Source organism: Schistocerca nitens, chromosome 1 (assembly GCF_023898315.1).
Source record: "Schistocerca nitens isolate TAMUIC-IGC-003100 chromosome 1, iqSchNite1.1, whole genome shotgun sequence".
NCBI classification, from domain to species: Eukaryota; Metazoa; Arthropoda; class Insecta; order Orthoptera; family Acrididae; genus Schistocerca; species Schistocerca nitens.
This window is the reverse complement of record NC_064614.1, coordinates 428,933,815-429,005,903: the sequence shown is the minus strand read 5'-3', so window position 1 is coordinate 429,005,903 and position 72,089 is coordinate 428,933,815. Positions and strand designations below refer to the sequence as shown.

General features: G+C 40.0%; 1 pseudogene; it reads right to left on the bottom strand.

Moving 5' to 3' along the window:
- Positions 1-37,040: 37,040 nt before the first annotated feature.
- LOC126252054 (NADH-ubiquinone oxidoreductase chain 5-like) lies at positions 37,041-48,419 on the bottom strand (annotated as a pseudogene).
- Positions 48,420-72,089: the final 23,670 nt, after the last annotated feature.

The window sequence follows — 72,089 nt, the reverse complement described above, 5'->3', positions numbered from 1 at the left end:
TTCATGGAATCATCACAGTTATTACATATTCAAATGAATGTCAAGGAAATCAACTAACAAATGACATATGTGTATGTCCTCAGGAGAAGTAGCTGATTTTGGCTGGAAACCACTTTCTTCACATTTCATCATTGCTAAATTGAGAATGTTAATCGATTCCACATTACTGTGAAACTGGAAGAAAAATAGAAGGTACATTAGCAAGTATGCCTTATGAAAGCTCAATAAATATTAATTGAGCTTTATCTCTATTGTCAATTCTTACAGGGTGTTTCAAAAATGACTGGTATATTTGAAACGGCAATAAAAACTAAACGAGCAGCGATAGAAATACACCATTTGTTGCAATATGCTTGGGACAACAGTACATTTTCAGGCAGACAAACTTTCGAAATTACGGTAGTTACAATTTTCAACAACAGATGGCGCTGCGGTCTGAGAAACTCTATAGTACGATATTTTCCACATATCCACCATGCGTAGCAATAATATGGCGTAGTCTCTGAATGAAATTACCCAAAACCTTTGACAACATGTCTGGCAGAATGGCTTCACATGCAGATGAGATGTACTGCTTCAGCTGTTCAATTGTTTTTGGATTCTGGCGGTACACCTGGTCTTTCAAGTGTCCCCACAGAAAGAAGTCACAGGGGTTCATGTCTGGCGAATAGGGAGGCCAATCCACGCCGCCTCCTGTATGTTTCGGATAGCCCAAAGCAATCACACGATCATCGAAATATTCATTCAGGAAATTAAAGACGTCGGCCGTGCGATGTGGCCGGGCACCATCTTGCATAAACCACGAGGTGTTCGCAGTGTCGTCTAAGGCAGTTTCTACCGCCACAAATTCACAAAGAATGTCCAGATAGCGTAATGCAGTAATCGTTTCGGATCTGAAAAATGGGCCAATGATTCCTTTGGAAGAAATGGCGGCCCAGACCAGTACTTTTTGAGGATGCAGGGACGATGGGACTGCAACATGGGGCTTTTCGGTTCCCCATATGCACCAGTTCTGTTTATTGACGAGGCCGTCCAGGTAAAAATAAGCTTCGTCAGTAAACCAAATGCTGCCCACATGCATATCGCCGTCATCAATCCTGTGCACTATATCGTTAGCGAATGTCTCTCGTGCAGCAATGGTAGCGGCGCTGAGGGGTTGCCGCGTTTGAATTTTGTATGGATAGAGGTGTAAACTCTGGCGCATGAGACGATACGTGGACGTTGGCGTCATTTGGACCGCAGCTGCAACACGGCGAACGGAAACCCGAGGCCGCTGTTGGATCACCTGCTGCACTAGCTGCGCGTTGCCCTCTGTGGTTGCCGTACGCGGTCGCCCTACCTTTCCAGCACGTTCATCCGTCACGTTCCCAGTCCGTTGAAATGTTTCAAAGAGATCCTTTATTGTATTGCTTTTCGGTCCTTTGGTTACATTAAACCTCCGTTGAAAACTTCGTCTTGTTGCAACAACACTGTGTTCTAGGCGGTGGAATTCCAACACCAGAAAAATCCTCTGTTCTAAGGAATAAACCATGTTGTCTACAGCACACTTGCATGTTGTGAACAGCACACGCTTACAACAGAAAGATGACGTACAGAATGGCGCACCCACAGACTGCGTTGTCTTCTATATCTTTCACATCACTTGCAGCACCATCTGTTGTTGAAAATTGTAACTACTGTAATTTCGAAAGTTTGTCCGCGTGAAAATGTACTGTTGTCCCAAGCATATTGCAACAAACAGTGTATTTCTATCGCTGCTCGTTTAGTTTTTATTGCCGTTTCAAATATACCGGTCATTTTTGAAACACCCTGTACCAACACCACAAAAAGCAACTGATGATTTGTAATAGATGTCAAATTTGAGAGAATAGTAACTTGGTACTGTAGTGCCAGTGAAACTATCAACGAACCATATCATGAAATGTCCTCTGCAAATTACAATCGGGTTGTGGGGTATTTCCTGTTTACAAATGTATTGTCAACCTCAGCTGTGTGTGTGTGTGTGTGTGTGTGTGTGTGTGCCTAGTTGGGCAAAAGCAGTTGCTACAGCACCAATAGGCATGTATGTTCCTACCGCCACTTGTCACTCTATGAATGTGGCACTTTTCAGCCACTTGCAGTGTCTCTTAGCGGCTAAAATTTTGACAGTGCAGTTCTTTCATTGTCTTCTTCCTGTGAAAAAATTTCAGGGTAGCTTTCAACATGTCTTATTGGACTATTCCCTTGTAAGTCCACCCTGGGGGATTTGGTGCCACATTTCAGCAGATTTGCCATCTGTGCTAGCTACTACCAGACTCTTACCAAGAGGCAATGGATCATGTCCCACACGGTGCTTATCTCTCAACACTGCAGAAGATGCGAGCCATGCCTGGGGTACCAACGCACAGGCGTTCTCCATCAATAAGCAGATGCACCTAGAAGGAGGAGCATGCCGCTGATGTCAGGGCCTTGGCCTACTCATGGGCCACCAGCTTGATGACCAGGTCTGATGACAGAATCTCAGAGTGCTGAATCAAGTTCCATCCTATTGTAGTGGAAGACAGCTGCCTGCTGACCATTCCTGGCCTGCTGTGCCATTATGGAGCATGTACGCCTCTCTTTGATGATGGGGAAGATGTTGTATTAAAAATAATGAAGTGTTTTCTCAACCGCCAGTCTTTCACTGGCTCCATGAACCTACCCCTCGGCTACACCCTCAGCCAGCTCGGCTAGTACAGAGTAACGAGTCCCCAACACTTCTGCAGCAGAATTTGACATGACACAGACTGTCTCAAATCAGGTACCATACAGCTGATAACATGTTAAACTGTTTGAGATAAAGATTCATATCCTTGACTACCTCCATAGTCATCAATAAAATCTTAGCAATTACCTTGAAGTCAGATGAAATTCGTCTTAGATTCAGTCTCATGAATCTTACTTCCTTTCTTTGTCCGTGCTCTTCCATTCACAGAGTTCACTTCTAGTTCATTATTTGCTAACACATGAACTCCCAGCCAACAATCTGATCTTAATAATTTCATTATCAAGGCCATATCCAGATATTGTTTATTCTTCACCTCCTACCATGCATTTTACATTGTACAGCCTCATTCAGCTGCTAATTGACCCTGGAATACTCTTCATCCTCTTTATACCAAAGTTTTTACTTGTAATTACTTGCAGTTCCAGTAATCCTGACTTCTTTGTTTTAGATATAGCCCCATTTTTGTGTCAATCAGATTATCTAACTGAGTTGCTTCTGTTCTTTCCAATATCATGGTTCATCTTCATTTTGGTGGCTCCCACAAAGTTTGCTGACTTTGATATTTAAAGCCATTCCCATAGCATGGTCTGTCTCCTTGTCTTAGCATACTCTATGAACCATGTCCTATTCCACTGTTAGTGAAATACTCCACTCCTTCCTTTGAAAGAAAACCTTAATTTCCCATTGCAGTCTTGATAATCAGGTCCGCAAACTAGTCTCAATTTTGATCTGATTCATTTGTTATCAGTACTTTTGTATCATTACCTTTTGAAACTAATATCAAAATTGAAAAAAACAGTATTTCCTTGGTGTGCCTATGCCCTTACTTCTTTGTCATTGTAGTTCAACAATCACTTTATTTTTTGCAGCTCCATCTGATGTGTTGGAAAATATTTGCTGAGATTCGTACAAGATATGTAGTTTGAAGATCGAATTGAAATCATATCTCCTGATGTGGACTGAGTTGATGAAACTTGTATGTCCAGTTGTCTGTAGCTAATCTCCTGTAACATTGTTTACACAGCTCAGGTTTTCTTGCATCTGCCATATTTTTGTTACTAGCATCTCCATTTTGGCTTCCTTTACCATGATATTGCCTTCAAAAATACTTATTATCCCTACAGTTTTAATGATTTCTCCTTGGATTTTTCTTCTACCTTCTCTGTTAGTGAAAACAAAGATGATGTAACTTACCAAACGAAAGCATTGGCATGTTGATAGACACACAAACAAACACAAACACACACACAAAATTCAAGCTTTCGCAACCAACAGTTGCTTCATCAGCAAAGAGGGAAGGAGAGGGAAAGACGAAAGGATGTGGGTTTTAAGGGAGAAGGTGAGGATTTTTTCCAATCCCGGGAGCAGAAAGACTTACCTTAGGGGGAAAGAAGGACAGGTATACACTCGCACACACACACACACATATCCATCCGTCTGTATATGTGCGGATACAAGTTGAAATCAGTGCTCACTGCATTGTTATACACTATTGATGTTGCTTATAGCAGGTGATTTTCCTATTTTTGATCACTAATGTGTAATGGCATCATAGTTTGAAACAACTCTTCAGTGAGGAAGAAAGTGTTTATTGCAGAGAAGCACATAGTATAGCTATTATAGGCAGCACTTTGAACAGTGGGAAATTCTGAAAAAACCTTGTAGAATGTTTATTTCCTTATGAAGGTTGTAGTAAATAATCAATCACAGACCAAAAATAACCATAACATTGGTAGATATTTTCACAAAGCCCAAATAAATTATGGTCATGTGTAAAGGCTGTCAGTGGTACAGAGTTAGTGTCCAGACATTAATGGATGACACAGAAAGTGAAACTGCGAATAGAAAATCAAAAGTGAAAATACGCAACTCACTTTCAAATGTTTTCACACTAAGGAAGGCACAGAAGTACTGCCTCAGATTACTTCTCCTACCCTTGCCAAGATGAATGATGTAGATTATATAGCTACTAGTGTCATTGGCATTGAGAAAGAGCTGAAATCACTAAAATTAAACAAGGCTCAAAGTCTTGATGGAGTCCTTGTTAGATACTGTACAGTATTTGCAACTGACTTTACTCCCATTTCAAGCACTATATATTGTAGCTATCTTGAACAAAAATAATGTGCCCAGTGATGGGAAGAAAGCACAGATCACACCTGTCTATAAGAAGCATAGCAGAAGTAATCCACAAAAGAATTGTCCAGTGTCACTAATGTCCAATTATTGTAGAATCTTCGTAGCTATCTATTCTTATCTCAAATGTACAGATATAACTCAAACAGAATTACCTTTTCCATACTAACCTTCACGGATTCCAAAAACATCAATCAACAGAAACCCAACTTGTGCTTTATCACATAAAAACCTGAAAGCCATGGCTCAAGCAGTTGGGTAGATGAAGTATTTCCTGACTTACGAAAAGCATTTGATTTGATTTGGTATGAAACCAAAGTAATGTTATATGTGGAACTAACCAAAATATTTTACTGGGTTTTGGATTTCATGATGGAGGATATGCAGCATGTTTGCCTGGATGGAGAGTTATTGACAGAAATAGAAGTGACTTCAAGATCACCGGAGGGAAGTGTGTTGGAAACCTTGTCATATTAATGATGTGGCATACTTTGTGCAAAGGATGTGGTTATCTACATATATGAGAAAAGCTGCATTAACATCCATTCAGATATTTATAAGACTGCACCATAATGTGTGAGACGATTACAGAATGAAAAACTGGAATTGCCATACACTTGAAGATAGACTCTAATTATTCCATAATAGCCTATCTGCAAAGATTCAAGAACCAGTATTAAGTGAAGAGTCTATAAACATTCTTCAGTTCCCTACACATTGCCCCAATGATGACCTTGAAGATACGAGTTTACTTATTAGAACATGCACAGAGATATTTTAGCAGTCATTCTACCCTATCTCCACATGCAATAGGATTGGGCAGGAGGCAGGGACCATAATGTGTGGAACCATGCTAAGTACACTCTGCCAAACACATACTGGTTTGCAAAGTATGTAAGCATATGTATGTGTAGATATGATACATGCAGGAAACATTACTACCACTATCCTTTACTAAGGTTTAGTGTGGCATAGAAAGTAGGGAGGTATTCAGATGTGAATTTTTTTGGTGTCTTACTGTAACCTCCTCCTCACTTATTGACCTTAATGACAGTGAAAATTTAAACCGCGTGTATCTTATGGAAATTTGGGAAAAGCAATCGTCACCGAAGTTAATCTGTCGGTAAAGAGGGAGGAAAGGGTTACATCTAAATGAAAGGAAAAATGCAAATGAAACTGGTGGAAATTAATTTTGAAAAGGGGTAAAGTTAATAAAGAAAGTAAATGTGCCGCCGTTACGTTAACAATTAACTATCGGTAATTAGATATTTGAGATTTGGGGGAAATTGCGGTCGCCAGTCCTATGGACAATTACTATAGTAACTGAAAAAGAAAGGTTATTACACATATAATTAGCACTAGAAGCGTGGCAACTGAAGGTTGACACGTGTAGTGTGAAAACTGAAAGTTTGTCAGAAGTAATAAATTTCGCTACACTCTGACTTAATTTAGCAAAAGAATTAATAAAACTGGAAAACTGAAAGTTAATTTAGTGACTGAAATTAATAGTGAGCTTTGTTTCTGAAGCACATCGAAATTCAGTAAAATACGGTTAGTCTTGGGCTACCTCAACAATCATTTCAAACGCTACTTGAATCTACGCAATTTAGAAATAAGAGATTTAACTTTGAACTTGAATTAAATGATTCTGAACAATTAACAATAGTAAAATTTAGTACGTACCAAGCTGAGCTGCAGTCACAGGTAAGCTAAAATACGGTAGCAAAACTCGCACTCTTAATTTGTGCTTGTGTAATCTAAATATTGTAGCCAGCTATGAATACCTTAACTGAACTTTGAAATTAAAGTAGTGAAATTGAATGATATTACTTTAATGCTGGCGTTTGAATTTCAACGACACTCGGGTTCATTCCGGAAAAGGAAGGGACCCTGCTTGGTAATGCAATTGGGACAATGAGCAACAAAGGTTCATGCTACGTTGCTGTAATTTAGTGAGAAAAATTTAACAGTTTGAAAAGCTGAGGTCTGCCATACAGTCCTAAAACTGTACGTGCTACCAGTCTTCCTTGTTGGTTGATTGAAGGTTTGAAGTCATCGATCGAGGAGGTGGCGACAGTCACTCATTGTCGGCCGTCGCTGTTGCAGAAGCTGGATGTTGGCGCGCCTTCTTCTTGACACGGTCTCCAGCCGAAACAGGCTCTTGATGTGTGCCAGCTAACACTTCCCGTCCGTGACACCATGTCAGAAACTAACATAGCAAGTCGAGCGCAATTACATGCAGCCAAACCCCGAAAGCGCGGCAACTCGCGGGAGCGTCACACAACACACCTGCTCCACTGCCCTCCTCCAGCCAGACTCTCCTCTGCTTGCGCTCCACGTGCCAGAGTTAACACTCTCAAAGATTGTAAACACTTTGGTTCTCCACACGACCTATCGATGTAATGGTTCGATAGCATAGTTTTCCCTAGGAAAGACCCAGTGTAAATATACAAATAATATTTACAAAACAAACCAATATATACAAATAGTAAAACAATTACAATATATAAAGACACAGAAATGTCGTATCTTCGGGTAACAAAATAAGGAAAAAATTCATAGTACATTAGATGGAAATAGGAGGATATGCATTTCCGGTGTTACATTACCTAGAGATGTCAACAATCTAAAAGATTATGAGATCAATGTACTTCAGTGTGTGTGTGTGTGTGTGTGAGTGTGTGTGTGTGTTTGAGCATAGTTGTGAATAAACAGTGTATGTAAAAATGGTTAAGAAAGGTAGCTTTAAATTAACATGAAAGACAACCATGTAAATCGATAGAAACATACCACATTTTTCACTCAGAAACTGTGGTACAATTCATTGTAATAGTAGGAGGCTGCAATTATGATTCATGGAAGATTCAAATAACCATTTAACTAACTTTACTGTATCCTGTCTTGTGTGGGACTGCAGACCTCATAATGGATTAATGCATCAAAATTTATAACTAAGTGCATATTTTTCATTTTTCAGTACAAATACAAGTTGCTCAGTTATAAAACAAAGATGTGTCGCAAAACAGTTCTTGGACCTACATGTGGATCACCAGTTTGTTCGATTAAGGTATGGTGCTTCATATAATTATTTAAAATTATTATTTGTGTCATATACACTTACCACCATAGAAATTTTATGTATTTTCCACTTTTTATTTCACACCAATGCACAATATAACATTTAATGTAAAGATAAAACTAGTAACATTACTTTCTATGCAATACTGAGATGATATGGGAATTTCCTGCAAGTAATGAAAATAAAGGAACAACCATTGGGATGCTCCCACATATCCCAGGAAGTAGCATTGTCTTTTTCAGGGGCAGATACACTACAGCTTACACTATCTGAAAAAATAGAAGCCAAATTCCAATAAACAATATCAAACATTTTCGCCGTAGAACAGTTTAGAAAAAGTGAAATTTGCTGTAAAAGGTTTGAAATTACTTCAAATTTTAGAGGAGTTTCATAAAAGCAAGAAGGAAATATTTAATGAACAAGTACCTTAAACTAATACTTTTCTAGATAATAATAATAATAATAATAATAATAATAATAATAATAATAATAATAATTTTATTGTCTTTAAGCCATTACAGCAATAGACAAAGTCATACATATAATACAATACAGTACAGTACATGCTATAAAAGGACAGAATTGTTAAGAACTTTACAGTTTAATATCACAGGTCATGAAATCCTTTACATTGTAGAATGGGTTTACAACTAACCAGTCATAAAGTGTTTGTTTGTATTGTTGCTCTGGTAAATTTTGTATACCTTGTGGAAGTTTGTTAAATAATTTGTGGCCCATAAGTTCATAACTGTTAACTGATTTTGACAGTCTGTGGTAGGGTGTATAGATAGAGCTGTTTGTCCTAGTGCTGTAACAATGTATATTTGCCCTGCGTTTTACTTTAGGTAAGTTCTTTTTTGTGTAGATTAAAACATAATAAATATATAGGTTTATTACTGTCATGATTTTTTGTTGAGTAAACAAAGGTTTACAATGAGCCTTGTATGGTGAGCCTGTAATTATCCTAATAGCTTTCTTTTGCAGCAATAGTATATCATGCACACAAGTGGAGTTTCCCCATAAAATAATGCCATAGGATATGATGCTTTGGAAAAATGAGTAGTAAGATACTCTAACATAATTTTTAGGTACACAGTGCATTAATCGCCTTAACAAATAGATTACCCTAGACAATTTACCGCTAATATACTTAATATGTGGATTCCAAGAAAGTTTATCATCCAAATATACCCCCAAAAATTTAACACAACTAGGATCATCTGATGGAAACTTGTCTTTTAAACTAAATACCATCTGCTGGGTTTTGCTTTCATTAAGCAAGAACCCATTTGCTTTAAACCAGAGTGAAGCTTGCTCAATTGTCTCTGTAACACATGTTTTAAGGCTATTAAGATCATTACTGCTGTTCAGAAATGTTGTATCATCAGCATAGAGTACTGTTCTGGATTTGATAAATGATGGCAGGTCATTTATCATTATTAGGAAAAGGAAAGGGCCCAGCACGGATCCCTGCGGAACACCTATCTCAACTTGTTCTATACTGGACATTTCTTTCCCAACACAGACGGCTTGCTTACGGTTTTGTAAATATGATCTTAATAGCTTAAGGCTGTTACCTTTAACACCATAAAAGTCCATTTTTTCGGGTAGTAGTGTATGTTCTACACAGTCAAAGGCTTTGCTTAGGTCACAAAAAGTCACTTGGGCAAAGCATTTATCTTCAAATACTTGATGGATGTATTTAACAACATTGTCTATGGCATCAATGGTTGACAGGTTTTTCCTAAAGCCATACTGTGATCCACTTATTAATCCTATGTTATCAAAGTAAACAGATAATTGTTGGTAAATTATGCATTCTAGAACTTTTGAGAAAACTGGGACTATGGATATTGGCCTGTAACTTGAGACAGAATTTTTATCTCCTTTTTTATGTACTGGAACTACCCTAGACAGTTTATGCTCATCAGGGAAAAAACCCTCCAGTATACACTTGTTTATACAATATGTTAGGGGGTACACTATACAGTCTATTACTTTCTTAAGCATGTTACAAGACAGGTCATATATGTCTACACTGTCTGATGATTTTAACTGCTTCACTATTCTTAACACGAAACCAGGTGAGACCTCAAAAAAATTGAAGGTACTTGTGTTTGTTGATGACCTAGCAATATTTTTTGACAGTAACTGTGATGAGCTGATTTCAGGTTTAATTATAGCACTTCCTACTTCCTCAACTGATTTAATAAAAAAGTCATTAAATTCCTGAGGAGAGATACTAATTTTGTCACTTCTTTTATCTTTGGCGACACTATTTATTAGAGTCCATGCTGCTTTGCACTTATTGGTGGATTTCCCAATACTTCTGAGATTGTGTGCTTGTTTGGCTTCCACAATTGCTTTTTTGTACTCATTCCTAGATCTAACATAGGCTAGTTTAGCATGGTTGGTTTTCAGATTTTTATAAATATTGTACAACAACATAACTTGATTTTTCATAGTAGACAGCTGTTTTGTGTACCATGTATTTTGTCTATTTGGAACTTTTGCTTTTAGGACTCTGTCAGTTACTTTGCATTTCTTTATTGGTATGCAGTCATTAAAGTGTCCCAGAAATGCTTTGAGAAACCTATCAAATAGTACCTTTGCTGGCAGATAATTGCTTAGAGTATAATGTGTCTCATCAAAACCACAGGCCGAACCAATCTCTGTTAGAAAGGGACGTACGAAACCTGTCAATTTTCGCATCTGTGACTGGTCTAGTGACCACAACTTCTGGGACAAACTTATTTACATAACTCTTATCAAGAGGGAACCTACTTGTATAATTTAAAGATACTGAATCATGATCAGAATATGGAAATACTGTCACAAAACATGATTCTTCTGTTGTTTTAAAATTTACAAATATATTGTCAAGACATGCATGTTCTCCTGTAGGTTTGTTATTGACTGAATGTAAGTTGCACTGTCTTAGTAGGTTTTGGAGTTCAGTGACAGTACATTTTTGTGTTGTGACATCGAATTCAGCATTCACATCTCCACCTATCACAATATCATAATGTATCCATATAGTATCTGTAAGTACATGTAACAGCAGGTCCAGTTTTTCTAAAAATACATTGGTTATACCCTTAGGTGACCTGTACAGGGAAATTACAACTAACTTAAAACTGTCTATTACTATACCAGCAGCTTCAAAATTCTGTTCATCACACAGAAAATCTAGATCTAATCTATTGAATGTACCGCTAAATGACTTGTTAACATATATTGCCACACCACCTCTTAAATGCAATTTTCTGCAGTAGCTACTGGCAAGAATATAATCATCAAATTTAATAAATGTAAGTTCACTCTCACTAGCCCAGTGTTCACTTAAACAAAAGATATCAAACTTATTTTCTAATCCAAAGTCATTGACAATAAATTCTTTATCCCTTACTCCTTCAATGTTAAGATAACAGATTATAAAATCAAACCTGTCTTTCTTTACAGATGCACTATTTTGCTGAGAGGCTATTAAATCTCTGGCACTATTTATCTTATGGGCTTCTTCCCCTTGCTGCCTTCTACTACATCATCATGTTGTTATATAGAACAACATTTCAAATACCACTGCATGATTTATCATTGGATTGGTGTATTACTGTTGACCCAGTGCAATAATCAGGTCTTACAAACTGATCTTTCACCCTACCCCTGATATGTCAAGGGACTGATGTACTTTATTGATAACAGTTTTATTTAAATACCAGCCAATTGAAATTTAAATAAAATTTCTTATTTCTTATCAAAAAATAAGGGGAGTCCCACAATGATTTCAGTGATATTCTTGACAAATGATCTGGCGGATAGGATGTAATATCTGTTTACAAGGTCTGAATGTTTTTCTGAAAAATCTTGAAAGTGTGTTTGGTATGAGCAATTTATGCATTGAGTTCTGTTTCAAGAGTACCAGCTTTGGTTTCCACAGATCCAGCTTGAGCATCAACTAATTTCTAATCTGCTTCTACCTCATTTTTTGCCTCTCTTCATTTTTCATTATTCTTGTATTAGTGTTTTTCAGCTGCACTTTAAGGTCCTTCAGAGTACTGTTTGTTTTAGCAATTTAGCCACCTAAGGTACTAATTACAGCCATAACATTGACAATAATCCTACAACTCCACTGTTCAAGCCTTCAGCTTCAGTTTTGTCAAAACCAAGAAATGGTAAAAATTACCCACATTAACACTTCCTACTGCTTCATTATCACAGATTTGTGTCCTGTACTACCTCACTGTTTACGTTGGTTTCACTTTATCAGTAATGCTGCTGTTTCAGCTCACAACATTGTCTACTACCTGTTCCTGATTTTCTACTGGTACACTGTCTAGGTTACTATTGCTCACCACATTGATAAACAAACACAGTTCTAAACACTTTCCAGCTTCACAATAAAATTTAGTCTGCACACAAAATTTGTGTATCTCAGTTGTCTGCAATGCTGTAGCTCCATCCTGCAAACACAATTTCTTTTTAATTTTTATGTTAATTAATTAATTTATTTATTTATCTATATTTTTGCATACACTTTCTAGTTATCATCTCTTTAGTCTCCTTTTTACATCAATATAAAATACCTTTCAGATGCTATGCCAGTGCTTGCTTTTCAATTTTACATTGTATCAATATCACATAAATCAACTTGAAACTCAGTATTCTGTTAGCAAAACATCATTAACGGGCTAACTGTAATCCCCGCTCCTCCACCACAGTTGAAATTCAACAAGCTGTAACAGTGAACAGCAGATACTCATCTTCATTTCTCTGTGATTTCTGATGCTGTAATGTCTGTAAAAGAATTTACGAGTATCTGCTCAACAAAAATTTGCTGCAATTTGCTGAGTTCTTGACAATGTGGCTAATGATTTGATAGTGTCCAGAGCCATATCAAGAAATTAGGGCGGATATGATGTTGCTCTGTCAGAATTACATATTTATCGTGTAATACGGTTACAAACCTCTAACAAAACTAGCTCACAAAAACTGTTAGAAAACTGAGACCCTGATGGCTGATTCCATCACTGCTTGTATGTTTTTCCAACAACCACTGTTTATGTCATCTACAGTCCTGGAAATGGAAAAAAGAACACATTGACACCGGTGTGTCAGACCCACCATACTTGCTCCGGACACTGCGAGAGGGCTGTACAAGCAATGATCACACGCACGGCACAGCGGACACACCAGGAACCGCGGTGTTGGCCGTCGAATGGCGCTAGCTGCGCAGCATTTGTGCACCACCGCCGTCAGTGTCAACCAGTTTGCCGTGGCATACGGAGCTCCATCACAGTCTTTAACACTGGTAGCATGCCGCGACAGCGTGGACGTGAACTGTATGTGCAGTTGACGGACTTTGAGCGAGGGCGTATAGTGGGCATGCGGGAGGCCGGGTGGACGTACCGCCGAATTGCTCAACACGTGGGGCGTGAGGTCTCCACAGTACATCGATGTTGTCGCCAGTGGTCGGCGGAAGGTGCACGTGCCCGGCGACCTGGGACCGGACCGCAGCGACGCACGGATGCACACCAAGACCGTAGGATCCTACGCAGTGCCGTAGGGGACCGCACCGCCACTTCCCAGCAAATTAGGGACACTGTTGCTCCTGGGGTATCGGCGAGGACCATTCACAACCATCTCCATGAAGCTGGGCTACGGTCCCGCACACCGTTAGGCCCTCTTCCGCTCACGCCCCAACATCATGCAGCCCGCCTCCAGTGGTGTCGCGACAGGCGTGAATGGAGGGACGAATGGAGACGTGTCGTCTTCAGCGATGAGAGTCGCTTCTTCCTTGGTGCCAATGATGGTCGTATGCGTGTTTGGCGCTGTGCAGGTGAGCGCCACAATCAGGACTGCATACGACCGAGGCACACAGGGCCAACACCCGGCATCATGGTGTGGGGAGCGATCTCCTACACTGGCCGTACACCACTGGTGATCGTCGAGGGGACACTGAATAGTGCACGGTACATCCAAACCGTCATCGAACCCATCGTTCTACCATTCCTAGACCAGCAAGGGAACTTGCTGTTCCAACAGGACAATGCACGTCCGCATGTATCCCGTGCCACCCAACGTGCTCTAGAAGGTGTAAGTCAACTACCCTGGCCAGCAAGATCTCCGGATCTGTCCCCCATTGAGCATGTTTGGGACTGGATGAAGCGTCGTCTCACGCGGTCTGCACGTCCAGCACGAACGCTGGTCCAACTGAGGTGCCAGGTGGAAATGGCAAGGCAAGCTGTTCCACAGGACTACATCCAGCATCTCTACGATTGTCTCCATGGGAGAATAGCAGCCTGCATTGCTGCGAAAGGTGGATATACACTGTACTAGTGCCGACATTGTGCATGCTCTGTTGCCTGTGTCTATGTGCCTGTGGTTCTGTCAGTGTGATCATGTGATGTATCTGACCCCAGGAATGTGTCAATAAAGTTTCCCCTTCCTGGGACAATGAATTCACGGTGTTCTTATTTCAATTTCCAGGAGTGTATTATTACAAATAGAAAATTTCTGGATTACAATAAAAACTTGCAGTGTATGCAGACTGACGTCAAAGAATTACATTTTAATTTGTTCCTCTTACATTGCAACATAAAGTTTCACGTGGCTTTTAGCTTCTGGTATTGCAATTCAAAAAATCAGTTTATCAACAATACATTCTATGAAGTTGCGTATATCATGAAGATTATCAGTTGAAAAATGTTCCAAACATGTACACATGTTCATTTCATGAACACTAACAAAAATCTAGTTTCACTTCTTGTGAAAGGTATTCTGGAATTACAACATGAGAATTGTTTGTGTTTTAGGTTCAAATATTGATTAGAAACAGGCAAACCAGAGCAGAGATGTAATGAAATTAATGACAGTATAAGAAATTGAGCTTTCAATTGATCAAATGAATGAAATAATAATGTCACAAAATTTGTATCAGCCTGTAACTGAGGCAGCCTGACACCTGAAGTCAATACCACATGTCATACTTATCCTAGTGATCATATACTGGTACATAAAAAACTTCTTCTTTATCCATGTTGGATTTACTTGAATATGCAGCTCATTTGTCAACATTTACGTTCAGATTTTCTATCCCTCTGATTATATAGTGATCAGATGGACAAATGCCATCAATTTCTTCCCACCTGCAAAAATTTTGTAAATAAATAAACAGTTTCTTTACTTTATTTTTGACCCCCATAATAATCAGATCAAGCAAACTGATTTCACCTTTCCCTCTGTTATTAAAAGATGAACTGGGAGTCTCTGCCATTTTCTTTTCTTTTAATAGTGCCTGTCCAAATTTTGAATTTGACTTAAAGTCACTGTCTCACCTGATGCCCATAACCAGTAATCACAGGGATTTGTCTCTGGGTGCTGGTGAACCCCATTACTTTTACTCCTAATAGATTTGATAACTTCCCCCTCCCCTCTTTTTCACATGTAGGCCATGGGAAGTACTTCCTCATCTTCCAATAGCAAATAGTGGTACAGCACCAATATGAGATTTTATATCCACCTGAATAAATTCACTCAGCTCCTTTTTTACTCACTTAAGATCAAAATTAATTGATGGCTGGTCATGCTCTGCAAACTTATTCCTTTGTGCTCAGTAGGTGCTCTTGTTTTGTCCAGGTATTACAAAAAGACCACAACCTAAATTGAAAAACTTGCACCCTGACTTTATTGCCTTATCCCAGCCACATTGTAATACATATGATTACACAGAATTATAACTAAGGGAAATGAAATTACTATTTTGCTTCTTGCTTCTATTCACTAAAGAGCTACAAAACATTTTTTCATTTGTGGCGGAGGGGGGGGAGGAGGCAGCACAACTACATGGGTTATTTTATTTCTGTTTACTCAGAAAATTCTGCAAAACAAAGTCTTCATTAATTTAACATCACTACATAGAGGTGTCCAATAAATGAATACATGAGTATTCAAAATCTTCCAGAGCATATTAAATGTTTTCCATCTTGCATAGAGGAAATTAAATGCAAATTAAGGAACTCCATTTTGCTCACCTCCATTTACGCAGTTAAACTTTATCTTCACGGGGACTCTTAAAATTAATCTATTAGGTTAGACATGTATATACTTAGTACTACCAATGTAATACTATAACATTTTGATAACTGAGACAGTCTGTTGTGTTGTGAAGCAATTGAATAAAATGTTAATCTATTACATTTCATATAATTAAGATATTACATCTTATTGCAATTAAATAAAGTGTTCATCTCTGACAGTGTATATATTTCCGCAATGTGGAAACTTCACTCTGTAATGTCAATGGGATATGAGTTGTATAAGACATTCTAAACAAACTGCTTAACTTTTTCAAAAATCTCATAATCCAGTACACCTTCTTTGCATGTTAAATATTACCATACTCAAAATATCTTCTGCAGATAATTATCTTCCTCAAAGTGCATATCTTCTTTGAATAAATATTTACTAAGTGCCTATCTTTTTGTATTCGGGCACAATGGAGCCATACTACATTTCAAATACTGCCCCAGTCACCATACTGTAGTATAACTGTTTACAGTTCAATATATCTAAAAACAAAGATGATGTGACTACCAAACGAAAGCGCTGGCAGGTCGATAGACACACAAACAAACACAAACATACACACAAAATTCTAGCTTTCGCAACCAACGGTTGCTTCGTCAGGAAAGAGGGATGGAAAGGGAAAGACGAAAGGCTGTGGGTTTTAAGGGAGAGGGTAAGGAGTCATTCCAATCCCGGGAGTGGAAAGACTTACCTTAGGGGGAAAAAAGGACGGGTATACACTCGCGCGCACACACACACACACACACACACACACACACACACACACACACACACAAACACACACATATCCATCCATACATATACAGACACAAGCAGACACATTCAAAGGCAAAGAGTTTTTAGATATATTTTTCCCACGTGGAATGTTTCCCTCTATTATATGTTTACAGTTCAAGTTACATGTCCAACATCTAGGTAAACAGTGTCTCCACAACTCAATACTGTCAAAATATCTCAGCAGATTTCCACCCTAATTTCCTACTTGTGAGCAGTGAATAAAGCTTCTTTTTGCCGAGGCTATTGTAATATCAAACATTTTCACTACTTCTGCATTTTTTTTAGGGCTGTTAATGGCTATTATTATGGTTCTCTAATTCACACAAAGGCTATTGTAATATCAAAAGTTTTCACTACCTCCACATTTTTTAGGGCTGTTAGTGGCTGTTATTATGGTTCACACAAAATCTCTATGTTATGATATTACAGAACTACCTTTGATCTCCAAGTTGCCTTGTTCTTCTTCTCATAAATTCTCTTTCTCATCAGACATTGCACTGATTGCCACATACCTGGCCGTCTTCTAGTGCACTCTTTCTTCATAATTTCTGGATTCAGTGTTGTCAACAGAAATCTTCTTTGGGACTCATTAATGTAATGAACTTTCAACTCTTTACTTGTTAAATTTTCATTTTTTTCAAATGTGCATAGAATATGTTGTTGTATATTAGAAAGCCTTACCCTTTACTGTCCCTACTGAGCCCACAAACATATAAAATTTCTTGCTTCTTTTTTAAGCAGGTAAATGACTCTTCAGATGTGTGGGGCAGCCAGGAAGTTCCTTTATACCTGAACTAAGTGTGTGTAGGAATGTAAGATGATAAGATATTTAAAATTTGAACCTCACAACCCAATATGGCAACGGGGCTCATCATCTGAGTTGCAACATTAATGCCATATAACTGCCACATGGCTGCCCAGGGAGGAGAATAAAGTCTGTATGTTGACAGTTCATCGTTCACCTTTCTGTGTTTGATGTAAAACAGTGGCCAATATCAGTGACTCCAAGTCACTATTATGACAAGAGTGTGAATCCATGAACAGAGGAGCAACAAAAATATGTAATGCATCTTATGGATTGATTTTGTGAGTGGTCCAGTAAGAAACCATCAAGACATCATAGAATAAAGCTTTTCACCTGGGAATTGCTTCAGGTGCACCCCCCCCCCCCCCCCCCCCGTCCCGTCCCCCTCCCCATCACCATCAACACTCTCAATCTTGTTGTCTATCAAACCCAAAGTGAAATGTGTGCTGCAAAACGTGCATCAATGATGCATTCACTCTGCAAGTTGACCAGAAGCTTTACTGCAGAACTTGGAATTAAAAGGAACTCATTGCAGCCCCACCTGAAAATAGACTTAGGGCTGCAAACACTCCAGCCACTGGCCATCAGTGAACTAATGACTTAAACTACTGGATACTTATGACAATGTGCAGTGATAATGGTGGTGTACATATAAACATTTTGGACAAATAACTGCAAGTGTTATTAAAGTTGCAAAGAAATAACTGTGCATGTAAAGGGACTTTCTGGCCACCATATATATGTAAGCTCTTTGGTATTGTGTTTAGGGCAATGTCCTACAGAAAATTAATTTGTACAGCAGCTCCATCAACACAAGAAGGTCAACACATGGCATGCTTCCATTATATGAAGTAACATCCTGTAAGACTGGATGAATCTTGAACAGAAAATGATTTATAGCCATTTAAACACCACCTAAGTGAATCAAAGCGATCTTTTTCAGTTTGAAGATTAGTAATAGTGTTGGAGTTGTAGATAGTTGTTCTATCCTATACTGATTCAGTTAAGAATTTGATGTTACACAGGATGGTCTCTGTAAAATAGTAAAGTGATTAAGTTATTATATGGTTGAGTTAAATGCTTTAGAAAAGAAACTCTCATTTCATTTCGCATACTTGTTGAATCTGCTCCTGTCCTCCGGGTTTAGTGACATCATTGATGGGACATTAAAGTATAGTTTATCCCTCTTTCCCTATTTGAACAGAAAGTGACTCAGGTCCATGCAACAAATTATGAGGCAAAATCAAATAATAGAATATCCAGGGTGGAATAATGACAATATTATGAAAAGTCACTGAAAGGATACATAAATTATAATGTGTGTTAACAACTTTAATGGAAATGCCAGCTATGCACTCAGTGATGCATAGAAGTTGGTGTTGGTACTGAGAGATTATAAAGTAAATTGCTTTATATTTTGCACTATGATGGGGAAAATTATACTGCAGGCATTATGCAGGGCAGGATGGAATAATGACAATATTGGGAAAAGTCAACTGAAAGGATACATAAATTATAATGTGTGTTAACAACTTTAATGGAAATTCCAGCTATGCACTCAGTGATGCATAGAAGTTGGTGTTGGTACAGAGAGATTATAAAGTAAATTGCTTTATATTTTGCACTATGATGGGGAAAATTATACTGCAGGCATTATGCAGGGCAGGATGGAATAATGACAATATTGTGAAAAGTCAACTGAAAGGATACATAAATTATAATGTGTGTTAACAACTTTAATGGAAATTCCAGCTATGCACTCAGTGATGCATAGAAGTTGGTGTTGGTACAGAGAGATTATAAAGTAATGTGCTTCATATTTTGCACTATGATGAGGAAAATTATACTGCAGGCATTATGCAGTCACTGTTAGCTATGTAACATCTACTTGCAGAGGACACTATGTGGTTTTTATTTTAGTGGATGCCATTTTCTAAGTGGCAGTTAGTTGCTTCCCTGTGGAGACAGTAGTGGGAGGTTTCAACTTTACTTAGAACTTTTTATATTTGTTTATGAGGGGAAATGCTGGTATTAGCCATGAAAGAACTGAAGCAATAATGCCTTCATACGACATTTTATGAACCTTAATGTTTCATAATCAGGTATATATCTTCTGGTTTGATGTTCATGTGATTAATGTTATTGTGTGATTTTGGCTACAAGTTCTAAAATTACAAATCAGTGAAACGCTATAGTGGGGATAAAAATATTCAAACATCTATTAAAGATCACTCCACTTATAATCGTAACAGCACATCTATGAATATGTTTGATGTCCATTGTCATTCTTACTTCACAGGAACTTCAAAACACCAGAACAAGACTCTAGAATTAGTCCTGCTAGTCTCATGTAGGTGGTTCCTTTGTATTGCATAGCATTTTCACAAAGCTAAATCTTCAATTCATCTTCTCTAACAAAAATTTGGGTGATCATCCTATTTCAAATTGCTCCTAAATACTTATATGATGTGACATCATCAAGATGTTCACCACCATTCATATGATCATACAATGTATGGTTATTTCTTTATGTTATAGGCATTATCTTACATGTACTAACATTTAAAAAGAGCTGCCATTTATTACACTATGTAGAAATTTTGTATAACTATTTCTACAGCTTCTTAACTAACATCCAGGAGCTATGAGTTTGCTACAACAAGTGTACATAAAATGAAAGTTATGATTGTTGAGATGACTACTGACTAATAAACCAGATGATACACTATCAGTGGACAAATTTGAATCCTGGAGAGCACATAATTATTCATTGCATGACTGTTACATCTTACTTTGAGCATCAGACAATTTTTTTTTTTTTATATGATCATAGAACATAGTTTTCTTTAAGTATTATTATCTTTGCAATACTTCATGCATTCCATGTGTTGCATATTAACTCATTCCAAAACCCTCCTATCTCTCATGTGTATAGAGGTGAGCTGGACCAAGCATAAAATGCTTTAAATTTTGATGAAGCATTCATTTTACATTGAAACATATATAGTTATAATATTGTTAAACTGGTAATTTTTCCAGATTCTGCCATCAAGCAAGCCACAAAAAAAGCAAATTTATGCTTTAATATTAACTGAAAAACATATTGGTATACAAATATTGCCAGTTGATGGAAATCCATACAAGTCACTTATGATGCTTGCACATCCAGATGAGGTATGCCGTATTACTTACAATTTTTAATTCACTATTTATAGCAAAGCAAACTTGAACTACTCCACCTGCTATGATTGCACACTTGATAATCAATACATATTATAAAAGTGCATGCTGCTAAAATTTGGAAATGAGTTCCAGTATATGGTGTGCTAGCCCTCTATCCCCCATCCAGGAAGAAGGTAGACCTTTTTACCTGAAAGGCATACTTTTGAAGATATAAGGTCTGGATAGTTTTGTCCTCTAGGAATTTCAACAACATTCCAGAACATTTGAGAGTATCCAAGAACATTCCAGAATATTTGAACGTATTCGAGAGCACTCCACAACATACCAGAATGTTCCGAAATGTTCCACAATGATCCGGAATGTTCTGGAATGTTCAGGAGTAGTCTGGAACATTTGGGAGATTCCAGAATGTTTGGGAACACAAACAGTGTGAAGTATGAGTAGTCAAAATGATACAGTCACTGATATAAAGAAAAAATAAACTGTGAAAATCTTCAACTTTTGTGGTCCTGTCCTCCTCAGTTGCGCGTAATACTACGGTATATTGATAATTTTCACTTATGGACCGTCTGACAGCAACTGAATAAAACACAATTTTAGTGCCATACGCGTTTCGCCTTTATTTTCTGCAAGGCATCATCAGTGGCAGGTTGCGTAGACAGTTTCTTACATATTACGCTCCTGTTGCATTTTTGGTGTTGTTCTTCTTCTTATGAGCGCCAATTTGCTGTTTTTTCCGCATTCCACAGCACTATGCACAGCATAGTGCTGTGGAATGCGGAAAAAACAGCAAATTGGCGCTCATAAGAAGACAGCATAGTGCTGTGGAATGCGGAAAAAACAGCAAATTGGCGCTCATAAGAAGAAGAACAACACCAAAAATGCAACAGGAGCGTAATATGTAAGAAACTGTCTACGCAACCTGCCACTGATGATGCCTTGCAGAAAATAAAGGCGAAACGCGTATGGCACTAAAATTGTGTTTTATTCAGTTGCTGTCAGACGGTCCATAAGTGAAAATTATCAATATACCGTAGTAAACTGTGAAAAGTTTGTAAAGTGTACTTAATGTATTTGTCAGTAAAAAGTTGATCTGGTTTTTTTTATTTTTTTTATTTTGATCCAACATCAACTGATTACAAAAAAAGGTTTTTTTTTGTTCCAGTCTTCTGGATAAGTCAGAGCCTTACTTACTAGGGTTTCATATTATTGGCTGGCACTTTTATCTACACAACTTTTTCTAAATTTAGTTGAGAGAACAGAAAAAAAAGTTGTTATTGCCATACTTAGATTAAGGATTCTACAGTTGGTAACAGTATTCATATCTGACATTCATATATTTACAGTTTGTGACACAGTCTAAGACCTGAGATTACATATATTTTTAGATAGATGGTCTTCCATCATACGACTGTACTAAATCTAGAAACTCATCTATTGAATATACAGGATTGTTTAGGAGCCATATTTGTAATTTCATTTTTAGTTTTGTAATGGGCAATTTGGAGATATTAGGATGGAAGCAATTCAGTAGTTTTATGCCTGCATAGTGAGGGCTTTTCTCATAAAGTGTTGTTCTATGAGAGATTATGTGGGGTCTCTCTCTACCTCTAGTGTTGTGATCATGTATTTCTTTATTAAGTGTTTTGTTGCTGTTTACTGCCATAATGATTATCTTCAGCACATACAGGTTATGAAAAGTTAGTATTTTAAATTCTTTAAACAAATTTCTGCAGGACTCCCTGGCACATTTCTTTCCCATAATTCTAAGTGCCTTCTTTTGTAAGGTAAGTACACTTTTCATATTACCTTTACTGCTGGATCCCCATACCTCTATCCCATAAGTTAGATGGGATTCAAATAGTGCAAAATATATTTGCCTCAGAGTGGTGATGTTGCAAAAAGGTGTCAGTTTTCTTAGGACATATATGGTAGTACATAGCTTTTTGCAAATATCATTCACATGATCAGACCAGTTTAACTCTGCATCTAGTGTCAGGCCAAGAAATTTGGTCGAGTATTGTTTTTTAATGTATTCATCACCCATTAAGATTTGGTTTTCATGAGTTTTTTGCCTCCCAAGATCAAATTCAATATAGACAGATTTATTTGTGTTTAATTTTAGTTTGTTTTCATTAAAATACTGCAGAATTAAGCCTGCTGCAGTACCGGATTCCACTTCGAGCTGTGAATAGCTTGGATTGCTGCATATTAACGTGGTATCATCTGCATATAAGATAGCTGTTGTATGGTTTGTTATGGACTGAATATCATTTACATAGATAATAAAAAGAAGTGGTCCTAATATTGACCCCTGTGGAATACCAAAATTTATGTCAGTGGTGTTTGATTTGTATGTTCCCTCTGTAGTGCTAATAGACACAAACTGCTTCCTATTTGTCAAGTAGGACCTCATCAGATTATGGGCTGTGCCTCGAATGCCATAGTTCCACAGTTTGTCCAGCAATATGCTCATATCAACACAGTCAAATGCTTTTTGTAAGTCTAGAAAGATGCCACATACATGTTCTTTATTATCTATTGCTTGACTGACACCTTCGATTAAGTTTGTTGCTGCTGTAATGGTGGATGACCCCTTGACAAACCCATACTGCAACTTAGAAATCACTTTTTTGCATACCAGGAAGTTACAGATTCTTATGTATATTACTTTCTCAAAGATTTTGGATATTATTGGAAGAACAGAAATGGGTCGAAAGTTTTCTACTAAATACCTGTTTCCTTTTTTGAAAATAGGCACAACTCGGGCAATTTTCAACTCATCTGGAAATAAACCATCTTCCATATGAGAATTGATGTTGTTGTTGTTGTTTTGGTCTTCAGTCCTGAGACTGGTTTGATGCAGCTTTCCATGCTACTCTATCCTGTGCAAGCTTCTTCATCTCCCAGTACCTACTGCTACCTACATCCTTCTGAATCTGCTTAGTGTATTGATCTCTTGGTCTCCCTCTAAGATTTTTACCCTCCACGCTGCCCTCCAATGCTAAATTTGTGATCCCTTGATGCCTCAAAACATGTCCTACCAACCGATCCCTTCTTGTAGTCAAGTTGTGCCACAAACTTCTCTTCTCCCCAATCCTATTCAATACCTCCTCATTAGTTACGTGATCTACCCACCTTATCTTCAGCATTCTTCTGTAGCACCACATTTCGAAAGCTTCTATTCTCTTCTTGTCCAAACTGGTTATCGTCCATGTTTCACATCCATACATGGCTACACTCCATACAAATACTTTCAGAAACTACTTCCTGACACTTAAATCTATACTCGATGTTAACAAATTTCTCTTCTTCAGAAACGATTTCCTTGCCATTGCCAGTCTACATTTTATATCCTCTCTACTTCGACCATCATCAGTTATTTTGCTCCCTAAATAGCAAAACTCCTTTACTACTTTAAGTGTCTCATTTCCTAATCTAATCCCCTCAGCATCACACGATTTAATTTGACTACATTCCATTATCCTCGTTTTGCTTTTGTTGATGTTCATCTTATATCCTCCTTTCAAGACACTGTCCATTCCGTTCAACTGCTCTTCCAAGTCTTTTGCTGTCTCTGACAGAATTACAATGTCATCGGCGAACCTCAAAGTTTTTACTTCTTCTCCATGAATTTTAATACCTACTCCGAATTTTTCTTTTGTTTCCTTTACTGCTTGCTCAATATACAGATTGAGTAACATCGGGGAGAGGCTACAACCCTGTCTCACTCCTTTCCCAACCACTGCTTCCCTTTCATGCCCCTCGACTCTTATAACTGCCATCTGGTTTCTGTACAAATTGTAAATAGCCTTTCGCTCCCTGTATTTACCCCTGCCACCTTCGGAATTTGAAAGAGAGTATTCCAGTTAACGTTGTCAAAAGCTTTCTCTAAGTCTACAAATGCTAGAAACGTAGGTTTGCCTTTTCTTAATCTTTCTTCTAAGATAAGTCGTAAGGTTAGTATTGCCTCACGTGTTCCAACATTTCTACGGAATCCAAACTGATCTTCCCCGAGGTCCGCTTCTACCAGTTTTTCCATTCGTCTGTAAAGAATTTGCGTTAGTATTTTGCAGCTGTGACTTATTAAACTGATAGTTCGGTAATTTTCACATCTGTCAACACCTGCTTTCTTTGGGATTGGAATTATTATATTCTTCTTGAAGTCTGTGGGTATTTCGCCTGTCTCATACATCTTGCTCACCAGATGGTAGAGTTTTGTCATGACTGGCTCTCCCAAGGCCATCAGTAGTTCTAATGGAATGTTGTCTACTCCCGGGGCCTTGTTACGACTCAGGTCTTTCAGTGCTCTGTCAAACTCTTCACACAGTATCGTATCTCCCATTTCATCTTCATCTACATCCTCTTCCATTTCCATAATATTGTCTTCAAGTACATCGCCCTTGTATAAACCCTCTATATACTCCTTCCACCTTTCTGCCTTCCCTTCTTTGCTTAGAACTGGGTTGCCATCTGAGCTCTTGATATTCATACAAGTGGTTCTCTTCTCTCCAAAGGTCTCTTTAATTTTCCTGTAGGCAGTATCTATCTTACCCGTAGTGAGATAAGCCTCTACATCCTTACATTTGTCCTCTAGCCATGCCTGCTTAGCCATTTTGCACTTCCTGTCGATCTCATTTTTGAGACGTTTGTATTCCTTTTTGCCTGCTTCATTAACTGCATTTTTATATTTTCTCCTTTCATCAATTAAATTCAATATTTCTTCTGTTACCCAAGGATTTCTATTAGCCCTCGCCTTTTTACCTACTTGATCGTCTGCTGCCTTCACTACTTCATCCCTCAGAGCTACCCATTCTACTTCTACTATATTTCTTTCCCCCATTCCTGTCAATTGTTCCCTTATGCACACCCTGAAACTCTGTACAACCTCTGGCTTAGTCAGTTTATCCAGGTCCCATCTCCTTAAATTCCCACCTTTTTGCAGTTTCTTCAGTTTCAATCTGCAGTTCATAACCAATAGATTGTGGTCAGAATCCACATCTGCACCTGGAAATGTCTTACAATTTAAAACCTGGTTCCTAAATCTCTGTCTTACCATTATATAATCTATCTGATACCTTTTAGTATCTCCAGGATTCTTCCAGGTATACAACCTTCTTTTATGATTCTTGAACCAAGTGTTAGCTATGATTAAGTTATGCTCTGTGCAAAATTCTACAAGGCGGCTTCCTCTTTCATTTCTTCCCCCCAATCCATATTCACCTACTATGTTCCCTTCTCTCCATTTTCCTACTGACGAATTCCAGTCACCCATGACTATTAAATTTTCGTCTCCCTTCACTACCTGAATAATTTCTTTTATCTCGTCATACATTTCATCAATTTCTTCATCATCTGCAGAGCTAGTTGGCATATAAACTTGTACTACTGTAGTAGGCATGGGCTTTGTGTCTATCTTGGCCACAATAATGCGTTCACTATGCTGTTTGTAGTAGCTAACCCGCACTTCTATTTGTTTATTCATTATTAAACCTACTCCTGCATTACCCCTATTTGATGTTGTATTTATAACCCTGTTATCACCTGACCAAAAGTCTTGTTCCTCCTGCCACCGAACTTCACTAATTCCCACTATATCTAATTTTAACCTATCCATTTCCCTTTTTTAAATTTTCTAACCTACCTGCCCGATTAAGGGATCTGACATTCCACGCTCCGATCCGTAGAATGCCAGTTTTCTTTCTCCTGATAACGACGTCCTCTTGAGTAGTCCCTGCCCGGAGATCCGAATGGGGGACTATTTTACCTCCAGAATATTTTACCCAAGAGGACGCCATCATCATTTGATCATACAGTAAAGCTGCATGTCCTTGGGAAAAATTACGGCTGTAGTTTCCCCTTGCTTTCAGCCGTTCTCAGTACCAGCACAGCAAGGCCGTTTTGGTTAATGTTACAAGGCCAGATCAGTCAATCATCCAGACTGTTGCCCCTTCAACTACTGAAAAGGCTGCTGCCCCTCTTCAGGAACCACATGTTTGTCTGGCCTCTCAACAGATACCCCTCCTTGTGGTTGCACCTACGGTACGGCCATCTGTATCGCTGAGGCACGCAAGCCTCCCCACCAACGGCAAGGTCCATGGTTCGTGGGGGGGGGATGAGAATTGATAACTGTTCATAAAGATGATGCAATTTTATGTATACATTTCTTAAGAGTGTCCAGACTAAGACCATCATATCCTGCTGCATGGGAATTATTTAAGCTACTCACTATTTGAATTATTTCTTCTTTACTTGTTGGCATAAAAAATATACTTCCTGACACTGGTGTTCCTCTGAATTTGTATTTATGATTTTTAAGCTGATTGTTTATGCTGGAGCCAACAGAAGCAAAGTAATTGTTAAACAGATCTGCTATCTTATTCTGATCAGTTTCTATTGTGCCGTTTATCAGCAAGTGATTTTCAGTTGTATGGTTCCCAGATTTACCTATTTCTCTATTTACTAGTGACCATGTTGTTTTGGAGATATTATTTGAGTTCTGAATGACACTTTCAAAATGTTTCTGTTTTTCTGAAATTAGGAGGTCTACATAGTATTTCTGATACTTTTTGAATTCTTCTTTTAATTTTTTATTGCTCAAGTCATTTAACATAGCATACTCATACCATCTTAGTTTTTCTCTAGCCTCAGTGACTGAACTTGATATCCAGTTTCGGGTTACAACATGTGACTGAATTCTCTTTTTTATTAATGGGCAGGCTTGGTTGAGAATGTAGAATAGTTCACTTGAGAATTTGCCATAACTATGAAGTGTCGTTAGAACACTGTTCCAATCCACATTCCTTAGCATATTATTCAACTGAGTTATATTTTGGTCTGTATTCATCCTAATATATCTATAGCAACTGTGTGTAGGAACCTTTTTTATGTGCACACTTAGTTCTACTGCATGGTGGTCTGACAAAGCACTTATAATAACAGAAGATGTAAGATCGTAAAGATGAATACCTGTGATTATGTTATCTATTGCAGACTGGCATGTTTCAGTCTCCCTGGTTGCAGTGTTTATCAGGTATCTTACATTATATTCAAGTAGAATATTCTTGAATAGTCTAGTGTGTAACTTATCTGCTAATACATTTATGTTGAAATCTCCTATAATTACTAACTTGTTCATGTGTGATATAAAAACATTCTCTATCATGTCACAAAACTTTGTTAAGAAAACTTCGAAGTTTCCACCTGGCGGTTTATATAAACATATAACATAAATTTCATCATTTGGTATCTTTATACGTGCTGCACATAATTCAATTGTTCCTTCTAATGAATATTTACTTACATTTACAGAATTAAAATCAAATGTGCTCTTTACATACATTGATACACCTCCACCTCTGATAGTAGATCTGCAAAACTTATTAGCTAGTACCATGTTTAGAGGTTTAAAAAGTTCTAATTTGGCATCAGATAGCCAGTGTTCACTAATACCAAGCACATCAGGCATAGTTTCATTTACAAACACATTTAATTGTTCATATTTCTTGCTCAAGCCCTGTACATTCTGGTGGATTATTTTAAAGTTGTAAATACCTTGTTGTAGATTTCTCTGCTTTACTGACTTAAATAAGGTATTTTGTGGTGTCATACTCCATTCCTTGCGCTGGCGAGGTACCAAAACTCCTCCAGAAGGACACGTTTTCTGCACCTTGTAGGTCATTCACTGGGATATGGTGAGTTGCTTGCTGCTGCTGCTGGTGTAGCTCCCGGTGTCATTGATGCTGTCATTTCTGTTGTTGATGTTGTTGCTGTTGATGATGATGATGGTGTATCTGTTTCTGATACTTCATGATTTATATTTTAGACAATGCCCAAACATAAAAGAGGAGGAGATCTAGCCAGTTCTGAAGCAAAATGGTGAAAACAAAAATAACAGTGAAAAATAAAACATTCAAAGACCGCAAAGCATGTTTAAGTTCCAAATGAACAAGAATGAACACCATGAGAAGCAGAGAAACCAAAGAACAATGAAATTAATGGATTGGTGAATCGAGATAAAAAAAACGGCTGTAAAAATATCACCCCACGCAAAGTAATGATGATGACAAGTAAACACTGCAACCTAAGAAATGAAGCATTCTACTATGACCCGACAAAAGTTCACTAGTACTTCGTGATCAGAAAAATGAATAACATCTGCCAATTTTGCAAAGTGAAAAAATTCAGTAAGGAAACATGAGGATTTTGTTGCATGAATGGAAACATTTGATTAACACCACTGTGAGCACCTCAGCAGGAATTTTTATGTTACATGTCCTGGAAAACTCCAGAATCAAAACACTTTCTTCAAAATATAAAAGTGCACAATGGCTGCTTGCAAATGACTTCCTTTGGTGTCACTTCAATCAATAGTAACAGAGATGAAATTTATTATATTTTTCCATCCAGGGACAAATGTACCACAATATGGGATCATTGCTATCCAATGATGAGCATAAATTTTTGCAAGTATATTTCATCAGAAATGAAGAAACAAAAATTGATCAATAATGCACAAATATCAGTGGATTGAGATGAGAAGTAGCCTGAGATGTACAGAGGGTCTTACACAAAAACAATCAGCTGATTCACATATTCAGAACATCACTACACCGAATGATTTATGGTGACTATAAAGTTATAATTCAAGCCAACAAAAGAGCGCATGGGGAACTCGAATATGCCTCACACACACAATTTCATTTGGCTATATGACAGGATTCATCCCACGGATATCAAAAAAATCATGCAAGCTGAATTTCCCAGTCCACAAGAAGATCCTGAACTGTATGACATAGTAATGAAAAACATCATTTGCAGACCATGCAGGCCATTAACCCCAATTTGCCACCTATGATTGGTGGAAAATGTACAAGAAATTACCCAAAACAATACTTGGATGACGCAAAAACAGGAGTTGGTGGCTATACCAAGGACAGAAGACAATCACCCTAAAACAGTGGCCTTACAGAAAAAAATATGAATACGAGGCAGCAATGAACTGGAAATAGATAATCAATGGGTAGTACAACATGACACACTTCTTTCTAAAATGTTACTAGCACACATAAATGTGGAATACTGCAATTTACTGAAATCCATAAAATATTTCTGTAAGTATGTGAATAAAGGCCGTGACATGGCAGCATTTCAAATAGCCAAAGACAGTGAACAACAAAACAGAAACAACAAGATCCTCATGTTCCAAATGGTAAGATACATCAAAAGTAACAAAGCAGTGTAACAGGTTTTTCGTTTTCCCATACATGAGTGTGAACCATCTGCGCAACATCTAGAAGTACATTTGGAGAATGGATGGAGAGTTTACTTCACAAAAGACACATACAGAAAAATTGCAAGCAAACCACCTCAGAATAACATTAACAGTTTTTTACCAACTGTGCCAAATGGATCCATTTGAAAAATCATTACTATACTCGTATGTTGACATCCCTACCTATTATATGTGGAACACGACAAGAAACTTATTTCAGTGATGAAAACAAGGGTTTCCAGTAGAAGATCATCCAAGTTCATCAAAACTGGCACACTAGGCTGAGTGTACACCATACATCTGAACAATGCCAAATGTTTCTATACTGAAGCACTAAAGAAATTGGTATAGGCATGTGTATTCAAATACAGAGATATGTAAACAGGCAGAATATGGAGCTGTGGTCAGCAATGCCTATATAAGACAACAAGTGTCTGGCGAAGTTGTTAGATCAGTTACTGCTGCTACAATGGCAAGTTATCAAGATTTAAGTGCATTTGAATGAGGTGTTATACTCGGCACACAAGTAATGGGAACCAGTATCTCTGAGGTAGCGATGAAGTAACGATTTTCCCACATGACCATTTCAGGAGTATACCGTGAATATCAGGAATGTGGTAAAACATCAAATCTCTGACACTGCTGTGGCCAGAAAAAGATCCTGCAAGAAAGGGACCAATGGAGACTGAAGAGAATAGTTCAAAGTGAAAGAAGAGCAATCCATCTGCAAATTCCTGTAGATTTCAACAATGGGCCATCAGCACGTGTCAGCACATGAACCAGTCAATGAAACATCATCGATATGGGTCTTTGGACCTGAAGGCCGATTCATGTACCCTTGATACCTGCACCACACAAAGCCTTACACCTTGCCTGGGCCTGTCAACACTGACACTAGACTGTTGATGACTAGTAACATGCTACATGGCTGGATGAGTCTCATTTCAAATTGTATCAAGGAGATTGACATATACAGGTATAGAGACAACCTCATGAATTATGGACCCTGCATGTCAGCAAGGGACTTTTCAAGCTGGTGGAGGCTCTGTAATGGTATTGGGCATGTGCAGTTGGAGTGATAAGCTCCTGATATGTCTAGATATGAATCTGACAGGTGACATGTACATAAGCATCCTGTCTGATTACCTGCACCATTAATATCCATTGTGCATTCTGACGGACTTGGACAATTCCAGCAGGACAATGCGACACTCCACACATCCAGAATTGCTACAGAGTGGCTCCAGGAACACTCTTCTGAGTTTAAACACTTCCACTGCCCACCAATCTCCCCAGACCTGAACATTATTGAGCATATCTTTGATGCCTTGCAATGTGCTGTTCAGAAAAGATCTCCACCCCCTTGTACTTTTACAAATTTATGGACAGCACTGCAGGATTCATCGTGTCAGTTCTCTCCAGCACTACTTCAGACATTAACTGAGTCCACGCCATGTCATGCGGCACTTCTGCATACTCGTGGGGGCCCTACTTGATATTAGGCCAGTGTAGCAGTTTCTTTGGCTCTTCAGTGTACATCTGGATGTTGCTATATGAAATACAGGGACCAACAAGTTTAACAGATCTCAAGACTGTTGACAGTTACTTATGCTGGACACACAGAGAAGCATGCCAATCCTTAGAATTACTAGAAAATGGCAACCACTGTAAACAAACACTACAAGAGGCCTCACTCACAGCCTCAACTGAACAAAGGGAACTTAACTCGCTGTAATTCTAACAACATGTAATCCATCGAATCCAAAACAGCTAGACTACTCCTTCAAAGAGGTTATGGCTGATGACGACCAGATCTTAGTAGAACTTGGGATGCAAGCACCATGAAAAGATGGTATCAGTGTGCTGAACTTCAAAATTATGAAGGAAACAAGCTAGAACATCAATGAACTTTTTTAATACATTGCTCACAACAAACCACTCCTCAATGATAATCAAAATGAAATTTACAAAATTATCAGGGACCAGATGGACAACAACACTGGCAGAATTATTTACTTGGATGCACCAGGTGGCACTGGGAAAATGTTAATAAAGCTATTGCTGGAGGAAATAAATGCTAAACAGCAGATCGTACTTGGACTGGCATCATGTGGCATTGCAGTCACACTAACAGAAGGAAGACGAACTGCCCATTCTGTCCTACAACTACTGTTGAATATAGCCGAAGAACAATTCCCTTTAAGTAAAATCTCAAGAGCATCTGGGATGAACTTCTAAAGCAAGCTAAAATTATCTTCTCGGATGAATACACAATTGCACATAAAAAAATCACTTGAAGCCATGGACAGAACATTACAAGACTTACGAGGAAACTCTGAAGTGATGGGAGGAGCTCTACTCATACTCTCCGGAGATTTCTGACTAACACTTCCAGTTATCCCTATGTCAACTCCGGCAGACAGAATCAATGCATCATTGAAAGAATCACATATGTGGCCACACATACAAATACTGCAACTAACAAAAAATATGAGAGTTGAACTATTGAAAGATGAAACAACAGCACATTATGCTCAACAACTTTTACAAACAGGTAAAATGTCCTGTTGACCAGAACACTGGCCCTGTTAAACACAACAGTGATTTTTCCAACATAGCCACTGCTGGAAACAAACTCTTTGACAAAATTTATCCAAATGTTGTTTACAACTGTACTTATCCAGAGTAGCTGTTTTAAAGGGCAGTTTTGGCAACTAAAAATAATATTGTTGACAATATCAAATTTAATATTCAAAAGAAAATTCCTGTTACAGAAAGAATATACAAATCGATCAACATGATGGTAAACATTGAAGAAACTATGAACTTTCCTACAGAATTTCTAACAGTGAGTATGAGGTATGCCATCATGCTGCCTTCAACATAAAATTGGATATCCTATCTTACTACTCAGAAATCTAAACCCACCAAAACTATGTAATGGTACAAATTTGATCATCACACAGCTATTGAATAACATCATCAAAGCTGAACTTATGACTGGAAAGAACAAAAGACACATGATATTTATCCTCGGAATACCACTGATCTCTACTGAACTGCCATTCCAATTTAAAAGACTGCAGTTTCTGATCAAATTAACCTACAGTTTTACAATTAACAAAGCTCAAGGACAATTTACAAAAAATTGCGGCATCAACCTCCAAGTCTCCTACTTTTCTCATGGACAACTACACGTAGGTACAAAGTCTGAAAAATTTGTACATATATGCCCTGGATAACAAAATGAACAATGTTGTTTATGATAAGTATCGTCTGTAGTTAGAATATGTTTTTGATAAGTTATGATACACTAACATCTCTATTAAAGACTTTGTAACTAGCAAGCAATCATGTAAAATCATGTAGGAAGTTTGTATAGTGAAGTACATGGCAAAAAAGTAATAGTGTGTGAAATGTTGGTGGTACAGGGACTATTCTATATTACGTAAAAATCAGTTTTGAGTCTGCTCCCAGTTAGTACAAATGTAGTAGCATGTAGAGAAGTCTGTTCCCATTGCTCATAATTTCAGTGTATTCATGTGACTCAGCCAGTGTGTGAATTTCCACCAGTGACTTCTGTTACCTTTAATGCATTTCTCTTTTGAATCAGTTTGTGAATTACTGTAAATTTGGGCATTTGCTGTGTCTGTACATTGATTGTCAATCATTTTCACTGGTAAATCAAAGACCGCAATGTGTACACCATTTTTCAATAACTGTTGTGACATTGTAAGGTTAGAGCAGTGTAGTCATAATGCTCTATAGTTTTGTTTTATACAACATTCTGCATGAGGAGTTGATGGAAGAAGCTACTTGCAAAGGAAAACCCAGGATGGAACAATGACGATATTATTAAAAGGATGGATTTGTACTCTTCATATAGCAGAGATGTTGAGTTGTTGTTGAGTAAGAGACATGATAAAAACACTGCCAGACAAATAAGCTTTTTGCCAAAAGGCCTTCTTCTAAGTTAGACAACATACACACAACTACTGATGGAAATGCAACTCTCACACACATGGTCACTGTCTCTGGCTGCTGAGGCCAGACTGCAAGCAACAGTAGATGATGGAAGAAGCAATATGGGCATTGGTGTAAGGTGATGGCTGAGGCAAGGATGGGGAGGGATAACAGGGTATGAGTGGGGGAAGGTAAAGTGCTGCTTGTGGGAGCATACAGGGATGCCCATTGCCGTACTCCAGATTTGTTTGTTGAAGGCATCACCTCAAACAAATCTGGGATACAGCAATTTGCATCTGCATTACACCATCTTATACCAATCTACTCATGGGCCATCTAGAGGATCTTTCCTAACCACCTGAATCTCAAACCCCTCACATGGTTCAGATTCATCAATGACATCTCTATGATCTGCATCGAGGGTGAGGACACCCTGTCCACATTCCTCCAGAACCTCAACACCTTCTGCCTCATTTGCTTCACCTTTTCCTCCTCAACTCAACATATCACCTCATAGATGGCTACATTAGTACCTCTGTCCATATTAAACCCATCCACCATCAGCAATACCTCCTCTTTAATAGCTGCCACCCATTCCATACCAAGAAGCCCCTTACATATAACCTAGCCACCTGTTGCTGTCACAGTGGTAATGACAGGAAGCCCCTCTCAGAATATACCAAAGATCTCACTGAAGCCTCCATAGACTGTAATTAGCCTTTAACCTCTCTCAAATCACTCACCACCTATCAAAGTCCCACCATCCAGCCACAGAGGAGCATTTCCTTTGTGACTCACACCACCAAGACCTGGAGCAACCGAATCACATTCTCTGCCAGGGTTTTGACTACTTATAATCATGCCTTGAAATGAATGTTCTACCCACTATCCTTCCCAACCCTCCCATAGTGGTATTCCACCGCCAACTGAACCTACACAATATCTTCGTCCATTCTTGAACAACCTCTGCTCCCAACCCCTTGCTGTAATAGATCTAGATGCAAGACCTGTCCCATGCATCATCCCACCACCACCTACTCCAGTCCGGTCACAGGCTTCACCTATCCCATCAAAGTCAGAGCTACCTGTGAAACTGGCCATGTGTTGTACAAGCTGAGCTGCAACCACTTTGCTGCTTTCTAGATGGGTATGACAAATAACAAGTTGTCTGTCCACATGAATGGCCACTGACAAACTGTGGCCAACAAACAGCTAGACCACCTAGTTGCTGAACACACTGGCCAACACGATGTTCTTCATTTCAATGACTGATTCACAACCTGTGCCATCTGAATCCTTCCTACCATTGCCACCTTTTCTGAACTGCACAGGTGGGAGCTCCCCTGCAATATATCCTAAGTTCCCATAAACCTTCTGGTCTCAACATTCATTAGTCACTGACCTTTCCCCACCTATACTCTTCCCTGTTCCCACTCCAGCACTCCACAGCCTTCTGTTCCACGAACAAACCCACAGTCTTCTCACTTCTCTCCTTTTCCACTCCCCCCCTTCCATCTAACACCCTGACTACACCTAGCTGCCCTACCCTCTCCCCACCTTTTCACCATATTCAAAATAAGGCCATGTGGCTGGAATCTCACTTGCGTAGCAGTCTTTTTGTTGTGTCCTGATGTGACCCAACATCTCCGCCATGTGGTGTGTAGCAATCTATCCATTATATAATATTCTCATTATTCCTGTCTGTAAAGGATATGTTTTATCAAAACTGAAATTGTTCATCAGGTGTTTGCTAAAGACAATATATGTGGGGAAGGGAAATGCAAATTTCTTTTCACTTTCTTTCCACTTTCTGCATTATTGATGACATGAGTTGATCTGCTTGTGCTGTTATGTAAAAGATATCTGAGATTTCCTGGTGATACGACCACTGGCCAAGCAGTCAGTTATATGCCATTAATTTGTGCCACATTTATTGTTTTTAAAGTCTCCAAAATGTTTTATTGATATCTTAAGACTATCACACCAATGTACAGCCATTATACCTCCATATCAAACCTAGCACAAAATCTTCTCTGCCACCTCCTAAGATGTCTGTCCAAAAGAGAATGTCCTCTAATTTCTCCTAAACTCATTGACATGGTGGCTACTTGGAAGTCGCTTGAGAAACTGGTGTAAGTCAGTGACCTTGCAGGGTGTATAAATTCTTGTTTTGCAATAATGTCATTTATTTTTCTTTTTAATACAGCAAATTAATGAAATACATTTCATTTTGACAGTGTCAATCACAAAATATTGTGCTACCAGGTGGCAGGTCAACTTACACTTGAAATAGCCTTCTTCACAGTATATTTACAAAATATACAATATTACACAGATACAATCTGTTAATTATATTCCTCAGTATGGAATTATCATAATGAGACTCAACATATACTTTTAATTTAATGTGGGTGAGAATCAGCTAGCTGTTACGTTTCACCTCCAAAAGACTTGTACAGCTAAAGACTGGACAAGACCTCTGCAGCCTGTTTGAGTAACAGTGGATACAAGTCTACATTATGGCAGTGAATATGGCAATATAAATTTTCTGTTGTGTGTGCATTCCAACATTACATAATCAGTGTACCAATGGCACAAACAGTTTCTGTAAAACTTGAATGTGAGACAAAGATGGACTGAAAGTTCCTTAATTTTTCACAGAACTCCAAGGTGAACAGATGTACATAACAGTAAATATTTCATCACTTGTATTATCCAATCTTAACTAATTCTTGTCAACAAGTGAAAATCTTGGATTTGAAAACAAAGCTAAGTAAAATTTTTGAATTTTAGTAAACAAATATGAAATGAGGCTGAAACAAATAAAGACAATATTTGGGAGAAACAAGTAACCAAATGTGGTTACATGTATTGTTTGTGCATACATATTTTCAAATTAGAGGATACAGTTATTTTTACACATGCAGTCTCTCTATAGCTAAGTGGAACAGAAGTAGCATCTGTTACTGTCATTCAGGTACAAAACATTTCAATATTCTAACAATATTCTAACAATTGTTCTTAGCAATGCAGTGAATAAGTTGTTATATACATAATAAACCTTTACATTATAAAATGACATATGCAAAATAAATTTCAAAGTTATGCTGTTCACACACTGGTATTTAGCTGATCTACAATTACAATGGCAGTTCTACTGCTGCGGGCTACATTACATATAAGTCATGACTGCAGCTCAGTGTTTCTTCGCATACTGTGCAAAAATCAAACGATGGAAAATCCATGATGGAATGTAACAATATTATGAAAAGAAAAAGTTGCTACTCACCATATAGCGGAGATGTTGAGTCGCAGATAGGCACAACAAAAAGACTGTCACAAATAAAGCTTTCGGCCTTTATGGCCTTTGTCAACAATAGATGTAGACACACACACACAGACACACACACAGACACACACACACGCACACACATGCACACACACGCAAGCACAACTCACACATGACTGCAGTCTCAGGCAACTGAAACCACATTGTTAGCAGCAGCACCAGTGCATGGTGGGAGTGGTGACTGGGTGAGGGTAAGGAACCTTCATTAGTAACTGTCCTCACCCATCCAGCCCCTTTCCTGTTCCCATTCCAGCACTACACAGCAGTCATTCTGCCATCACACTCAGTCTTTCTCCTTTTCCACTACTCCCCCCCCCCCCTCCCCTCCACTCCCCCCCTCTGTCTAACTTGCAGTACTTAACTGTCCGCCACCCCCATTATATTAACCCTCCTCCTCCACTTCCCATACAGTGCAGTTAACATACTGCTGATTGAGAAATGACTCTTAATAAAACTGATTTTTCATCTCGTATTTCCAAATGTCCGAGGAGGCAGGAGGAGGCAAACTCCTGTTAATAATATAACTGAACTATAAAATTCCAATTAAGGTAATATAAAGCTAATATGAAAGCTGCTAACTTTTTATATTATTGCTTAAATTCTGTTAACATTTCTAAAATTTCAATAGTTTATGTAGTAGCCACCAGAAAGATCGCGGGAGGCGCACATTGGCACGGCGCATCACGGACGGTAGTTGCCGCAAGTAGAGTCCCGTCCACCAGAGGGCACACAAGAATTCAGACGCGACCTCTGCCGGCGTAACAACAAGAACAACAACAACAACTCCGGCAGCACGGGCCGTGCCCAGTCGGTCAACATCGGGCATGCCTAGGACACAGTCCCGGTCTACGCTAAGTGAAGTGCGACGTAACGAGAACAGTGTTACTTCAGTTTAAATTAAATAAAACATTGCACTTTCAATGTAAAAATAATATAATCTGTATTTTTAAATACCTAAAAATAAAAATATCTCCTTAACATCTTCAGTGTCATACTCTAATTATAAGTTATTTAGGTATAAGAAAAATAACACTACTAAAATAAATATGGAAAAAATTAAAGTTAAAAGATAAACCTTAAAATTTGAGTCATATCAACCCTGAATATAACTAATTAAATAAATAAATGAGCTATATAAACCTTGACCACCTAATAATTCACCCTAACCATTATCAAAAGGCTTTGATGAATAATAATCTAACTTTAAAGGCATATATCTAACAAATTTAGTTGAAAGGAGAGGTATAAATCATATAGTACTAGCAAATCTAACAAAAGACAGTATATGTGGAGAAAATAAACTATGGGAAAAATCAAATTTAGAAATAAGAAAACCCAAATAAGCACCTGAAACAACAAACAAACAGTAACTGTTAAAAATTTCAAATAATAAGGTAAAGCAATTACATAAGTAATAGGAAAATTAATCAAGATAAAAGACTACCACTAAAAACAGCAATAAATTTTAAACCAATTATACCAAAATATATAATAACCCCTGTCATTAAAAGTGAATCTCGAATAAGTGAATCACCCAACACTGAATAATATAACAAACGAAAAGAATAAGAAACAGTTAAACCTGTAGAAAAAAATTAAAGAAAAAACAATTAGTTAATTTTAAACAAACCATCTCAAGAATTAAATCCTTTGAATAAAATCCAGCTAAAATAGGTATTCCACACAAAGACAGACTAGAAACATTAAAACAAACAGTAGTTTAAGATATAAAATTCACAATAGAACCTATAAAACTAATATCCCGAGAATCCTTTAAATTATGAATTATTGAACCTGCACACATAAATAACAATGCCCTAAATAAAGCATGAACTAATAAACGGAAAAAAGGCAAGTTTTGGATAACCCATTGCCAAAATTCTCATTATTAAACCAAGTTGTCTTAAAGTAGAAAGAGCAATAATCTTTCTTAAGTTAAACTCTAAATTAGCTTCTAAGCCAGCTATAAAAATACTTATACAACCAATCAATAATAAAAACTAACCACAATTATAAGTTTCTAATATTGGACTAAAATGAATTAATAAATAAATCCAGTAGTATCAAGAGTAAAAGAATGGACTAAAGCAGGTACAGGAGTAGGAGCAGCCATGATAGCAGGAAGTCAAGAAGAGGAAGATATCTGAGCTCTCTTAGCTATAGAAGCTAAAACAATTAATATAGTAATAAGTTATTATTATGATTTTATCATGAGTTCTTTGGAGATAATTCCAGCCACTAAAATTTAACATTCAAGCAATTGTAATTAAAATAGCAACATCACCAATTCGATTAGACAAAGCATTTAATATACCTGCACTATAAGTCTTTACATCCAGATAATAAATAAATAAACAATAAGAAACCAATTGCAAACCATCTCAACTAAATAAAATTCTAATCAAATTAGGACTAATAATAAAAATCCCTATTGAAATAATAAGTATTATAGCAATAATAAAATGATTTATATTTTTTTACGTGATATGTAATCCTTTCTATAATAAATTACCAAGGGAGAAATATACATAACAAAAGACATAAAAATGAGAGACATTCAATCCAAAATCAAAGTCATTACAACCACAGAACCATTTAAATTAAAAAACTCACACTCGTCAAAAACTCTATAATCAACTATTAAATAATAAATATCCAAAATAAAGATTATAATTCTTGAGAAGAATAAAGAAAAAATTCAATGAACAAACAGAAAACAAATACATGGCCTAAGATGAAAACTGATCCCATAAAACTATATTTTTAATTAAAAATACTTAAGCAATTTAAATAAAGAAATATTTGCCCTTCAAAGAAAGAATATTTGAAGGCAATCAATGTAAAAGTAAAAGATGATGCGCCCGAAAATAACCAAGGGAATAAGTAGAAACTCCAGAATAATAATTACCATGTTGAGAATAAGAATACATATGTGGCGCCGATGAGATTGACACCAGTATCGATCTTAGTATCATCTTTGGACAAAGCAAAACATTATCTTTGTGTAGTTCCAACATCCAGTTCTGTGTAAGCATTATTTGTGTGAAGGTGTGAAAAAAATGAACTCCTGATTATAAGGTGTTGTTTGGTGTATCTCACCTGAGCATCCACCTCACTGGCGACCCCGAGTTGTAACGTCTTCCATTTTCGCCAATTTACTATGTCCGCGGCCTCCGCGTCAGTTGTTTTCACATGTATTACATCAACACAACATTCGAACAATGGCTTTGGCCCAACGACTAACGCCGGATTTTGTGATCAACATGCATCATGTTGTGGGCGATGTACACCCGCTAGGACTGCAACACGATGCCTCTCACGCATCGATTACGCCGATTTCGCCGGACGGTTTCGTGCTTGCAACAATAAGTGAAGTTAGGAGTGTGCATGACTCCAGCTATCAGACACCTTTGTTCCCGCCACGTGTGCCCTCCCTTGTCGACAGTGCAGTTACCTATTACAGATCTCCGTGCAGTGCGATATCAATGCCAAATCCTGCGAATGCCTCGTTGGATAACCTACCATCGCCAGGACAATGGTATGCCATGCTGCAATCCGTGCAGTACCACGCGGATTCCTGCCACGTGGCCGAAACTGCTTTGTTCAAAGGTCAACCCCCTCAGCATCCGACCATCGCTGCGCCTACCTTGGTTCAGCATCAGCACATGCCTTCCTGCTTCAATACCTCGGACTGCAACAGGAACAATGGCTTGTTTTCTGTGCCTGACCTCCATCTCTGTCCTACTGCTATGCCTCAGTGTTTTGTGCCACGCCATTCACCTTATCCGCACACCGTTTTGAGTGAAGTGTCTATGAAAAGTGAACATTCACACATTCTACCCAACATTTCACATCTTTTTCCTCACTGTGCTTCTGGACAGCCCACACCTCCGCAGCCTCTCTGCAACACAGGGGGCTCCGACTCTGATAGCATGTCAGCTTTTCCGTGGACTGGCACGCGCTATCAAACATTGAACTTTTTCTCAGCTGTCGTCCCCACACCGGCTCCAGTCGAGCTTCCGCTCCCCTTCTCAGCACATCGCGGTGCCTCATCCACATCGGTCTTCCGTGACACATCAATCTTAACACACTCACAACGTGTCGAACTTCCACAACCGCAATTGACCCATTACAGTGTCTCGCCTGTGTCGGCCTTCCGCGTCGCGACGGATCGCACTAACCACAAAGCGTCACCTTCACGCTGCCACCTGACCAGCCGTCATTGCCACATACCCTGGAGACACTCTCTCCTAGAATACTGTAGCAACAACAGCCTGTTTCAGGCACTGTCCCAACGAATTAAACTCACCCTGTTCTTCCGAATGTTCTACAACACTTACAGACACTGCCACTGTTCAATCCTGACTGGGCAACAACCTGGTTTAATATTGTGGACAAAGTGTTCAACCATTTCAAACTTGACGAATCAACCAGATTTCTGTGCCTTATCACCCATCTGCACGACCAGGAGGACTTGATTGCCGACCTGGTCAACGCCCCGGATTCTGCTAACCGTTACACCCTAGTCAAAAAGACAATTCTGTGTCGGCTTGCGTGCTCAACTGAGACAGCAATACGGCAAGTGCTCCACGTTGAGCAACTAGGCAACGACAAACCTTCACAACTCTGGAGGCGACTACGGGCGCACATCAGCGACGATCTACTCTCTGACACAGCTCTCCTTGCCATTTGGTCAGATAAACTACCTCCAACGAATGACAATTTCTGACAAACTACATGATGCTTCACTACTCTATTTCGCCAGCCACTGCCTATCTGGCAAGTCTCAGTTTCAGGCTCCTCGTCCAACGGCTGGACGAGGCTGGGGCCGCACTGTACCGACTGTTCCGCTTGCTCCGGGACGCAGTAAACAAACAACTGGGACATCACCGGCTCTGTCCTTGGTTACGCCCCCTCCTGCAACCGAACTGGCTGCAGCCACCAAACCTCAACCACTGCCTCTGGCAATTACTTTCCACAGGATATGCAACCGCACTACCCATACTGTTACGTCCACACATGGTTTGGTGAGGCAGCATGGAACTGCAGACCACCCTGCTGCTTCCCAAACGCCAACCGCAGGTTGGTCCGGGTGCTACCTGCTGTGCACAACATGACAGGCACCTGCCAGTGCTCCATTCTGTCCGGGAACAATCGGATAATTATGGACGACTTTATATTAAATACATTTCGTCGGGACACGTTTTCCTAGTGGACACAGGCACCAATGTTTTGCTGCTGCCTACATCCTTAGTGTCATCGAAGATCCGCCCTCATCATACTTCACTGCAAACTGTGAATGCTACTAAACTACAATGCTCGGGTTCAACAACCCACGTCGTCTCACTCTCCACAAACTGCAAACTCGAGTGGGCTTTTTTAGTGTGCAATATTGAGGAACCTATAGTAGGCATTGATTTCTTGCGACACCACAAACTTTCACTGGACCGAGTGCAAAACACCGCGTTTCATCACCCATCCAAAACTCACTTCCCCTCTGCTCCGTCGAGCAAACCCCCCCGTAACACGTCGGTCCTGGCTCATCTCATCGGTACATGCTCAGCTCTGGCGATGACGTTACAGGAAACAACGCACAAGTGCCTTGTCGAGCTCGAAAACTTTGCTCACCTACGCAAGGAAAACTTCGAGCTCTCCCTCCAGCTCCATGAAACTAGGCTCCAGCTATCCAACGCAGCAAAGGAATTACAGCAGCAAGGACAAACCAAGGTCAGTATGTGTGCCAAATCTGCTTGTAGTCCCAGCAATTGAGCCTCCATGTACTTACCTTCCACTACCCCTCGCAACTGGGCTGTCAAGTCTACCTTAACGTGTACTGACAGTTCCACACGGCAGCATTTGACACTCAGCCGGACACGAAGTGCATGCGCGAAGAGCGTCATGTGTTTCCGAACTGACAGCTCCTATCCCTCCCCTCACGGGCAGCACCTGAAACTATGCAACTTCGGCTCCTGCATGCTGCCGTGTGACCGCCACTGACAACACAAACAGTGTACTCGCGCCTAGCGCTTCGCCCGCGACCATTCTGCCACAGGCCGCGCCCTCAGACAATGGACTCACTAACGCTTCACGAGCTCTACCGAGCTCACCCGACCACAGTGCCTCTGCTTCGGGCCGGCAGCCATCTTGTCACATTGACTCCTGGGACACTTCACCGTCTCGGCTCCCGTCGGATCTGCCGAGAGGCTCTGAACACCATGATCTCACCTCGCGTGCCCCGCCTGCCACACATTGTAAACAATCCGCCTCCCGTGCCGCCGGTAACATTTCTGTCCTCACCAACTGCACAGTTCACAAGCTTCGCCTCACGTCAGGCCCCCCGATCTCCAGTAAACCACGTCGACTTTGTCCCAAGTGCCTCTCCAACCTTAAAAAGCAGATTTCTGAACTTCCAAGCTCCGGCGCCATCTAACCCTCTGCCAGCAGCTGTTCTACACCCATTCATTCGACACCCAAGAAAGATGGATCCTGATGCATGTGCGGAGACTACCGCCGACTAAACGCACGAACAATCATGGACACCTACCCCATACCCAACATTGCCGACTTTACCAGTTCCCTCGCAGGTGCAACCACATTTTCTGTCATTGATTGCAAACGGGCCAGCCACCAGATCCCCATGGCTCCTGAAGACATCGAGAAGACAGCAGTCACCACCCCAATCGGGTTGTTTCAGTTTCGATTCATGCCCTTTGGTCTGAAAAACGCAACCCAGACCTGGCAATGCTTCATCAACAAAGTGCTATTCAGACTAAAATTATGCTTTGCATATCTTGATGACATTATTGTGTTCAGCTCCTCCATTGAGGACAACATTCGACATGTGCAAACTTTTATGGACACTCTCGCAGCAGTAGGCATCGAGACCAAACAGGACAAATTGCAGCTACATCAACCCACTGTCACATTTCTTGGTTTTCGGGTCTCTGCTGACGGCATTTTGCCCCGCCCCCTGACAAAGTACAAAATATACTAAACCTACCCAGACCTCCGTCATTCAAAGAGCTCCGACGGTTTCTGGGGACGGTTAATTGTTATCGCCGTCATCTACCTCGGGCTGCGGAGATTCAGGTTCCACTGACGGACGCCTTGGCAGGCACCAAGACTTCTGGCTCTCAGCCCATTCCATGGAACCCTGTTATGACTGACTCTTTCACTGCCCCCAAAAATCTTCTTGCCGACACCTGTACCATCGCGCATCCTCATCCCAATGCACAGCTTTTCATTACCACAGATGCGAGCGATACTGCCATTGGCGCTGTCCTTAGCCAGACAGTCGACGACCAACTTCGCCTCTGCAGTTCTTCTCGTGCAAGCTCACCAATGCACAACGGAAGTATTCCATGTTTTACAGGGAGTTGCTGACGGTCTACGAAGCGATCAGGCATTTTAAGACTGACGTTGAGGGACACCCTTTCTATGAATGAGATTTTCACTCTGCAGCGGAGTGTGCGCTGATGTGAAACTTCCTGGCAGATTAAAACTGTGTGCCGGACCGAGACTTTCTTTCAGGAGTGCTAGTTCTGCAAGGTTCGCAGGAGAGCTTCTATAATGTTTGGAAGGTAGGAGACGAGGTACTGGCAGAAGTAAAGCTGTGAGAACGGGAAGTGAGTCGTGCTTGGGTAGCTCAGTTGGTAGAGCACTTGCCCGCGAAAGGCAAAGGACCCGAGTTCTAGTCTCAGTCCGGCACACAGTTTTAATCTGCCAGGAAGTTTCACATCAGCGCACACTCCGCTGCAGAGTGAAAATCTCATTCTGGAGACATCCCCTAGGCTGTGGCTAAACCATGTCTCCGCAATATCCTTTCTTTCAGGAGTGCTAGTTCTGCGAGGTTCACAGGAGAGCTTCTGTAAAGTTTGGAAGGTAGGAGACAAGGTACTGGCAGAAATAAATCTGTGAGGATGGGGCGTGAGTCGTGCTTGGGTAGCTCAGTTGGTATAGCACTTGCCCACAAGAAGCATCGGTCCCGAGTTCGAGTTTTGGTCCGGCACACAGTTTTAATCTGCCAGGAAGTTTCACCCTTTCTATGCTTTAACAGACCACAAGCCCCTGGATGCAGCCATTTCAAACCCGCCAGCTGACCCGCCTCCTCGCCGTTTCAGGTACATGGACTTCATATCTCAGTTCACTACTGATGTCAGACACATAAAGGGTGCCGACAATATAGTTGCTGATTTCCTTTCACGAGTCGACGCCGTTCATTCACTGTTAGACCTCTCTGAACTGCGTAACCTCCAACCCACTGACGAGGACACACAAAACCTGATTTCAGACTCTACCTCTTCACTACACTTCCTCTGCACCACCTTCCCTGGCATTTCTGGTGTGATCTGGTGCGACGTCCCCCTCATCCCAACCATGCTCCGTCGAGCTGTCTTCAACACACTGCATAAAATAGCCCACCCCGGTGTTCATGCGTCCGCCCACCTCATAGCAGAGTGCTTTGTGTAGAGAAACGTCAACAGAGAATGTCAAGCAATGGGCACCGTCCTACGTCACGTGCCAACGCTGATAAATACACAAGCACACTTCAGCCCCCCTCATCACGTTTTTGATCCCTCCAGGGCATTTCACATTGACATGTCGGCCCTCTCCCCCCATCTAACTGCTTTCGTTATGTTCTATCGTCTATCGACCGAACAACTCGCTGGGTCGAGGCTGTCCCCCTCCCCAATATCACAGCAGAAACTGTTGCTCAAGCATTCGTCGAGTCCTGGGTATTGCGTTTCGGATGTCCAGCTATCATCATGACTGACCAGGGCAGACAATTTGAGTCGGCCCTGTTCAACGAGATTTGTAACATTTGCTGCATCCAGCGCATCCATACCACAGCATTTCACCCACAAAGTAATGGGCTAGTTGAGCTTTGGTACCGCACTTTCAAGGCGGCTCTTTGATGCCACGACTCTCTTTGGATGGAGGCCCTTCCCCTTGTGCTACTCGGCATTCGTGTGATCTATAAGGAAGACCTCAAAGGCACAATAGCCGAGCGGCCAGAACATTGTTCTCCCTGGTGAACTTGTGAGCCCTTCCTCTTCTCTCCCTCAGTCTTACTTACCTTCCTTCATGGACCGTATCAGACACCACTTCATCAACCTCCACATCCCTCTGCCCGCCAGCCATTCCCGCCCTAAGGTTCACATCCCGAAATCTCTGAACAGTTGTGAGTACGTCATGCTCTGAGGTGACACTGTTCGTGCTCCCCTCCAACCCCCATATACTGGCCTGTACCGAGTTTTCCGGCACTCAGCCAACACCTATGACATCCAGATAAATGATTCAACTATTACAGCCTCTCTCAACAGACTTAAGCCTGCTCATGTCGAGCCCGCTTCTACCCCCCCTTCAGGCCAAGACCACGTCACTCACTGTCGTGGCTCATGACGCTGCGACCATTCCCTCCATGTCAGACTTACTCACTCAGTCGAGTGACTTCCAGCTCCAATCGTCAAGCTCTTCTCCGACCTCGCCCTCGACTCCGGTGTTATGCACTCCATCAAGTGATCACATGCTCCCCACGTCGAGCTTCCCTACGATCCCTTCGACCTCTCCCCCGTCGCCAGCCTTGCCCTGTTGAGGTTTCTCACGCCCCCCCCCCCCCCCCAATCTTGAATGTGCCTTCTCTCGAAGAGTTTGTGCCTGTCCCCCAGACATAATCCACGACATCGCTATAATACTACACGATGACACACTGTTTGTCGTGTGTTTCCCTTCATCCAGTGCTCATGATACAACCTGCACCATTCCCTGCCACCTGGTGAAATGCGTTCCCCTCTCGCCCTACATCGTCCTGGACATGCTTCGTGTGTTCCCCACACCCACTGGAGACATCGTCATCGTCGCTCCGTTCCTCCCGCAAACCGCCGGCCTACCTGTCGCCGCACAACCAGCACGCCCAGTACGACGCTCGGCACACTTCAACAACTTCCAGGTTCAGTGGCCGGACCTTCCTTCACGACATCTACCCACACAGCTCCCCAATGACACTGTCCAGCTGACTGTGGCCCAGCTCCCGCGGACCTCCCCTGCCTGACGCCTAAGTCATCCCCCCCCTCCCCCCCTCCCGGCTTCGCAGAAGTACTCCGCACTGCGGGGGGAGGGGGCTATGTAGTGCCGATGAGATTGACCCCAGTATCAATCTTAGTATCATCTTTGGACTAAGCAAAACATTATCTTTGTGTAGTTCCTCCATCCAGTTCTGTGTAAGCATTACTTGTGTGAAGACATGAATAAATGGACTCCTGATTATAAGGTGTTGTTTGGTGTATCTCACCCGAGCATCCACCTCACATATATAAAGTATAAACAGCTCAAAAAAAGATTTTAAAAATCGTGACCAGAAATCCAAAAGAAGATCAAGACGTAATTCTATTTAATAATCTCAACTCACCTACCAAATTAAATTAAAGAGGAGCAGCCATATTTGATGATCTCAAAAGGACTCACCATAGAGCCTTTCTAGACATCAAATTAATTCTACCTTTCTGAATTAATAACCTTTGTCTACTTAAAAGATCATAAATAATTTTACATAAAGAAAATAATCCAGAAGAATATACACCATGCCCAACTATTAAAGAAAGTGAACCCATACAACCCCATCAACTTATAGTCATGAACCACCAATAACCATTCTAAATAATAATCAACATAAATAAAGAAAGAACAATGTACTCTAATCTCAAAAAAACTATCAACAAATGTTTATGTTTTGAAGAAAAAATGTAAACACCAGCAAAATAGACCAATAAAGAAGTAAAAGCATAGAATATAAACATTAGTTTTAATAGTTTGAAAAAAAAAAAAAGAAAAGAAAAAAAGAAAACCTATATTGAAAACCGGAAACAAGTCTAGCCCAAGGGTGGAAAAGCTTCCCATCATTGGTCCCAAGAATCGATATTTTAATAAACTATCCCCAGAAATTATTAAAATAGTAATTATATCACTATCAAATCTAATAAATATTAATTTAAGATACCCAGTATCAATAATACTTTTCATTATTTTTCAAACATCCCTTGTTGGTTTCATTACAGGAGCACTTTTTTATTTTTATCTTTTATTTATTGCAAATGCAGACATGCTGTGCAAAGGATTACGTTCACATTACATTACATTCACATTACTTGTCTTTGTTATAAGCTATGATGGATTTCTGCATTTGATAATATGGTATTGGTCACAAAATTCCAAGTGCAACTCACACACACAGTCATCCATTGGTTCACGAAATAATTTGTTGCAACACACCTTGTGATGAAAACCATGGGTTGCCAGTCTTGTCATCATGTGTCACATTTCATGCTTAGCTTTCTGGCATAAGGAACTTGCTTATTCTGTATAAGAATAAGAACAAAATTACTTCATTGTGAAATATTAATATATTTTGAACAAATTGGCTTTAAACTTCTAGACATTGACAAATACACAATAAATGCATGACTTACATCTGATATTTATTTTGTGCATGGTGCAGTCCAACAATCGCTGCTTTGTCAGTCCGTTCCTTCTTAAAAATTGAATGTCCTTGCATGTGCGTAAGTACATTGTATCCTCACCCAGGTTACCGAGATGTTTGTTTGTCGTTTCATGTAGTTTTTACACCAAATAAAAATACAACTTGTAGCAATGCTATGTAGTATGTCTTAACATGTCAGCAACCAAAAGTTCAAGGGTTAATGAAGTCTCTAGACTATTTCTTACCAAAAGATAGATTGTTCTTTCTTCTGTTTTGCAGCTTCTTGCTATCAAGCGTTGCTGCAATGATTTTAAATATCTGCACCCAGCGGGTCATAGTGTTTAGAGGATTTAAATGCTGGATGCACGTTTTGGTATGGGTGCACATTAAAAAAAATAATTCAGCTCTTTACTCTAGCGCTGTGATGCTTAGCATTTTTACAAACTACAGCTCGTTGGCTGTCCTTTTCTTATATGACAAATATCTTATATGCAAAGTATCTGAAATCCAATAACATTACGGCTTCTACATCTACATCTACATCCATACTCCGCAAGCCACCTGACGGTGTGTGGCGGAGCATACTTTGAGTACCTCTATCGATTCTCCCTTCTATTCCAGTCTCGTATTGTTCGTGGAAAGAAAGATTGTCGGTATGCCTCTGCGTGGGCTCTAATCTCTCTGATTTTATCCTCATGGTCTCTTTGCGAGATATACATAGGAGGGAGCAATATACTGCTTGACTCCTCGGTGAAGGTATGTTCTCGAAACTTCAACAAAAGCCCGTACCGAGCTACTGAGCGTCTCTCCTGCAGAGTCTTCCACTGAAGTTTATCTATCATCTCCATAACGCTGCTCTCCGTTGGATCTTCTCTATCTCTTCTATCAACACTATGTGGTATGGATCCCACACTGGTGAGCAATATTCAAGCAGTGGGTGAACAAGTGTACTGTAACCTACTTCCTTTGGTTTTGTATTGCATTTCCTTAGGATTCTTCCAATGAATTTCAGTCTGGCATCTGCTTTACCGACGATCAACTTGATATGATCATTACATTTTAAATCACTCCTAATGCCTACTCCCAGATATTTTATGGAATTAACTGCTTCCAGTTGCTGACCTGCTATATTGTAGCTAAATAACAAAGGATCTTTCTTTCTATGTATTCACAGCACATTACACTTGTCTACATTGAGATTCAATTGCCATTCCCTGCACCATGCGTCAATTCGTTGCAGATCCTCCTGCATTTCAGTACAATTTTCCATTGTTACAACCTCTCGATATACTACAGCGTCATCCACAAAAAGCCTCAGTGAACTTCCGATGTTATCCACAAGGTCATTTATGTATGTTGTGAACAGCAACAGTCCTATGACATTCCCCTGCAGCACAACTGAAATCACTCTTACTTCGGAAGACTTCTCTCCATTGAGAATGACATGCTGTGTTCTGTTATCTAGGAACTCTTCAATCTAATCACACAATTGGTCTGATAGTCCATATGCTCTTACTCTGTTCATTAAATGACTGTGGGGAACGCCTTGCGGAAGTCAAGAAACATGGCATCTACCTGGGAACCCATGTCTATGGCCCTCTGAGTCTCATGGACGAATAGCACGAGCTGGGTTTCACATGATTGTCTTTTTCGAAACCCATGCTGATTCCTACAGAGTATATTTCTAGTCTCCAGAAAAGTCATTATACTCTAACATAATACATGTTCCAAAATTATCCAACTGATCGACGTTAGAGATATAGGTCTGTAGTTCTGCACATCTGTTCGGCGTCCTTTCTTGAAAACGGGGATGACCTGTGCCCTTTTCCAATCCTTTGGAATGCTACGCTCTTCTAGAGACCTATGGTACACCGCTGCAAGAAGGGGGGCAAGTTCCTTCGCGTACTCTGTGTAAAATCGAACTGGTATCCCATCAGGTCCAGAGACCTTTCCCCTTTTGAGTGATTTTAATTGTTTCTCTATCCCTCTGTCATCTATTTCGATATCTACCATTTTGTCATCTGTACGACAATCTAGAGAAGGAACTGCGGTGCAGTCTTCCTCTGTGAAACAGCTTTGGAAAAAGACATTTCATATTTTGGCCTTTAGTCTGTCATCCTCTGTTTCAGTACCATTTTGGGTCACAGAGTGTCTGGACATTTTGTTTTGATCCTCCTACCGCTTTGACATAAAACCAAAATTTCTTAGGATTTTATGCCAAGTCAGTACCTAGAAAATTACTTTCGAATTCATTGAACGCCTCTCACGTAGCCCTCCTCACACTACATTTTGCGTCGCGTAATTTTTGTTTGTCTGCAAGGCTTTGGCGATGTTTATGTTTGCCGTGAAGTTCCCTTTGCTCCCGCAGCAGTATTCTGACTTGGTTGTTGTACCACGGTGGCTCTTTTCCATCTCTTTCAATCTTGCTTGGCACATACTCATCTAATGCATATTGTGCGATGGTTCTGAACTTTGTCCATTGATCCTCAACACTATCTATACCTGAGACAAAACTTTTGTGTTGAGCCGTCAAGTACTTTGAAATCTGCTTTTCGTCACTTTTGCTAAACAGAAAAATCTTCCTACCTTTTTTAATATTTCTATTTACAGTTGAAATCATCGATGCAGTAACCACTTTATGATCACTGATTCCCTGTTCTGCATTAACTGTTTCAAATAGCTTCCATACAGGTCCTGTCTTGCGTAGCAGACATTGCATAGCAGTCTTCCGGTATGTTATTTTTCTTCTCATGCAGATCTTGTAGAAGCTTTTCGAAGTCGACACTAGTTGGGAGTATGTGCTTGCATGTTAGATCCTCTATCAGGAAGGTCTCCCTGGTAAGCTCGTACACTAGTTCTGCAGGACTCCCAAAATTCTTTTCAGGTATCAAGCCTTTACCAGATCCAATTCTTCCAGCTCTTTGTATGTGAGGTATTCTCCCACTGATTCTTGGCCACACATCAGAACAGATAGTATCTTTAGCTTAAACAGGTCCATAGCTGTGCTGATCGATTGCTCTGTGATGTTTCTGATTTCATACATAGCTCTAGTGGCCGCCACTGCTCTAGATCTTCACTGTAGTCTGAAATTTTTTCCTGGTGTTTGAAATTTGATGACAAGATATTTGAAATTGTTAACCCTCTTGAGTGGTTTTTCATTGCAGTTGATGTTCTCTGCTTCAGTGAGTCTTCCTCCTTTCCTGAACACTACCAACTCTGTCTTCTCTTTGTTTATCTTGATGTCATTTCACTTACCCCATTCACTTAATGTGTTGTCACTTGTAATTTGCAAAGAAGTAATGGAATATCTAGTAAATGAGGGCTTCACAGGAGAGCTGGAAAAATTCCATCTGGGCCAGGTGACTTGAACAGTTGGAATGTTCCCATCGCCCATTGGATTTTATTAAACTCCACACACTCCTTGGCCAATTCCCAGTCCTCTCTTTGAGTGCCTGAGAACCATTGTCTCTCTGGGATCACATTCTGGTCTGTGTTGTCCAGCAGAGCATATTGAGGAAAGTGAGCATTGAGGAGCAGTTCCAGCATCTCATGTGCTGTCTTTGTATATTCCCCATCCTCCTTCCTCAATGTACCTCCTGGATTGATTGGTACTCTAGTGAGGATTCTGTGAAGTCTGGCTTGATCAGCCATGCTCTCTACTTCCTTAGAGAATGTCTTCCAGGATGTCTTCTTTGCTTGCCTAATTGCGAGGTTGTAGTTGACAAGGGCCTCACAATATTTAGCCCATTGTCCTGTACATCTCACACTGTTAAACAGTCTTTGTATCTGTTTTCCTTGAATTTACAAGTTATTGTTCCACCAAAGCGCACTCCTATTTGTCCACTTCTTGGTGAATGTGCAGTTGTCCTGATATGAGGTCACTATGGCCGAGGTAACAGCCTCTGCTGCTTCCTCAAACTGTACTGGATTCCTTATCGAGGTTTTAATTTCTGATAAGCCTAAGTCAAGGTCCCTCCTATATGTCTCCCAGTCTGTTTTCCTGAGATTCCTATAAGTCATGGTATGTCTGATTCCCATTTCAACATTGAATTTAATGTACATGTTATCTTATGAGGATGGCTCTAACACCGCATGCAATTGTTTGAAATAGCTGCCCATCATCATGGAATCCAAAGTTATGTCAGTTACGTCTTCCCTTTTGTTATTCCTGAATTTAGGTTCATTGCCCCTATTCAGGACCTCCAAGTTGTTAGCTAAAAGAAATTCAAGAAAGTAATCACCTCTACTGTTGGTGTTCTTGCTACCCCACACTAGGTTGTGGGCATTGGCATCACATCCTACCAGCAGTTGGTCACCTTGCCGATGGCAAGCCTCTTTCAGCCTCCTCATCTCCAAAGGAGGAGGACAGCTGTCTTTGTGAGGAAGGTATTCTGAGGCCAAAATAAATCAGCTTACCCCCAGTGCCACCGAGGCCCAATACACCCCCATTATATAAGTAGGTTTCTCGTATCAGGGCCACGTCCAGTTCCTGCCTCCCCAGGCAGTGGCTCAGGGCAACAGAGGCCCATTTACTGTGCTGGAGATTAATCTGCAGCACCTCCAGTCTCCGTCTTGCTGCCATCATTGCCTTTGAGGTCATCAAGAACCGTGATAGTGGCCTGCGAGAATCCTAAAAGGAATTTCAGGTCCTGCTCTCGCATCTCCTTCAGGGACCTCTCTCCAACCTCCACCACCACGGTTCATCCTTCCAGTACGACCTTCTGGTTGATCACTCTCCAGTCTTCAATTGAGACTTTTGGGTTCTGAGCCCCTATTTTCTCAAACAGAGCCTTAGGAGAGATATCGTTAAGGATCTTCGGTACCCATATTGATATCTTTGCGGTCATAAGAAGTTCCACTGCTGTCTTCACCAGCAGCTTCGCACCCTCCCACATGGATATCATGGGCACCTTGTCCTTAAGCCATTCCACCATGTGCACCCCTTCACAAACAAAAGTGAGGGCACCATGATCTAGATAGACTCTCCTGAAGTTGGGTCCTGGACCAGCGTCCCCCCCAATCTTTTGAAAGAGGGCCATCTGTACAGATTCCTTCTGCTGTGAGGTGATGGCCACCAGTGGATAGGCTTCCTGCATAACTGCCATCTTAAAAACCAAGACTACAGTACTATAGGTCTGTTTCCCTATTTCTCGCCTTGGTTTTCTGGGCTCGCTTATCCAGGGAGGAGGGAGTCTTAGATTCCTCCCTTAGCCTCTTGCTACCTGTCTTTGACATTGTGGGGGGTCTGTGTATCCCCTTCAACATGTGACAGTTTTTTCTTGGGGCTATTAGGTTCAAGTCCCTTTAATTCCCTTCACTTGTTTTTAGGAAGCCATTCTTTCCCTTTCTTTTTCCTCTGTTCCCTGAGTAATTTCCCTCTCTGGGCTCCAGACATGTCTTTAATCTTGATCTGGTCCAACTTCTCGGTGTGACTGATTCAGCAGTGGGAATGGCTTCCATCAGTCCCGACTCTGATGTTTGGGTGTCTGAGCTCTCAGTTTTCCCCTCAGTTTGTTTTTATTTATTCTCTTTAATCGTGTCCATATTGGTCCCACGAAATTTGGAGCTCTACATGGTCCGCACCATGAATACCCCATGCGGTGTAAGGCTACTTACTCAGGGAGGTCGCCTGGTATCCCTGAGGCTCCATTTGTGAGACATCTTCCCACGTGCCATGCACCCCTCAGCACGGATCGCATCACACCTTGGGTTGGAAAAGGGAACTGGGTAAGACTAGGAGTGGATAGGGAAGATGGGATGTTTTACCTTGAGGTCAAATATAATTCTGAGATACAACAGTAATTACTAACCTATTATCAGCAATTACATATTTAGGAATAGATTTAGTCCAGTGGGTATGAGGAGGGTTTACCATTGAATGTTGCCTTAATCGGTTCTTCACATTCCATTTTGTAGTACCATTTATTATTGCAGCAATGGCCACAATCCACTCATTTTTTTTTACATGAAACATTATCTAATAAACCTTTAGGATGAAATGGAGATATCAAAAAAATCACATTCAACTCATATTTCACATTCAAGGGTTCAACCACATTTGTATTAATAACGTCATTATTAATTATGCTATGTCTAATTAATCCTTACCTTCTAGGAGACACAGATAACAGTGTACCAGCTAAATCACTACTAATGCCAGTCCACATTCAACCAGAATGACATTTCCTGCTCACTTATGCAATTCTATGATCAATTTCTAGCAATTAGAAGCTTAATAATCCTACCATTTTATAATAAAACACTATTTTGAGGTATTCTGTTCTAACCTATTAATCAAATCTTATTTGGGATCATAGTAGTTGTTGTATGTTTACTAACATTAATTGGTAAACAACCAGTTGGAGAACAATACATCATAACAGTACAAATCCTAAGAATTATCTACTTTACATACTTCTTAATTAATGTACATGTTGCAAATGCATGTGATAAGCTAATTAAGGAATAGAACTGAAATAAGTTAATTAGCTTAGGATAAGTGTATGTTTTGAAAACATAAAACTAGAAGTTTGACTCTTCTATTAACTTTTCTTAAAAAAATGCACTAAATAAATGGAATAAATAAACTCTTCAAACCAATAAGGAAAAATATAAAAATTGAAAGACAAAGGTAAAAAGCTCTATGCAGCTGAATACATTAGTTTATCATAACACAATCTTGATAAAGTACCGCAAACTCAGATAAATGCGAAAGATATAAGCAAGCTTAATAAAAAATATAACAGAATAAAAATCACATCCTAAAAAATTAAAGCCAATAACATACTTATAAAAACAATTCTAGTACTTTCAGCAAAAAAAAAAATTAAAGTACAACTGCCTTTGCCATATTCAGTATTAAATTCTGAAATTCATTCAGACTCTCCCTCAGCAAAATCAAAGGGGGTTCAGTTATTTTCAGCTAAACAAGAAGCAAAGCAAGCAAAGGCTAAAGGAAAAGAATCAACAATAAAATTAATAACTCATAAAATCAAGTATTTTAAAACTACCAATTAAAATAATCAAAGATAATAAAATCAAGGCTAATCTAACCTAATATGAAATTGTTTGAGCAACAGAATGTGAAGAACCTAACAAAGAAAAATTTGAATTCAAAGATCAACCAGCAATCATTACAGTATAAACACCTAATCTAGTAGAACATAAAAAAATAAAAACTTACAATAAAAAGAACACATGTAAGTCAAATAAGGAAAAATTAACCAAACAGCAGAAGAAATTATTAAATTGAAAACTGGGGAAAAATAATTGGATGTAATAGGACTAGGCTGCTCCTTGCAAAATACTTTAATCGCATCACTAAAAGGTTGAGGGATACTAACAAATCCTACCTCACTTTAGACCCTTACGAATTTGGATATAACCTTGAACCCAACACTCTAATAAGATTGAAAAAACCACACTAATTAAAACACAAAGAACCAACAGAAGAAAATTTAAAACAAATGTAAATAAATTATAAATTATCAATATTATTTGTAAAAAAATCTCCATAAATGAATTTTAAATTCAACACATTAATCTGTCAATATAGTACTCAATTAATATCAATCAACAATATAAAAAATATTTTACCCATATGGTCCCTTTGTAATGTTCTCCTCAAATCATTAACACTTAACTTAAATTTTGGTTGCCTGAGTTTCATTGATGATTGAACACAAAAATTTCAAGCTTCACAAATTTTGTTTAAATTAGTTGACAACAGAGCAGCACACACCGCACGTAAACATAACACTCATTCACTGACCAACCTCTCGTAGCATCGCTGCATTGCTTTATGTAGAATTTTAGCAATAAATTTCAGAAAACACATTATTAATTTTGTACAAATTTTATGTTACAATTAAAATTTGCAAAACATAAGGAAACAATGTTACAGCCGAATAAGGTATAAAATACAATATCGAATCATTTTTGTAGTGTTATCTGTACTATTCCATAAGAAAATCAAACTGAACTTTAATTACAATAAATTATCTTGTGTTATTTTAGTTATGTAATTAATTACCATTTGGATTTGGTTACTAACATTCATTGACAGTACAGAACTCATGCTTTATCCGATTACATACATAAAATTCACAAATAAGGCCTCAACTTCTGGAAATCGAAAAATTGTGTGATTTAAACAACTGGAGAGTTAATTAGAATGTAATTACAAAGAATATTAATTGTAGAGGAGGACATAAAAATATACAAAAAATGAAAATACATTGCTTGGTAATCACTTTTAAGTTGTTTCTCAAGATAGTGAGGTTTTCTGTTACAGGATTTTTAGATTACCATTTTTTTAACTAGAAGCATTGATTTTTCATGCTAACATGTCTGCAGTCTCTAGTTATTTATTGCTAAGTACTTATTACTTCAATTTCTCAATTAGATATTTGATTTAGCATTTGTACATGATTTTGTTAACGACAACAATCCATTGACAATCATGATAATGTATGGTCTTCCAGAATATTCTATATGTTTTTACAAAGAATATTTGGTGTTATGGCAAATTGGATTAATTCATCCCTATAAAGGTACACATACAAGACCTTGGGAAGCACTTAATTGTCCGATAACAAGCCGGATGCACATAAAAGAAAGGTGGCATCAGACACTTCATAATAAATTTGGGGGATGCTGTATCTTATGCAACCCCCCCCCCCCGCCTCCCTACCAGTCACTCTTACAAGTATTACTTGTATTAAATACATACACACAATCTGGTACTTTCAAATTACATATTTAATTACATATTATGTAAATTCAATTCCCGGCGGGGTCAGGGATTTTATCTGCCTCGTGATGACTGGGTGTTGTGTGATGTCCCTAGGTTAGTTAGGTTTAAGTAGTTCTAAGTTCTAGGGGACTGATGACCAGAGATGTTAATTCCCATAGTGCTCAGAGCCATTTGAACCATTTGTAAATGCATTTGTCTGCCTGAGACTGTATATGTGCGGATGGATATGTGTGTGTGTGTGAGTGTATACCTGTCCTTTTTTCCCCCAAGTTAAGTCTTTCCACTCCCGGGATTGGAATGACTCCTTACTCTCTCCCTTAAAACCCACATCCTTTCACATTTCCCTCTCTTTCCCTCTTTCCTGATGAAGCAACCGTGGGTTGCAAAAGCTTGAAATTTGCTTCGTAACCTCTTGGTTCATCCCTATGAAATCCCCAAACCACCTTCCCTACCCTCTGGCTCCTACCCTTGTAACCGCCCCCGGTCTAAAACCTGTCCCATGCACCCTCCCACCACCACCTACTCCAGTCCTGTAACCCGGAAGGTGTATACGATCAAAGGCAGAGCCATGTGTGAAAGCACCCACGTGATTTACCAACTGACCTGCCTACACTGTGAAGCTTTCTGTGTGGGAATGACCAGCAAAAAACTGTCCATTCGCATGAATGGACACAGGCAGACAGTGTTTGTTGGTAATGAGGATCACCCTGTGGCTAAACATGACTTGGTGCACGGCCAGCACATCTTGGTACAGTGTTACACTGTCCGGGTTATCTGGATACTTCCCACTAACACCAACCTGTCAGAACTCCGGAGATGGGAACTTGCCCTTCAGTATATCCTCTCTTCCCGTTACCCACCAGGCCTCAACCTCCGCTAATTTCAAGTTGCCGCCACTCATACCTCACCTGTCATTCAACAACATCTTTGCCTCTGTACTTCCACCTCGACTGACATCTCTGCCCAAACTCTTTGCCTTTACAAATGTCTGCTTGTGTCTGTATATGTGCAGATGGATATATATGTGTGTGCGAGTGTATACCTGTCGTTTTTTTCTCCCTAAGGTAAGTCTTTCTGCTCCCGGGATTCGAATGACTCCTTACCCTCTCTCTTAAAACCCACATCCTTTCGTCTTTCCCTCTCCTTCCCTCTTTCCTGATGAAGCAACCGTTGGTTGCGAAAGCTTGAATTTTGTGTGTGTTTGTGTTTGTTTGTGTGTCTATCAACATGCCAACGCTTTCGATATATCTGTGTGTGTGTGTGTCTATCAACATGCCAACGCTTTCGATATATCTGTGTGTGTGTGTTAGTGTGTGTGGGGGGGGGCTGGGGGGTGGGGGGGGTGGGGTGTGTGTGTGTGTGTGTGTGTGTGTGTGTGTGTGTGTGTGTGTGTGGTGTGTGTGGTGTCAGACACTTCGTAATAATCTTGGGGAATTCAGTATCATTATACTTTCATACTAATTTGAGTAAATAATCTTAGGATAGAAACCGGCTTGACTTATGCCAGTCTGAACTCTGATCATGTAAGAATTTCCAACTTCCATTTCCATGTGCTCCTACATTTCATTTCATTGTATAAGTTCTTCCTTTTTACCACCATTTTACTTACTGAGTCAGTCTTTCTCTCATAAGTTCATGACACAAGTGAGGCAACTGCATGTCTGTAAACAACTCTAATTATTACACATATCCAAATATGAACCCATAATGTACATTTGCAGCTTTCTAAGTTTCACTGAACATGTCAATATTACATTGTACTTTCTCATTGCTGGCAGAAAAATTTGAACTTTAAAATCACTTCTCTTTCCTATCTCATAGTAAATAAGTCACTGGCTAATCGAAGTTTTTAAACTACATATTTACATGATGTGGCCATCAGTAATACATTTCTTGTTCATGAATACTTTGTGATTACATTACTCTTATTTGTGTTCACTTAATTTACATATCTATACAATTATGGCTTAAGTCCTCTTGACTTCACATCTTTTTGTCTTTTTTGTCAGAAGTGATGCAGTTGCATGGTTTGTTTCATTTTAGGCAAATTTATCTTATCATGGACAAAAAGGAATTTTCAAAACTATATGCCTATTTTTATTTTGGTTATGAGTAATATTTTGGTCAATAATCTCAGTGCATTAATCATCATAATTACTATTTAGGTCAATATGCACACATAAATCAAACTAAACATTCCTCTTGATATAAAGTGTTAAACATTCTGGGGGCAATGAGACCTGTTTATGTGCAATGACATATTTTAGTCAAATATATATCAGAGATAAATAGTATTATCAGCATAAGGCATCAGACAATATACATAGTAGAGACAACAAGTAATACTTTTCAAGCAAACTGCCAAATGTGTGTGAAATATTTCATCAGAATCACTCTTAAAATAACCTAAATATCAGTACAATTTTTAAATTATGCTGTTCAAAGAGTTTTTATACTGAAATTTTGGCATATCAGCACATGAAAAATGTTCAGTCACTAATCATAATAACTTGGTACGTATAAAACCCCTGTACTGGTACAGTGTGTTTTCATGAAATTACTAAATACAGTCTCACAATTTTCAATGGAAAATTATAGGGTCAGTTTTCAGTTTGCATTTATCAAGCATTTTGTTTCATGACAGTAGTGTAACATGCACATGGCATGTGAATATGACCATAAATATAAGCTTTAAATAATCATAGATCATTCACAGCTAAACAAACACTAAGTAATGGTTATCAACTTAATCAGAACTTTTGTATAGCTTCAGTTCTGTAACATTTGTGAATCCAAATGACTTGTTTGACTTTGGATATATAAGCCTATGGGCATTAGAGTGCAGATTTTCAAATAGTTTGAATGGTCCTACATAGATGTTAAAGAACTTCTTGATTTTGCTACTCACAGATTGGGTTTTGTAAAGCTTTTTGTTAATACATAATGTCCTATGTTACACTGTGTATTCTTTACATCTCTATCATGTCTCTGTTTTCTCTTATCATTCCACTGTTTTCATTGTTTTTCTGACAATTTCATCTCTTTCAAAAGCTGAAATATCTTTACAAGCAGGAAATTCAATAAGTTCTTTAACCAAATAAGCTTGCTTCTTGTCAAAGAAAATCTCATAATGTGCAATCCTGTGGTGGAATGTAGCAGGCTGTTAATTGTGTCTTCAAAACTATTAATGTATCCTATCCAGTTCTCATGATCTTTGTTGCAATATGTCCTACATGGTCTTCCAATTTCTCTCATATAGCTTTCTGTGGGGTTACACTTTGGTGAATATGCTGAAATCAGTATGTGTTTTATGTTATAGTCATTTGTGAACTCTTTACATGTTTTTGAAGTAAACTGACTTCCATTGTCTGACAAGATTGCTTTAGGTATGCCTACTGTAGAGAAGTAATCTTTCCTGATCCTTTTGGTAATTCTTTTGGTTGATGCCGTCTTCAGAGGGTGCAGTTTCACATACTTAGAAATAAATCTACCATCACAAATATGTATCAAAGACCATTTTTGGCTTTTGGTAATTAGCCAAACAAGTCGATGCCTACTAAATCGATATAACCTCTGTTGATTTTGTTACTCACCTTGAATTTTGGCGTTTGTCACAGCTAGCAAGGAAATTGCTGACCTTTCTAGAAATGTTGTGAAAGCATATTATTTCCTGAATTTTTTTAATACACATTCATGGGTATATCTTATTAATGTGTCTATATACAGATCTGACCAACAAACTTTCCACCTTTCAATGTCAGGGCTACATCTATAAAATAGTATGTCTTTAAAGATATTGTAATATTGTACTTTCTCAAATCCCTTCTTCCCCAAATAGCTTTTGACTAGTTTCCAACGGTCATTGTGATTTTGATTCTGTCTGAACTGATTGCAAATTCTTTTAATTTCTTTTTCATCCTTTATATCTCTTAAAATACATATTTTGGAATTTGTGCCTAAACTTTCATTCTTATGTCCTTCTTCACCCCCCCCCTCCCCCCTGGTAATCTAGATAGAATATCTACCATTATGTTCTCCTTTCCCTAAATGTACTGAACTGTATAGTCGAATTGTTGTAGGTAAACTGTCCACCTGGTAACTCTTCCATAATGCAGCTTAGACTCATGAATATATGACAAAGCTTTGTGGTCTGAGTATACTATTATCTTGCCTAAGAAAGTAATTTCTGAACTTTTTAAACCCCCATACAGTTGCCAATAATTCTTTTTCTATAATCATGTAGTTTCTTCCATACTTCAGTAATGTCCTGCTTGTGAAAGGTATTGAGTGGTGGTCTATTCTTCCATTAATTTCCTTTTTCTGAAATTGGTGCACTCCCAGTCCTGTATCACAGTTATCCATCATGAGGCAGAAGGATAGAGGCAAATCAGGTCTATGTAGAATCTTGCAATCACATAACTGCCGTCGAGTAAGTGACGCCAGAAACTACACTCCTGGAAATTGAAATAAGAACACCGTGAATTCATTGTCCCAGGAAGGGGAAACTTTATTGACACATTCCTTGGGTCAGATACATCACATGATCACACTGACAGAACCACAGGCACATAGACACAGGCAACAGAGCATGCACAATGTCGGCACTAGTACAGTGTATATCCACCTTTTGCAGCAATGCAGGCTGCTATTCTCCCATGGAGACGATCATAGAGATGCTGGATGTAGTCCTGTGGAATGGCTTGCCATGCCATTTCCACCTGGCGCCTCAGTTGGACCAGCATTCGTGCTGGACGTGCAGACCGCGTGAGACGACGCTTCATCCAGTCCCAAACATGCTCAATGGGGGACAGATCCGGAGATCTTGCTGGCCAGGGTAGTTGACTTACACCTTCTAGAGCACGTTGGGTGGCACGGGATACATGCGGACGTGCATTGTCCTGTTGGAACAGCAAGTTCCCTTGCCGGTCTAGGAATGGTAGAACGATGGGTTCGATGACGGTTTGGATGTACCGTACACTATTCAGTGTCCCCTCGACGATCACCAGTGGTGTACGGGCAGTGTAGGAGATCGCTCCCCACACCATGATGCCGGTTGTTGGCCCTGTGTGCCTCGGTCGTATGCAGTCCTGATTGTGGCGCTCACCTGCACGGCGCCAAACACGCATACGACCATCATTGGCACCAAGGCAGAAGCGACTCTCATCGCTGAAGACGACACGTCTCCATTCGTCCCTCCATTCACGCCTGTCGCGACACCACTGGAGGCGGGCTGCACGATGTTGGGGCGTGAGTGGAAGACGGCCTAACGGTGTGCGGGACCGTAGCCCAGCTTCATGGAGACGGTTGCGAATGGTCCTCGCCGATACCCCAGGAGCAACAGTGTCCCTAATTTGCTGGGAAGTGGCGGTGCGGTCCCCTACGGCACTGCATAGGATCCTACGGTCTTGGCGTGCATCCGTGCGTCGCTGCGGTCCAGTCCCAGGTCGACGGGCACGTGCACCTTCCGCCGACCACTGGCGACAACATCGATGTACTGTGGAGACCTCACGCCCCACGTGTTGAGCAATTCGGCGGTACGTCCACCCGGCCTCCCGCATGCCCACTATATGCCCTCGCTCAAAGTCCGTCAACTGCACATACGGTTCACGTCCATGCTGTCGCGGCATGCTACCAGTGTTAAAGACTGCGATGGAGCTCCGTATACCACGGCAAACTGGCTGACACTGACGGCGGCGGTGCACAAATGCTGCGCAGCTAGCGCCATTCGACGGCCAACACCGCAGTTCCTGGTGTGTCCGCTGTGCCGTGCGTGTGATCATTGCTTGTACAGCCCTCTCGCAGTGTCCGGAGCAAGTATGGTGGGTCTGACACACCGGTGTCAATGTGTTCTTTTTTCCATTTCCAGGAGTGTATTTCCAGAAACTTAAGTGATTTAGACAGGAATATAATTTAGTTTAACGCCGACAACAAATTAAATACGTGCATTAGTGTATCGTTTAGTCTTGCCGTTAAAGGTTTGACTTTTCTTTGCATATTTTTTTAGAAAACATGAAAAATATCGTAACTTCACGAAGTGGCGCTTAGGCTTAAATTTTGTAAACGTGTTTGTTTCTTGTTTCACGGTAATTTAACTAGTTTCTCGGTAACAAATAAGAAAACTACCGTAAATAGCGTATAACTTCATTGTTTTAATACAGATTTCAGAAAAACAGCGTAACTTTATACCAGAAACTTGCTTATATACATTTGTTTATAGGCCTAATTCTCGTAACGTTTTTGGAGAATCAAACTTAAAGTATCTCGTTTAATTGTCCTTTTTTTCATTCCATCGAGTGAAATATATAATAAATAATGTATACCTTCATTGTTTTAATACAGATCTCAGAAAAACAGCGGAATTTTAAATCAGAAACTTGCTTATATACATTTGTGAATAGGCTTAATTCTTGTAACATCTTTTTTTGATTTTTGGTAATTTAATTGATTTATTCTAGCTAAAGTATTATTTTTGCCATGAGTGAGAAGTGCCTGACTTGCTGTAGAATTGTTAGTTCCGGGGTTTGGTGTGATGGATGCAGTAGTTTTTTTCACTGGGGGGACTGCAGTGGCATGGGTGTCGGGAAAGTGGATCAGGCTGCTCAGTGGTTTTGTAGGATTTGCAGCAGAGATGGGAAGATAGTGGAACAGGAGGGGAAAATTGCTGCCCTTCAGGCTGAGCTAGATCAGGCTAGGGAAGATCTGGACAGGTTAAGGAGGGAGAAGGGCAAAGAGAGGTGGGAAGTGGCAACAGGTAACAGAAGGAACAGGCCTAGAACTAAGTATGACAGTTTTGTGGTGAATGTCAAAAATAAGTTTGACCTGTTGCTTCAGTTAGAAACTGATGAGCCTCAAGCAGAGGTAGGTGTAGGCAGGACACAACAAACTTTCAATAGGAAATTGAAAAAGAATGTAGGAAAGTCATCGAAAAGGAAGAAAGTTTTGTTGTTAGGCAGTTCTCATGCCAGAGGTGTAGGCCAACTTCTGCAGGAGGAATTAGGACCAGATACCAGGTCACAAATTTTTTCAAACCAAGTGCTAGTCTGGATCAGGTGACAGAGGATTTAGGTTCACTCTGTAAAGGATTTACTAGGGAAGACACCGTGGTTATTGTGGGAGGGCCAGGGAACAGCATCGACAGAGATCCTGGGTACAGTATAGAGTGTGACCTGGTAAAGATTGCATCAGCATTGAGACACACCAATGTTGAATTTGTATCTGTCCTGAGACGCCATGACCGGCCTTATTTGAACTCTTCTGTTGGGAGAGTTAATTTGGAGTTGGAACGGCTGCTTGGGTCGGGTGCGGGGGCTCATATTGGTGTGGTTCCTGTTGATTCTCTCAGTAGGTGGGACTATACCAGGCACGGCCTGCATCTCAACAGGAAAGGGAAGGGGAAACTGGCTGGGGTAATAGCAGGAAATTTAAGGGGGGGAGGCACTGCCATGAATGGTAAAATACCAGTGGTTACAGGTGTTGGAGCAGCACCTTTTTTAGGATAGGTAAGACAGAAAGATGTCAAGTTCTATGAGAGGTCAGGATTGATACAAATCTTCAGTGTAGGAAAGAAATTAAACAGCACAATTATTTGAATGCTTAGAGTCAGGTACAATTCTTATACCACCATCTCATTTGACACTATGGCCAGTGGACTATTGTACTGGCTGCTGCCCCTTTCTACTATTTTCTATCTTTGCATTTGTTCCAGTTCCCTTTCTACTTCTTTACTTTCACAAATTGGAATGGCATAAGGCTTAACAAAATATGGCTCCTGCTTCAGACAATTTTTGAGCTACAAATTCACTGTAAGAATTACTACTTATTTAATCACTACTATACTCCTCATAATCCTCAAAATAATGTTTATCCCCAGATTTTTCCACCCCTCTGATCTAATTACTGTGGCCATTGTTTAACATTACAATACACTATCCAGCTCATCCTGAGTATCATATTTTCATTTAACTCTTCAGTTACCAAGCATCATCTAACAAAACTAATATTATTGATCTTGAACTCTAGTAAAATCTGCCTGGTGATTAATTTGCTCCTCTTATCAGTGGCTCCTTTTATTCTGACACCTGTCAAGGAAACTCAGTAAAGTTATTACTATTCTTTAATCTACCTCTCAATTTTTTTGACATAGCAGTAATGGGACTTTACTTTGTGTTTGTTAGTGTCTCTATCAACATACCAACTCTTTCGCTTGGTAAGTTACATCATCTTTGTGGGTGTATATATATATCCATCCACACATATACAGACACAAGCAGACATATTTAAAGACCTTTAAATATGTCTGCTTATGTCTGTATATGTGTGGATAGATATGTGTGTGTGTGCGAGTGTATACCCGTCCTTTTTTCCCCCTAAGGTAAGTCTTTCCGCTCCCAGGATTGGAATGACTCCTTACCCTCTCCCTTAAAACCCACATTTTTCGTCTTTCCCTCTCCTGTGACACAGAAGAATGTGTAATTAGAACGAAGGTTTATACAGCACTTGCATATACAAGAGCACGGAGAGAACTGAGTCCAGCCAGAACACATACAGCATATATACAGCTACAGAACATTCCAGTACAAGGCTTCTTGACATTCGTGGATACTTCTAGAATGTATTCGAACCGAATATAGAAATTATAACTGTACAGTCCAGGTGAGCTTTGAACTCACAACCCTCCATACAACAGTTTAGTATCATAACTACTACACCACGGTGCTACACAGCTTCTTCTGCGACATGGCTCCTCCTTAAGAGAACAGCGTCTTGGTGTTATGTCCTCCTAGTCCAGGAATGAGTCATCGGTCCTGCATACTCCAACTGGCGGTGATCTTCCTAGAACTTCTCTTGCCACTATGCTTTTCATTACCTTGCAAATTGTTGCCTGTTGCTGAAGCTTCAAATTTACCCTGGGTTGCAGGATCCTTATAGGGCTTCATTCAAAGGATGTGGACCATATCTCTGATCTTTTGTCACCTTGCGTCGGGGTCAAAATCTTCAACTTCATAAGTAACATCAGACAACTGTCTTACAACCTTATAAGGTCCAAAGTAGCGCCTGAAGAGCTTCTTAGAAAGACCAACCTTCCAAACAGGAGTGAAGATCCAGACGAGGTCACCAGGATGGTAGACAACAGGGAGGTGGCTTGCGTCACACCTTTGGTGACTGTTTTCTTGAGCGTGCAGCATTGAGCTAAATGCCGAGCTTCCTCAGCTCTGGTTAACACCTGGCTGATGCAGTCATCGTCCATGTCATCAGAAACAGAAACACAGTGTCCATTGTAGTCGTCACCTCACACCTATGCGCCAGGAAAAATGGCCTAAATCCAGTGGTGTCTTGTTTGGCAGTGTTGTACGCAGAAATCACTAAAGGTAGCACCTCATTCCAGTTGCTCTGCTCAACATTGACGAACATTGATAGCATGTCGGCCAAGGTCTTATTAAGGCATTCAGTAAGCCTGTTAGTTTGCAGATGGTAGGTAGTCATCATGTGATGAGCAATGTTGCACAGACGGTTTATCTCTGTCACAAGATTCAATTGAAAAACTTTCCCTCAGTCCATAATTAATGACCTTGGGGCACCGTGTTCTAATACAATGTCTTCCACGATGAATTTCGCTACCTCAGATGCTTTGGCTGTTTTCATGGCTTTTGTAATGGAATTTCGTGTCAGATAATCAGTGCAAACAATAATCCATCTATTGCCACTAGCAGACATTGGAAATTGTCTGAGGAGGTCAATCCCAGCACACTGGAAAGTCGTTTCGACTGGTGGAATTGGTATGAGTTCGCCAGGTGGTTTCTGAGGAACTGCCTTTCTCCTCTGGCACTCTCTGAAGTGTGACACATAGTGACACACACTCCTAAATAAACCTGGCCAGAAAAATCTCTTGTGGAATCTATCATATGTTTTAATAAATCCTAAATGTCCGGCTTCAGGTGTGTCATGGAATTTCTGTAGAACATCTAAGTGCGTGTGTTTAGGAATCACTGGTAGCCACCTCTTTCCAAGCGAGTCAAAGTTTTTCTTCCAAAGGAGAGAAGTCTTCTGAAGTAAGAGTGATTTCAGGTGTGCCGCAGGGGAGTGTTATAGGACCGTTGCTATTCACAATATACATAAATGACCTGGTGGATGACATCGGAAGTTCACTGAGGCTTTTTGCAGATGATGCTGTGGTGTATCGAGAGGTTGTAACAATGGAAAATTGTACTGAAATGCAGGAGGATCTGCAGCGAATTGACACATGGTGCAGGTAATGGCAATTGAATCTCAATGTAGACAAGTGTAATGTGCTGCGAATACATAGAAAGATAGATCCCTTATCATTTAGCTACAAAATAGCAGGTCAGCAACTGGAAGCAGTTAATTCCATAAATTATCTGGGAGTACGCATTAGGAGTGATTTAAAATGGAATGATCATATAAAGTTGATCGTCAGTAAAGCAGATGCCAGACTGAGATTCATTGGAAAAATCCTAAGGAAATGCAATCCGAAAACAAAGGAAGTAGGTTACAGTACGCTTGTTCGCCCACTGCTTGAATACTGCTCAGCAGTGTGGGATCCGTACCAGATAGTGTTGATAGAAGAGATAGAGAAGATCCAACGGAGAGCAGCGCGCTTCCTTACGGGATCATTTAGTAATTGCAAAATCGTTCAGAGATGATAGATAAACTCCGGTGGAAGACTCTGCAGGAGAGACGCTCAGTAGCTCGGTACGGGCTTTTGTTGAAGTTTCGAGAACATACCTTCACCGAAGAGTCAAGCAGTATATTGCTCCCTCCTACGTATATCTCGTGAAGAGACCATGAGGATAAAATCAGAGAGATTAGAGCCCACACAGAAGCATACCGACAATCCTTCTTTCCACGAACAATACGAGACTGGAATAGAAGGGAGAACCGATAGAGGTACTCAGGGTACCCTCCGCCACACACCGTCAGGTGGCTTGCGGAGTATGGATGTAGTTGTAGATGTAGATGTAACCCCTTGACTACCTTAGATTCTCCTTTCACATCCTCTGACCGATTTAAGGCAAGTGTACTTTGAAATATCTTGGTGTCCCTCTTCTGCTCAGCAGAGAGATCCTGGAGTGCAGCAAGACAGTCACTATCTTTATCGAAGTATTGATAGTATTGCAAGGGTTTCTTGAGAGACAGTCAGCATCTTCGTGCTTTCTTCCACTTTTGCACACTATGGTAATGTCATCTCTTGAAGAGGTAGTGCCCATCTGGTGAGTCATTCTGTTGGGTCCTTAAGGCCTGTCAGCCAACAAAGTGAGTGATGGTCTGTAACAACTGTGAATGGCCTTCCATAGAGATACTGTCAAAATCTGCACATGGCCCAGATCACAGCAAGACACTCTCTTTCTGTAGTTTAGTTTCTCTTGGTTTTTGTAAGTGTCCTAGAAGCATAGGCTATAACCATTTCTTTTCCATCCAAAATTTGCACCAGAACAGCACTGATCCCATACCCACTGGCATCTGTGTGTAGTTCTGTAGGTGCTCTCTCATCATACAGACCAAGTACAGGGTCAGTCGTCAGAGCTTTTTGCAGCACATCAAAAGAATCTTGTTGAGTACCATCCCAGATAAATTTAGCATCAGCTTTTAACAACTCTTGGAGTGGCCTGGCTTTGATACAAAAGTCTTTTATAAAATGATGGTAATAAGAACATAATCTGAGGAAGCTTCTCACATCTCTAATACTTTTAGGAATAGGAAATTCCGTTATAGATTTCACCTTTTCTGGGTCTGGACGCACACCTTCATTTGACACAAGGTGTCCAAGTATTTTGATTTTTTTTTTTTTTTTTTTTTGCTCCAAAGAGACTCTTGGATTAAGTTTCAGTCCACCTTGTTGGAGACACTTAAGAACAGCCCTCTGTCTTTTTATATGTTCATCAAATGTCTCTGAGAACACTATAATGTTATATAAATAACAAAGACACATCATCCACTTAAGGTGACATAGAAGATTATCCATCATCTATTCAAAAGTTGCTGGTGCATTACACAAATCAAACTGCATTACCTTAAACTCATAGAGGCCATCAAGGGTGATGATTGCAGTTTTCTCATGATCAGCCTCATCTACTTCGATATGCGAGTAACTCGAATACATATCCATGGTTGAGAAAAACTTAGCCTCCTTCAGACAATCTAGTGTATCATCAATTTGTGGAAGAGGGTAAATTTCCTTTTTAGTTATCTTATTAAGCTTCCTGTAATCTACACAAAAGCACCAACTCCCATCTTGCTTCCTGACAAGGACCACTGGTGATGACCATGTGCTCTGCGAAGGCTAAATGATGTCATTCTTCATTATTTTCTCTACCTTCGATGTTCCGTTGCTGACACACAGTATGCTCTCTGGCTTATTGGTTGATGGTCTCCAGTTATAATCCAGTGCTTCACCATCGATTTGTCTAATTTGCTCTTCACCTGTGGACTGAAGCATTCAGAGAACTCGTGAAGAATGGCAAGTAGCTCCTTCTGTTGTTTCGTAGTGAGATCTGGTAATAGTTGAGCTAGAAGATCTCGTTTCATAGTGGTAGCACTAATTTCGCCCACAGACTCGGCAGGCATGGAAAGTTTCTATGATGCTCAGCTGTTCTTCAATTAATGGCTCAGCATTTGCTATGCACATGCATCTTGGAAGGATCTGCGGTTCTCGGGGACAGTTAACTATCCACAAATCACCGAATCTGTTCTTAAACAAGGTGACAGAGGCTGGGATGACCAAGTTATTCTTCAGTGGTATGCTTCTCTTACATTCCACTACAGGATCCATGGGTTGATACATAGAATGACACGTGACAGTTACCTTTCTAGCGCTGACTGCAGGAATGATCACTTAATACAGCACGCATAGTCTCCACACACTCGGATGCACATCTTCCTGTCTGCAGTATCTAATCTCGTCTAGCATAATCTTCGAGTAACCACGATCTTTAATTGCCTGAGAAGCTTTCAAAAAGTCCCATCTGAGAATGACATCATGACTATTCTCTTGTAAGACGATGAAGTCTAAGGGCTGTTATGGCCACTTATATAATTACGAATGGTGCATCTTCCAGTAGGTTTTACATATTTCCCATTAGCCACATTCAGCAGAGATGTTTTGTTGCAGACGAATACAGTTTTCTGCAACTGGTGACAGCACTTCTCCGAAATGACTGAATATGATGCTCCAGAGTCCACAAGAGCTTGGGTTTGTCAGCCATCCATGAGGATATTGATGTAGTTTCCTATCATTTTTGAAGTGATCGATGGTGGAGGATTTTTCTCTTTGGCAGCCGCACCTCCAAAGAAGGTCACACCCCTGGAGCTTCTAAACAGCAATGGAGACCTTGATCGGTGTGTTGGGGAGCATCCTCTCCAGCGGCTAGCTTGCAGCAATGGTGACTACGTCGTCCTGCACAACATCTTCTTGTCCATCTTCTTCATCATCCTGTAACTTCACCTGGGTCTCGACTTTTTCACCATTTTAAAAGGAAATGAAGGATGAGAGATTGGGTTCAATGTGTGTTCCACTTCCTCCCTTATGACCTCTTGAAGCATATTGGGTTTTTGATTGCCGTGCAATCCAAGTGCCTTCTGAACTTCCTCTCTTGCTATCTGACTTCAGCTTTTCAAGAGATTTCAAAGTGGCCACAGTGCCAATAAATTTGGTAAAAGTAAGAGGATGTTCTCTTTTAGACGGAGGTCTTTGGAGTTCGTGGAGGAGACCTTGTTCTTGGTTTGGTGAGGAGGTATGATGGCTGTACTGTGGTGTGATGGCTTTTTCAGTCGTCAGAGCTTTTCGCAGTTGAGTACCATCCTACCATCCCAAATAAATTTAGCATCAGCTTTTAACAACTCTTGGAGTTGTGGTACCATCACCATCCCATCTTGAACATGTGTAGCATCAATACAAGCCACACAAAGATGATGTGACTTACCAAATGAAAGTGCTGGCAGGTCGACAGACACACAAACACTGATCCAGTCCCGGAAAGTATCCTGTCACAAGTGGAGCACTTTTGTGGTTCTTCTGTGGGAGGTTCTGGGTTTGAGGGGATGAGGAAGTGGCTCTGGTTATTTGCTTCTGTAACAGGTCGGGAGGGTAGTTGCGGGATGTGAAGGCTGTTTTCAGGTTGTTGGTGTAATGTTCAGGGATTCCGGACTGGAGCAGATTCGTTTGCCACGAAGACCTGTGTGTGTGCGAGTGTATACCTGTCCTTTTTTCCCCATAAGGTAAGTCTTTCCGCTCCCGGGATTGGAATGACTCCTTACCCTCTCCCTAAAACTCACATCCTTTTGTCTTTCCCTCTCCTTCTCTCTTTCCTGATGAAGCAACCGCTGGTTGCGAAAGCTAGAATTTTGTGTGTATGATTGTGTTTGTTTGTGTGTCTATCGACCTGCCAGCACTTTCGTATGGTAAGTCACATCATCTTCTTCACAGTAAATTCACAAAATGTAC